Source organism: Netta rufina (genome assembly GCF_964035555.1).
Source record: "Netta rufina genome assembly, chromosome: 18".
Taxonomy (NCBI): Eukaryota; Metazoa; Chordata; class Aves; order Anseriformes; family Anatidae; genus Netta; species Netta rufina.
Window position 1 is genome coordinate 1,525,593 of NC_140142.1, and position 72,089 is coordinate 1,597,681.

General features: G+C 43.9%; 2 protein-coding genes across 2 annotated transcripts in view; both read right to left on the reverse strand.

Annotated features, from left to right (window-relative positions):
• The window catches only part of LOC311216100 (ubiquitin carboxyl-terminal hydrolase 42-like), a gene marked incomplete at both ends in the record, with an annotated part of 7,069 nt that extends 4,283 nt beyond the window's left edge, over positions 1–2,786 (reverse strand). Inside the window, 6 exons of the mRNA XM_084297647.1 lie at positions 146–216; positions 373–440; positions 645–747; positions 907–1,017; positions 1,610–1,810; positions 2,558–2,786. Of these exons, the coding sequence (XP_084153773.1) occupies positions 146–216; positions 373–440; positions 645–747; positions 907–1,017; positions 1,610–1,810; positions 2,558–2,786 (783 nt within the window). The remainder of the gene's footprint in view (positions 1–145; positions 217–372; positions 441–644; positions 748–906; positions 1,018–1,609; positions 1,811–2,557) is intronic.
• Positions 2,787–38,605: 35,819 nt separating this feature from the next.
• On the reverse strand, positions 38,606–46,275 carry LOC311216101 (ubiquitin carboxyl-terminal hydrolase 42-like; the record flags this gene model as incomplete). The annotated part of the gene is made up of 12 exons (XM_084297648.1): positions 38,606–39,322; positions 40,003–40,144; positions 40,608–40,708; positions 40,903–41,043; positions 41,421–41,532; positions 42,429–42,511; positions 43,034–43,104; positions 43,261–43,328; positions 43,533–43,635; positions 43,795–43,905; positions 44,498–44,698; positions 46,047–46,275. 12 exons carry the CDS (start codon positions 46,273–46,275, stop codon positions 38,606–38,608), a joined length of 2,079 nt encoding a protein of 692 aa, XP_084153774.1.
• Positions 46,276–72,089: the final 25,814 nt, after the last annotated feature.

Below are 72,089 nucleotides of genomic sequence, written 5' to 3' on the forward strand. Positions count from 1 at the left end.
ACAAAGTCCAATCCACTTCCTTAGCACCACCAAGCTCTTATGTTTTAACATTATATGTGGTTTGTTTTTTTAAGTTAAACAAGTTTAATTTACAAAGTCATGCATGTACTTAAACATCATGAATTATATTTAGAAAACATCTTACCTTTATATCCAAAGTGATATCAAGAAATGCCTCATACGTATCCGAAACTGCTTTGCAATTCAAGCACTTCACTGGAAACAAAATATAAATGCTTAACATTATGTGAAGGAGACTAACTGTCCAAATTCAAGTTGTTGACAGATACTACTTTAGACAAACTACAGACTGCTTTACTACCGACAAAAGACACAGATCAGTTCTAAGGACAGGAATATTTTTTCAAGTACCTCTCGATCTTAGAAATCCTCCAAATATTTGATGAATGATGGTGGTAGCTTGAGAAGATCTGTCCAATCTGGAAATAAATTATAATCAGACCTCAGAAGATTTAAGGCACAGAGTTAACTCTTCAAAGAGTTTGATGAAAACCAAGGATGATGTAGACTTTCGTTGCTGATAGTAAATAAGGCACTAAAAGGTGCTAGAGATCATTTCTGAGAGTAAATAAAGGACTAGAAGGTGCTAGAGAATGTATGAAAGTGAACTTGTTTATGCTTACTCGGTGCTTCCGTTCAAGCACGCTTCCTGCATAGCATCAACAGTATAGCGCAAGAACTCGTGTGCGTCTTCTTGACTGCCAAAACGGAAATGTTGTCCTATTCCTAAATAAGAAGATGATAGTATTGACCTCATTTAAAAATGAAATCGTTCTTGTATTTCTAAAATCTCTCTTCATTTGAGTGTTAAAACCACTTATACACATCAAATGATTATTTGAAGATTACAAGCTATCGAAAAGAAACACATCTGAAGCCACTTACGACTGAGATTACTGATAACATGCGTAGGCTCGATGGCATCAACAGTGCAACGCAGGGCCTGGTTAATGTGAGTCTCCATCGTGCACATCATGCAAAAATCTTGTTCACGACCTGAAGAGTGAAAGAACAAAGCATCCCAGTCCAGCGAAATATCCACAACTACAAACATCTAAGTACAATTTAAACTATAGATACAATATCCACTCTCCTTGCTACATTCTATTCTCCCAAGATGCCAATGTCCCAACAGTCTTGTAACATTTCATTTCACACAACTTTACAGAATAAAAATATCCACTAAGCCTGTATTCAAATGCATGTTGTGATGAGAAATCTAAAAGACTACTGCAAAGTCGCAGTTGTAAAGGCTGACAGGAATGTGAACTCCACAGCCTGCAAAATGTATTACTCTCTAAAATTACTACTAAATGCATTACTGTCCAATGCACTTCATTATTCCCATGAAGCAATAAATGATCCTTTAATAAACAAACAAACAAACAATCAAATAAATAACTAAATAAATAAACCATGGTGCATTAATTGCACTCCATATGCTATTCGGAGCCCACTGCTAATACAGTGCTCAAAGCCAGCTTCTACAGGTAAAATCAGGCAAATAAGCTTATCTCACAGAATCACTGCTGTTCTTTCACCTTCAGAGCTATCCAACAGATTCAAAATACTGTTAGAAAGTACTCACATGACTGGCTGTGCTCAAGAGAAAGCATGTAATTGGCAAGTGGGGGTGTGTAGGTCAAACACTGTAGAGTAGCATTAAGAAAGCATGTGTTGCCAAGATTGTACAGGCCAACTCCAACACTTTGTGTTTCTCGCCAATCCATACAAATCTTCTCAGGTGGAAAAAGAATGCTCTGTGGCGGAGCAATTCCATCATTAACGACTGCAAGAAAGTTAAATTTAAAAAGAGATCTTGTTTGTTTGTTTCTAAGAAAGGTATTTAAAAAAATACTATTCTGCAGGAGCACCTAGAGGAGCTAGCTACAATCCAAACCAGAAAAACTTATTGCAGACAGCTTTAATACCACCAAATTCAAATTGGCTGGTCAACACAATGTTTTGGGGAAAAAAAAAAAAAAAAAAAAAACAACTTTAGTCAACCATTTTAATTTTTCTAAGGCAAGGCTAACTGCCATTCTGTTTGTAGCACCTAATGCCAAGTTCCTCTCCATCTATAATCTTTAACCTGATTAACTCAACTACTGTTTTTTTCCTTATTATAACTTAAACCACAAACTTAGACTTGAAATTATATGGTAAAAACGTAAAAACTAGGAACTAGGAATGACAGTACCCCTACGGATACCAGATCTTTTCCTGAGCAATGTTATCATTCAAAAAACCTGTGAAAAATGGAAGCTGTGAATAGCAACAATCAAACACTTTTCTTTGCAAAACAGAAAAGACATGGAGGAATCTGTGCATTACAAAAAGCTCCCCATATTTCTCTGTTGACTGTAAATATATCAAAATTAATTTCTGTAACATCAGTCACTTCAGTTGCCTTAGGGGATTCGCTTTTGAAGTCTTTGTTCACAGTAGTCCCCTTCTCTATCAGTGCAACAAGTAAGAACTGCATTTTCTACTTTTGCTTTGAAGACAATGGAGGCAGGATAAAACGCACACTTACTTAGATCTCTTGGGGCAAAAGCCTTAGATTTTTCAGATGATCTACAGTAAATAGCACCTCCATGTCCTTGGGCCACAGAGACTTGGCTTGAATCTTCTGCAGGCACTATCCGGCCCCAGTTGGCGGTGCGTGACATCAGTATTTTAGTACTTGGTTTCTTGGATTTGCCAGACCGCCTTGAAGAGGGCTTTTTAGGCTTTGAAGATTTGCGCTTCTTAGCTACGGTCATTGTTCACATCTGCAACAGAGACAGAAGTTCTGGTTGACGTAAGACTATCAAGAAGCATTCCAAGAAGAAAAGAGTAACAGAAGTCCTGTCACTTAATCTCAAAGAAACAGCCTTAAGAACTAAATCGCTGGTATGAATGATTTAAAAAGAATCCCCAAACTAAACACACAAAGTGAAAATTTCCATCTAAACTCTATCAGTATTACTTTTCGCTTCTGCAGAACTAGTGGCTGATGCCATTTCTTTCCCTTCCGTAGGATTTTAATCCATTACAACTCTGGAGTCTTTTTAATATAAAAATGTAGAAGACATTCTCTGAGGGGAATCAGTTATTTATTGATTTCCGGAGTTGCGCAATTTTCTGTTAATTAGTACCTATGATCTAATAGATAATTGTTGCAATTATCTATTGCTGGCATTAGTAACGGAACACTATTACTTCACTGCCTGCGTTTTTCTGTTTCGTCTACACAAAGGTACCCAGAACTCACTGCTACTTTTCTTCTGTCTTTCCAGGGCTCGCCCTCTACCTCACTGTCTACTGCACCAGTCATGAGGGGTTTGTTGTGATTCTATAATGAGCCTAGCTTTTAAATACACCTTTTCTGGGCATCACTTGGTGATGGCAAGTTAATTTGTGAGGGCTCCTCAGTCTACATCATGCGGTTGCTTTTTCCAGGTGAAAAAGCGGAGCCGTAAGTGGCAGTACACTAAAGCCCTGGCATGTTGAGATCCAAGAGGAGAGATGTTTGGCCCTCCTTTTCACTCCTGGGAACCATATACCTCAAAACCCACAGAGGATGGGCTATATCTCAGAGAAATCTTGGGAAAGGAGAGCATGAAGAGCATGTTTGCAAATTTATTTCTCCCTGGGCTTCTTCTGCTTCTCCAAGAAAGACGAGTTTGAATATAACTTTGGCAGCAGTACTTCTGGTGTTTTACTCCTACCACATTTAAAACTCCTACGACAAACTGAAAAGTTAGACTAAAAAGCAGCTCTTTCCGTTCTACTTTCTAAAGTTGCATGTTTTCCTCATGCAAAACAACAGGGGAATGTAAGCTAGAAACGGAAATGCTGAATGTAAAACAAAACAAAACAAACCTCAGCCCTCCAGGACAAAAGCCAATAACTGCTACAAAGTCCTTTTTAAAATGCTGATTAGGTTTCAAGGTGATACCGCTTTAAATAAGCGTAGTTGTGTGTCCATAGGCAGAAGCTGAATAATGACAGGATGAACTTCTATACTTCATGTTTTGTTACTGTCTTACTGTAGCACACAGGGACTTGTTACCTTCAGGGAAACCACTAACCTCATGGAGGGTTTAAAACATAAGCTAGTTTGTTATACCAAAATGACGGAGAGAACAAAGCATAAAGTGCTTTCAGATTTCTAGCACGCCTTGATTGCTGTCCATTAAACTTCAGACACGTTAAACAAAACACAGTAAATAAGAAAACTCCTAGTCCCACAGCTGGCAAATTGTGTGCAGAGGTTGTAATTAGAACTTTTTTGCCCTGACGTTTTACATTTAAAATTGATTTTAAATCCATTCTATACACACTTTCCATTCCTGAAAAAACAATACGCAAACCTGACAAATGCATTTACATGAGAAATGAAGTCGTCCTTGTCCGATTGGAAGACTAAGGTGACAGCTCCTGGGCTCAGGGATAAGCTCTGATCTTCACCAGTGACAGCTCCTTTTTTAGGATTGAAAGGGAAAATGTTTCAGCAACACATTGGAAACATACTTAAGGGACAAGAAACAAAATCAAGACTGCAGTGAGAAGGAGAACGGAAAAACAATACTGGGGGGAAAGGAAAGGAAAGGAAAGGGAAGGAAAGGAAAGGAAAGGAAAGGAAAGGAAAGGAAAGGAAAGGAAAGGAAAGGAAAGGAAAGGAAAGGAAAGGAAAGGAAAGGAAAGGAAAGGAAAGGAAAGGAAAGGAAAGGAAAGGAAAGGAAAGGAAAGGAAAGGAAAGGAAAGGAAAGAAGAAAAAAAGGGAAGGGAAGGGGAAGGGAAGGGAAGGGAAGGGAAGGGAAGGGAAGGGAAGGGAAGGGAAGGGAAGGGAAGGGAAGGGAAGGGAAGGGAAGGGAAGGGAAGGGAAGGGGAAGGGAAGGGAAGGGAAGGGAAGGGAAGGGAAGGGAAGGGAAGGGAAGGGAAGGGAAGGGAAGGGAAGGGAAGGGAAGGGAAGGGAAGACCTTGATCTTTATACTGACCAATGAGATAAGCCTTACACATTTTTAAGTTTATTTTTGACAACTGATTGAGGTGTTACCAGGTATTAAGTACGATTCAAGAGCAAATATTAACACTAGAAAGAAGAAATCCGATCCACCACCACTGTTTCAAAATACATCCATTTCTCATTTGGAGATGACGTCTCTCTGGCAAGATAGTAGAAAAACTGTAAATACCGATAGAGCTTCCTCTCCCGATGTTCCATATACATACCGATGCTGTTCCTACACCTACGCTCTGAGCATAAATTTATGTTGACATGAGTGACAAGAGAGGGTGTTACTCCTCTCTTTGTTTGCCTTGAGAGACACACCTCTTGTCCATTGAAAAGTAAATTCAAGATTCCAGATCAGTTAAGACAGTTGCTATCCCCCCATTCAGAGTTCTGCAGCAGCACTGTTCAGATGTGTTTAGCAGTCTCTTTAGAAAATGTTATCACTTAGGACCTGCTTCTCAGTAGGTCCACGTTTGGCCTCCGCTTAGCAGAGAGTCAATCCCAGCTTAAGCTTTCGTACAAGAGCCCCTTCACGAAACGGAGTTGAACCCTGACATAACTGAGTTGAACCTTTAACCTTGAAGCTTCCTTAAAGAAGAAAGCAGCACCCAGGCCAGGAAATAGAAATTAATCGTCACTTTACCCTGAAACGCAGTGGGCTATTCTGTGCTGGCAGGATTGCTGCCGGGCTGGCCGACGAGGCGGCGGGCAGCTCCCCGGGGCCACAGGGCCTGGCACAGGGAGCCGCCGGGGGTCTCCAAGGTCCGGGAACAGCAGCAACAGCAGGGACAGAGGGGACAGCGGCGACAGCAGCAGCCACCTCAGCCGGGGCCGTCTCCACAACCGCCACAACGGCCTTGGAACGCCGCCGAACTCGGAGCTCCAGCGTGACGCCTTTTGAACCTGGCCGCGCTGCTCATGGCTAAAACCAGAGCGTTTCCTCCGGCGTGTGTTTACTGTCGGTGCCGGATCGGCCCTCACCCCGAGCTCTCCCTGCCGGGAGGGCTTTGGGGTTGGGGTTTCCCTCCCGCCGCCGCCGCGGGCAGGCCCCACGCGCAAGGGGTCCGCGCTGGGGAGCAGCATCTCACCCACGGCGAGAGCCCGAGGGCGCAACACAAAAAAGCCCCGACACGAAAAAGCCCCGACATGCGGCCGAGGCGGCGGGGAGACGGCTCTGAGGGAGCTGCCACTTCACCCCGCCGTCCTCCCCTCCCGGGCCGCCCCGCCGAGCCCCGTGCGCCTCAGGTGCTGCGCTGAGGGGGTGGCTGGCTACTGAGACAGCTGCCCAGGGCACTGCTCATGGCACCAAGCCTGACGGAGGTCAACAAGTGTTGAACAATGCTCTCAGACATCGGGTCTCAGTTTGGGGTGGTCCTGTGTGGAGCCACGAGTTGGACTTGGTGATTATTGGGAGTCCTTTCCACCTTGGGATGTTCTCTGATTCTAGGTCAGCAATCCAGTAGCTGATGAGAAGTGTGGAGTCATTCAAAGGGAAGAGAGAGCACAACACTTCTTGTTTGCAGAAGCGGCTATTTGTTAACCAAACCGACGATTCCTTTGCTTCTAGAGCAACTAACAGCAGGGATCCGCTTTACAATGGAGGGAAAAGAGTCGTTGGCATGTCATGTGAAGTAAGCTTCAAATCCCAGAGGATGATTTTGTTGGAACTTTATTCAGCTGAAAACACGGAAGCCTTGCTTCTGCTTGTTTTAGTTACAGCTCCAGTTTACTTTGGCTGGGAGGGAAGGCATTCCAGGCTAATGTGCTGTACCTGTTCCTTCAGCTCATTGTCCATAAACGGAGGAGCAAACGAAATCAGTTTAATCTCATTAAATGCAGCAGACAAAGCGGAGTAGAGGGCGATCTAGCACTTAATTTTTCCTGTAAGCAGGAAACCCAGAACTCAACAACAGTTTTCAAATCTTGTCCTGCAGTAAATGACCAGCTGAGTGAAGCTTGCATTTAGAGGATGTGCTCCTACAGTAGACGGAAATAGCTTTTCCTCTTCACAAGTGCAACTGAGTGGTGGACTGGCAGCTACGTGGTTAACTAGTTGTGCCAAAGGGGTTGTGTTGAATGCACAGAAAAATATGCAGGAATAAATAAACAGCAGAGGGTTGTCTGTAGGCATGACACTGAGTACAGATGTTGTCCGCAGGTTCGTGCAGAGTGCACCGCGCCAATAAGCACCCAGAGTCGGAATGCACACGAAGGTCTTTTAATTGTATAATTACTTATAGAACTCTGCAGAGTCAGGTACTTGGCCATCTTTTGCAAAGCAAGCACACCTCTGACTCGAATCACCGTCATTTATACACAGGAAACTTGTGAAAACTCTCTCTTTGGCTCCTTTGGATTGGTTATTACAGCTCACCTAACTTATCTCCACTGAGCTTGTGCATTACAGAGGAATACCGGGGGGGAGGGGGAACAGGAGAGGGGGGACACACACCGAATCCCACATTAGCATAGATTAGCATTTTGACAGGTGTGATTTTTAATGTGCTAATGACACTTAATGAGAAAAAGGTTACTATAGGTCAGTCTGGAGCTGGTGTTCTCCTTCCTGTTTTTTCCCTTTTAGCCCTTCTCTTCCTTGCTTCTGCTAGCTCAAGGCTACCTGTCTCTCTCCTTCTTTATTTTCTCAGCTAAAAGACTGCACAAGCTACAGGCCTCCCTATTTGCTTCAACATTTCCTTGTTTTTGTTTTTGTTTTTGTTTTTGTTTTCCCAGCTTTGGGACGACACAGGTGTGGTTTGATATTTGCCAGTATAGCTAAAACTCACGCCAGTCTGCTCACGCACAATAAGTAGTAAGATTTAAGGACTGGTTTCATCGGCTTCTTCCATACTAACATCCTTCTTGTGTTTTAGATATGCTGTAGTTAAATCAACACTAAGTTACTACTTGTGGAGTAATTGCCTTAAGCGACTAGGCATCATAAGCACACCTCCATCCCAAAAGCTACCCGCCTCCAAGGTGCAACCACCCCTCACTGAGCACGCCCTCGGAATTTCTCAGAGCCTGTACCTTTAAACGCAAGTGAGATCATTTCTACCAAGCACAACCAAGATATGCATGACTAGAGTCACTCAAGCTCCACCTTAAAGATAGAAAATAATATCACTTGCTTTAAGAGAAAGGGGATGTTAGGGAAGATACTATCAGGAAGGATTCCTTCTGACATCACTCGACAGGCTGAGCCTCTCACTCCCCCACCCCCACTCCATTGGGACGCCGTGGGGTAAGATCTGAACGCTTGCTTATACCAGGCGTCTCTGTGGAATCTTAGAAATCTCTGGAGTTTTGATGCTTTTTAATGTCTTAATACCTAGGCTGTGTACCTGTGCATTTCATGCATGCTAGCTTGCTTTTGCAGACAGTGAATTTATCACTGACAATCCAAAGAACCTGTGTACCTGTCGCCGTAAGAAATTGCACTTAATTGCATTCTTCCTAGCTGTGAGAGTTCTCCTTGAATGCGACTAGAGCGAGGCCGTACTGCGTTGTTGGTGAATCCGTGACCGTGATAGTTCAGCACCCTGAATCCGACGGGACCCATGACGGTCAATCGGCTACACCCCTTAACGCGACACTACTAGAGGAAGAAGATGACAGGGCTTGCATGCACTGCATTCGGCTTTGCATGTGAAAACACCCCCAAATAATTTCACATGCATTTAACGTTTTTAAAGGGAAAAAAACAGGAAGGTGTAGTCTCTCTGTAAGCTACAGCCCTACATAGTTAAGGCATCAGCATTCATTCCTTTGCTTGATAGCAAAGTATGAACATACAGAAGAGTTAAATATTTTCTTTGCATTCTTAAAGGCGATTTTTCAGACTTGGGCTTCAGTTGTTGGAGTTGAAGAGATCAGTAGACATCCTTACTTTTACGTTAAGACCAAAATCTTTATCTAAGATTGTGTTATCTAACGCAACTAAACTCCCACCCCCACATGTTTTTTTTGCAACTTCGCAATGATCTTGCTGCAGTCCCACTCTGATGGTCTTTCAGTAACATGCAAACTGCCGTGGCAGATTCTGTTACAGTGCTTTTCTATTGACAGTGTGCATAACACTCAAGGTAAAGCCCCTCATTTCGCAGTGGGGACATAAAGTGTTTCTTTGGACCCTGCTGCTTCTGTTAGTACTCATTTTTTCACAAACTTGTTGAACCTGAGCCGTGCCTACTGAGCCAACGAATGCTTTGATGACACAGTATTTTGTCAAAGCAGTTTTGCTTCTTGGAGCTACAGAAGCAGCTCTGGCGACGTGATAGGGAATTGTGCTGCATTGGCAAAACCAGACATAGCTACAGACTTACAACACTTGCTAACTCGATCTATTTCAAATCTCATTTTAACTTTAAAGGACAATCAGTTTTGTGGCTCCTGTCTTACTAATTTGCCTTGTTTTGCATGGAAGGGCAGCCTGTGAATGTTTTGCTTTATTGCATGCTTCAAAAAAAGGCTGAGGAAGAGACTGGAGGAACCTTTTCTATTCTATGGACTTTCCCCCGAGAGTGTGGAATTGCAGGCTACTTGGATGAATGTTCGAATGTGAGTAAGGGAGCAGACCTCAGCCAAAGGAGGTGGAATCCTTGCTTAATAGTATCAGTGTGGGGACATCTTTGCTTAACGGGAGCCGTTTAAACTCTTCATAGAAACAAAATAAGCTGGACATCTTATGTTTGGAAAGCAGTATGGTTACACAGCGGCTAACATAATGACTTGAGTCTACTGCTCTGCAACTTCAGGTTTTGTTTTCAAGCAGTGCATACATCAGTTTAAGCTTTGGACAAGGAGATTTGCAATGCACATAGTGATAAACCAGAATCAGCGGCGCTGACAAGTGTAATGGTGAAATGCAGCAAATCAAGTATTCCTGGAGAAATGTGAGATTACAAAACTAGCAAGCCATGAAGCACTTTTGTTGTTGTTTTTTAAATCAATTCTTATATGCTGAAATAGCACCTTCAAGAAAATCTGTTTATCTAGCCAGGTAACGGTGTCTCCCTGTAAACATGAAGGAAATGCCAGGAGCAGCCATACCTCTTTGCTGTCAAAATAAAGAGCAAGTCGAGGCCAACATCATGCCATAGTGCAAAGGCTTGCTAAGAAAGATCATTCTAAGAGGTCTGCAAGAAAAGATGACTTACTTTGTCATAAGTTTGTCAAATAGAATGGACGAGTTAGTAGTCGAGTACCGACTGTGTCCGACTCTACAGCTGTGGCGCAGCTCCACGTCCCTGTTTTCTCCGTGGACTCGTCTCACAGTTTTTGCACCAGCTCTACTCCTCAATGTTCTGGTGACTGAAACGCAGAAACAAAGGATTTTGAAACAGTGAAGATGGGATTCTCCTTATTTCACCGTTGCTCTTGTAAAATGGAAACAGACAAACAAAAAAGGCACCCTGAAGTGGATTGAGTTTTCTTTACATTTCAGATCAGAAGTTGGTGTCACAACCACTGCATTCCACTTCTTCATCGCTCTGCACGTTTAAACTGTCTACTTAAAACTGGGACCTGTAGGGAAATTTTTAAAGAGACTGAAAGCTAGCCAGACAAAAACAAACGTGCAACTTTTGTTCCATGCAGGAGGGAAATCTACTCCAGTTATTTCTGTCTTGGAAAAGTGAGAACAATCAACACCTTTCTCTAAGGTGTTTTCACTCCAGTCATGTCAAACTGTATCTAACAGTGCTCAAAACAAACACTATGACATTGCAAGCCTCTTCCTAAGAGGTGTATGTTTGATTACTCTGTTTATGCATGCAGCACTTCCATTTCCTGCATTAGGATCTAACAGCTCAAGGAGGGAAGAATCGTTTCAAGAGAAACACCCAAACACCAGATAACTCAAACTCGTGCTTTTTAGAAAAAAGCCTGCCCATTGTTTGCCATACAGCACCCTTTGGCACAGGTTTGTTGCTTGCACTGTCATTAAAAGAGCCAAGAGGACAAGGGGAAGGGAAGAGCTACACCACTGTGCTGCTAGGATCACAGCTAAGGTTTACTTTTGTGCTTGCCAGCTATAAAACTAAGTTTGAACTTATCAAGTATCGATTTACTTTGCACAATTAGAACAGTTTGCTTTGTGCCTACCAAGCTGCAATTCACACTGCTCCCTCCCCAAGGAATTCATAAAATCTCCTATTTGCACCTACCTCTCTTCACAGAAAAGTCACTGAGGAGTGAATTCGGCTGACTACAGAAGGCTTTGGGGCCAAATGAAAGCCATGGAGTGACCAAGTGCCATCCTCTTCAGTAACCAGCGCAAATAGGTATCCCGGGGACTTACAGCCACTTACCTGTGTTATATTCTTTTTTTCGTTCCAATTTTGGCTTTCTCAACTGCCTACATTAAGAAAGAGGACAGGGCAGAGAAGGGAGAAAAGACTTGTTGTATTAGACCCATCAAGGATGGGAAATTTCACCATGTTTACAAGCCAGTGCTCCATGGTATACAAAGAGAAGCCTGTAGGCCTCACGCAGAATCCACATCCCAAGTCTGTTGCGTACCATATACACGCGGTTCTGTATGTACCCACATTTCCTAGCTTGCTCATGTTGAATTCTCAAAATTATGAGCAATAGCACCCAAGTGGAAAAGATACATGTCCTGGTTTCAGTTAGGACAGAGTTAGTTCTCCTCCTAGTAGCGGGTAGGTTGCTATGTTTTGGCTGAGGATGTGTGAAAGGATGTTTAGAAGAGTGCTGATACCACCCCGATGTTTCAATTGCTGCAGAGCAGTACTTACAACAAGCCAAGGACCTTTCGGTGTCTCACTGTCCTACTAGCGATCAGAATCGGCGCACAGCAACAGCTGCGAGGGGACAGACTCAGGATGGCCGACCCCAACTGGCCAAAGAATTCTATGCCTTATGGCAACACGCTGCACCATGGATAGGGCGGGGCAGCCGGGCTGCTAGGGGTTACGCTGGGCACTGGTCAGCGGGTAGTGAGCAACTGCATTGTACATCACTTGTTTTGTACACATTACTAGTAGCAGTACTATCATCATCATCATCATCATTATTATTTTCCTGTCTTAATGAACTGCCTTTATCTCAACTCGCAGGCTTCACTTTCCCGTTTCTCTCCCCCATCCCAGAGAGGGAGGTGGGAGGGTTGCAGAAGGGCTGTGTGGTGTTTAGCTGCCGGCCGGGTTAAACCACAACAACACCTCAAAGGGGTTGGGGAAAAAAACATGTTTTTTTTAGAAAAGCAGAAGACTTTCACTGAGAAGAGGGATTCTAGTTTTAAGGTACTGGTACGCCATCAGCATGCTCTTAGGCCTCTGCTGATTTTAGCCGGAGGTTTATCAGGCCACAACTCACTGCACATGCTTTCTCTCTTGCTTTTCAATCTACAAATCGAACAGAGATTGAACATATAGAAATACAGTACCTTGAAAAGCGTCTTCTCTTGACATTTCCCCTCAGTATCGCCATACTTTCTTCAAAGCTGGAGACTGAACACCGCAGGATGCTTTTGCTCATTGATCTTAAACAGTGTCCGTTGAAACATTCAATACTGGGAGAAGAATAATCCTAGGGAAAGAAGGAAACAGGAATATATTTATGTGAACCATGTAGATTCAGATAAAGAAATTCTGCCTCACGCAAGTTTAATTGACCCTCCTGACTTGGTAGTGGGGCAACTAATGGCAGGCAGACACTGAAACGCTGCTGTGCTCAAGAAAAACCTGGAGAGAAAAAAAAAAAAAAAAAAAAAAAAAAGAAAAAAAAAGCTTTCAAAACTAAAGCTTCCCTCTCCCCACCGTTTTCTTGTGGATAACTTAAGCTTAATATCCTTGGCAAAAAGATATTGCAGCAAAACCTTTCACATAAACTTAGTGTTTCGTGAAAAACTACAACAACAAAACATTAAATTCAATTGGAATTTTTTCAATAAATTCAATTGGAATTTAAATTCAAAACTTTAAATTCAGTTGAATTTAAATTAAAAAAACTAAACTAATTAATTTAAATTAAAAAAAAATAAATTCAATTGACTGTTCAGAGGAACAGTCAAGCTTGACATTATACATCCTAGAATTAAAATCTAGTTTGAGTTTTTCTCCCATCTCCAGACCTTGCTAAAGATGCTTATTAGGAGCTCTGTCAAAAAAAGTGAAAGGCTTGTTATATCAAAGCTTCGAACCCTTCTTACTGCCCTTGACCTTCTTCACATTGCTGCTCCTACAAGGGTGAGTACTATCATTTTTAGTATGGGTGGGAAGCTGTGATATCCTTGAGTGGGGGGTCATTCTGTTTACAAAATGAAGTTCCAGTAAGAGTACATCAAATGAACCAACTTTCTTTGAACTTTAATTCATCACTATATTGAATGAATGACCTCTGGATTTCTCTCTCCCATTTGGAAGTCAATTTGAAAACAAAATACCTCTGCCATAAAGAGCCAGGCATCAGAGACACCTGTTGCGCCTCAAGAACGGAGAAGGTATGAATGACAAGAGCAGCTGAATAAAATGCAACTTGCCATTAGAAATGGGTGTACTGGCATCTACAGGTGCCGCTGGCATCTCCTCATTTTCATTACTCTCTTCATCTGGTTTCTCGTCTTCAGTAGCAGGGTTCTGCTGTGGTGACTTGGAGTTGTCGCATGGAGCACACGCTGCAGAGGTGCGACCTTGCAAGAAAGAATAGATACCAAAGATCTTCGTCGTGCATTTTCAGTTACAAATGCAGAGACAAGTCTTCAAATCCTTAGCGTTAAAGCACGTACCTCTTTTCTCACGAGATTCTTTAATTTGTTCACAAAGTCGTCTAAACTCTGTATCCATTTCGTTCCTCACCATTGAATATGCAGTGTCTTGCAAAACATAGGCGCTGTGACGATCTGAAATTTTACACACTTTAACTGAATGTTGTCTACCAACCAATGAAACTGTTTTGATCACAGAAGAAAATTGCTTTCTTCATAGCTTGGTTCCGAAAGGTTCTCTCAGTGAATATTTTCAGCATAACAACATTGAAGTTAATTAAAACAAAAACACAAGTTCCTGGGGAACACTTATATCACAATTCCATGCCCAAGTAGCAAAATGATAAAATATTTACAATGTGGTAAGAGATGTACTCTGTGGACGTCCAAAATCATCTAATCCATCCGAAGTCTATTGTCCGCACACAGCATTTATCCATCTATACGTTCGACAGATTTTTTAAACTAGGGCTAAAAAGCACATCCTCACCTGTAGATCTTTGATCCGGGTAGTACTCCAAGGCATTGTTACAGATTAGATCGATGTCCTTCAGCTAGTCTCCGGCAGCGAGGTACTGGCGCGAGTCAATTTGAGTCAGAACTGTTGAAAGATCCATCGGCTCTTTAATCCTTGTGGCATAGTCAGGTACCTGCAGATCAAATACAAGCATTCAGAGGTTTTCTTAACCTTGCACACTGTCTACCAAAATTATTCTGAAGACTTTAAATAAACGACTTCCTAAAAACTCTGAACATTTGCGATGCATCAGAAGGTGCTGAAATTAACCAGTTTGCTTCTCAAAAATGGAAGGGCTTTTTCATTTTTCATTAGCGCGGCCACGAGAGGACAACAAGAAGTAGGGAGGTCAGAAGCACGTGCATGGTAGAGAAGAAACACTGAGGGTGGGAGATTCATTTCACTTTGCTTCAGGAAATCACAACAGTGAAAGCTGAGCAAGCCATCCGGCATTCTCTTTGTTGTCGACATTGAGGAAAAGGTGCATGAATTGCACCTGTGAAGTACCTATTGCAGGCATCTACTTTAGAATGAGATAACTGGGCCCTGAGGTGCTCATTTCTTCCCTCAGACCAGAAGAGGAGACTAATGACCAGTTCAGATGAGGACATATGTATCTGTCTAGATATTTCACAGTTCAAGAACCTAGGAGAAAAGGGGAAGAAAAGCCAGTGGATGCCCACAAGAAGAGGACTTTGCTGATCCCCAGGTATATTCAAGTTACATCTGTCTTTGAAATATACGCCCCTAGTTTAGGCTTATCTCATCAATTAAGGAGAAAAAGGCATCTAAGCAGCCAATTGGAGGAAAAAGAAAACACACTGCACTTATGGTTGATTCCTATTGAGGAGTTCCAGATGAAACAGAGAACAGGATCTCAAAACTTATTTTTACAAACTGCTGCTCCCATTCCTGTTCCCACAGGAACTGACAGTCCAAGAAAGGGCTTCAGACTTCACTCAAGTAGTCCTGTAAATACTGTTTGTAATTATAAGGAAAGATCTCTGTGCTTTTCAGTGCTGTGACACGCCTACATATCAAAGCTTTTTCACGAGCAAACTGTGTTGGCATTTGGACTGGCTTTTTAGAATGAAACCAGGGCTTTCAGCGAATAATCCCATAAGACACATTTGAGAGTCAGCAGAAGTAAAAGCACTGCCTCTGCTTCTTGCAAAATCCTTACAGTGCAGCCCTAAAAACAAAGTTGAACCTTCCCCAAAACGCTGAGAAGTACGAACACTGAGAAGTTACAGACACACACGGATCAGCACTACTTTACCTTCTGTGGGTCAACAGGCTTTGCAAATTCCCTGAAACGTCTGTCAGTGGCAAGTCTGTGAGTAACGTCCCTCAAGAAAATTCTAAGGTCACGCAAGGTATCCTCCTCTTCCTCCTCCAGCATCCCTACTTCTTCCTCTTGTGGCTTCTGAGGCTCAGCTGGTGGTGCTACAGGCACAACTTCCAATGTCCAATCAACTTCAATTCATCAGGAAAAATTAGCCAATTTACAGTACTCAAATACAAGCATATGACAAATTACTGACAGAAAATGACCACCAAAGCAAAGCCCAAAGAGCTAGTAACTTCGATAGGAAAGTTTTAGATGTACTTCTTATATCCTCCTCACCTCTTTTCTTTACAGGAGGCTTAGCCACTTCATTTAGAATTAGGTCCTCAAAAAAAGATGCTCTCTCTGCCCTACCAGGCAACTCAATATTGCACACTTCTCCAAATTCCGTATTAAATAATTTTTGCATCTAAAGCAGAAGGAGGAGAGACATTTCAGATATAAGGCCACAAAAAACTCATCTTCTATTCCAAAAAGACGAGTACCTTTTCAAATTAAGAATAACCTGAAGAACACAAACTGAAAAAAGTTATCTTCCTGGCCTTAAAAGGCTACATTTTCACAGGCTGGCACGGCAAATTCAAATATCACCTTTAAGAATCACCTGTAGAATTAAAGCTCGCTGAAGGGATTGTACGCTACACTGGTAAAGTAATGGCTTTCACCACATCCAACAGCGCCTCCTTTGTATTTACTTGCCTTGCTGCATCCTTTACTTAGAACCTTTATGGCTATAGAGGGAAGAGAAAGGCTTCAGCAGACAAGTGAGGGCTTTTGGCTGAGTTTTTATTTCTCTACCAAAAGGTGTCTGAAGTAGCTAGTACCTCTACGTCTTCCTCCATTTTCAAGTTCTAGTAATAAAAGGTAGGTGAGGAATTTCACTACTTATTTTAGAAGGAATTTACAGCCTGTACAAAAACTTCTGTGGGAACTCAAGCACTTTCAAAGCAGTTGATAATAAACATGTCTAGGTAAGACCCGTTCTCTTCCCCCAATGACTGAGACCAAATCATCAGAATGAGAACAGTGTGGTCCTGTTTTGGGCACCTTCCCTTAATGTAAACTCTCAGAAGTCGATGAAGTTCTGCACCTACTTTTACTACAGTTTATTTAGGAATACAACTAGAATTTGATTCCAAAGTTACTTTACCAGAAATTGGAACTCAGCTTTCCAGCTTGGAAAGCTTTGGCCTATATGAAGAAAGAAACTGATTTACTTATTTTTTTTTAATCAAAGTGTTTCAATTCTCTACTAAATTGCATTATTAGCAGTTTACCCAACATAGCATGGAATGGCAGACTGTCAGAAGAAATCTCTTCAGTAAAAACATCCTCTTGTCATTTCAAGCACTGCATATTCTTGACTGAACCACTTTGTAGCCACCAGAATTATTGTATTAATTTATTATTTGCATGTGTGAGAAGGGGGGTGAAAGTCACCTGCTTGACTCAGAAAAAACCTTAAGCAGATGCTTTCACAGTATCTTTTTCTCTAAGCAAATTTTAAGTGATTTGTTAGGGTGCCTGAGTAATAACAGCATGCATTTAAGAAAGCACAGCATTTTGATGCTGAAAGCATTCATAAATTACAAGACACTGAAGAAATAGTAAGGAAAGTATTGACAAATACCTCTTCTGGGAGATCTGAGTGACGTACATCAGATGGAGCAAGCAGCAAAACTGGCGAAAATGCTGGAATGTTACGTAGTAGAGTTAGAAAAGTAAGTTTCAAGGTAGGTCCAGCGTTGTCCCACCATAAATGGATATCTGGGACATAAATTGTGCTTGGTGCTGTCTTCTGAGCATTTTGGATCAGCTAGTGAAAAGGAAAGCTTGGGTAAGAAAACTAAAACACGTACAATAACCTCTTAATACATAGCTACATAGCCATCTGACTGCCCCATGAAATGAAACTGCGTGAACAGAGTGGCAAGCATCCTTTCACATAAGGAATTTCTCTGTGCACCCTTTCAGATTATCAGTATTCGGAGAACTCTAGTCAGAAGATGGGAAGGATATATTCAGGCAGTGGCTAGACACCGTAGCTATATGGCCACAGCCACAATCATCGCATAACAAAGAAAGGAAATGTCCCTCTTAAGGGACACATCAGTATTCAGTCGTGTAACATGTCTGTCCTTACTTGTATGGCTCTCAAACGTTTCCACTAAAGGTAAAAATATTTTAAGGTAGTGATGCCAAACAAGAAAATGGATTTCCTGCCTAAAAGTAAAAACACCAAATCTGTTCATTTTTTCTAGTTAAAACCACATCACCGTGCAAATGAAGTGTTTTCTGAATGTTAATGCTTTTATTGCACATACTGCAACAGCACAAGTTGTGTATGTCCATGTGAAAACAAAACAAACAGAAGCCCCAAACCTTGGTTGCCTTACTAATATAATTTAGAAGAAGGCTACAAAAAGTAGCCGACATGCAGTCTGATACAGAGCCATCTACTGGGAGCACACAGTCTTAGGAGGCAATGAGAACTACTTTCTGGATCCCAGTGACATGAGCAGCATTTCTTTCCACAAAGAGATGTTTATTAGCAACACCGCCCAGCTTCCTGAGCTGCTAGCAACAGCCTCACTGTAAAACTGGGTATGGAAAATGTCGACATGTACAACATCCAGATTGTTTGTGGTGCTGTCTAAAAGAAAAGGGGATTTTCAGACAGAAGCAAACATCCGGGCACATTAAAACAAGGCCACCTCCATTACCAATGAATTTTGCTCACCTTACTTGCAACTCGATTGATCCTTTACATACAGTCAGTGAATCCGATGAGAAGAAAAAGAAAAAAGGTACCTGTCCGCAGATTTCTTCTGGCGGTGCAACGTTTGTAAGCAGAACAGAAAGGTCCAGGGTGTGAACAGGAAACTTCTCCAAAGCGTGCAACACCACGGGTGCCACGTAAGAAACCTGGCCGTACCCTTCTTTTCCTACTATTAGCAGATGGGGCTGGCATGATGTTGGTTCACAGAAAGCACTCCTAGAACAAGAGTTAAGAAAACAAGCTTATAAATGAGGTGCTGAATAGACACACAGATGTTCCAAGTAATTTTCCTATAGACTTTCTTTTCCCTCCCCAAATACTCCAAATGGCAGCGGTACATTAAATACATGTAAGATTTCCAGTTAAGTTATTCAGTCATTCCAATTGTTTCACCGTCTTCCCTTTGTTTCATCTTCTTCCCTTGTGTTTCCTATTCTTTACTAAACCAAGACTGCAAATTAATATCCCTGCAATCTTGCTTTACTACTAGGAAATAAATTGGTGAGGAGCATTTGTTTCCCCACTACAATCAGGCTGTACCTCTGCTGGCTTAAATCAAAGATGCTAGAGACTTAGCCTTGCTCTAGAGGACAGAAAATCTTCTGGACAGCACAGCAATAGAAACGGAGAAAAATAACTGATCCAGCTGTGACAACATGATCTAACTTTCCAACTGTGGGCTTGCATGACTTCCATACTAAAATATCACAAGATTAACACAACTTGGTGGCTTAACAAATAAAGACACCATTCAATTTTTTCTCAAGGTGTTTTAACAAGCCATTTCTCAGTTTTCTTTCTGCTACATAATTCACTACTGGTTTAACAATCCTGGAAAACAGAAGGGCAAAAGGTGGCAACACAAACCCATGAAGTTGGGGTATTTTTAGCTAAAAGGACAGACAGCACATTTATGTGGTCTTGAGTCTTTCAAAGAATGCCATGGATTAAGTCAACGTGTTCTGGTAGTCTACGGATCACTTTGGCTTACGAAGAGAAGCCTGGGCTTTTCAATTTGGTCATTCAGAGCAACTTCATTACAACTTTAGTCCCTCCACCCTTTCTTCTTGTGAATACCAAGCACCCCTTCAACACACAAACTTGATGTTGCCCCTTCGTCTACCACCCCTCGCACTTTTAACAGCTGGAACTGTTTACAAAGACTCAGCAGACCTGAGAATTTAAACATAACAGGGATCTATCTTTCTTTACCTGCTGAAACAGAGGCGATTTTTCTCTGGTCCGTCAGGCATTCCATCTTTTAATTCATCTCCAGAAACCAAGGATGCATCGTCATCACTGTCAAACATATCATCTTGTAAAATAGGATTGAAATGCTCTGAAAGGCAAAAGAGGTTTGCTAACTTTCCTGAATAGCCTTTGTCTCTTTCTCTTCCATTAATACAGCTTCTAAATCAGTGCCAAAACCCTTTCTTCATTTGAGAGCACACACTGAAAGCTATTTCCTAGAGTTCAGCCCACCACAGATCTAAGGAGATGGCACAAGGCCCTACAAAGCTGTACTAAGTCCCACTGATGTGTACGTATAAGGTACGCTACTCTTGGTGATTTTTTTCTCCCCCTTAGAATAAAGGAGATTACGAACAATTTCTGCAGTTGCTAAATAGATAAAAAAAAAAAAAAAAACAAACAAGACCATTTCTTTCTGGAGGAGGTTCCCACAATGAAAGCACGGGGATAAAGGATGTGATGGCCACAGAATTCCATTCATCTAGTAAGTATCAATGCTAATTGATCTCACGTGTATAGTACGATCCACAAACATTTAAATTAGGAGACTGGTTAAAAATGACGATAGCTAAAACAATATTTAGCTTAGACCAGGTATACTTGTATCCTGGTCCTGACATTCTTCAGAAAGGAATTAGAAACATTGACCTAGAAATGCTTCCCCTCCAAAGATCTGAGTTTTGATTTTTTAAAGAAAAATAGGTGCCTTATACTTCAAACCTCAAGTCAACCTCTACAAATGCTAATTATCTTAGCTGCCGTCAGAAGCAGGATGCTTCAGTAGAGAACGCATCGTCCTTTACTGTGTATTGAGTCATTCAGAGCTTCCATTTGGCATTTCAGTTTCGAATCCACAATAAAACCTATGCGTTATATACCAGACTTGCCCAAAAGAAAGACATGCACATGCAAATAATAAAATTCTACCACCATTATGTCTGAAAGGTTTAAGTTGATTGCACAAACCACAAGTTTTTGCTTTAGCAGAATTATAAAGAAGTGGATGCTGTGGTTATACCTTGCTGTCGGTCCTCCTTTAGTGCAAGCTGTGCATGCGGGAAGATCTTCTGCACAACTTGTAAAATATTCTCTACTGATCTTTGAAAAAGTGGCTTGAAAATGGGTGATAGTGCTTGTACGGGTGAAGCCTTGATCCGGTTTGAAGCTGGAACAACCTTCTTCATAGCCATGAAAAAGTCCTTTGCTTTTATTTTAATAGAATTAACGTCTAGTAGCAACTTCTCCCTACTTGCATAAATCTGAGGATAGCATCGGCGTAGAGAGCACAGCGCAGCTTCAGTACAGAGGGATTTGATATCTGCACCACAGTCTCCTAACAAACAAAATTCAAACGTTACATCAGTCAAGGCCCAGGTTTACAACATGCAACATTTAAGGAATTTGTAATGCCAAAACCAAACAGCTTAACAGGGAATTCAAAGTGCTACCGCTCTGCAAGGATGTTTCATGTTGCTCACTGCCTGATATCCTGCGCTTATGCAGCTGAAGCAGACTCCTCATCAAAAACTATACTCTTGAGGAAGATGCCCCAGAACCATTTAATGTTCTCAGACAACAAGAGGAACGACAACAAAGAGTAAATAGATGAAAGCATCTCACTCAGATTGCTATGAAGGCGTGCCAGCTGCCTCGTTGACTAGTTGTGCAACAAGGCACAAGAGCATGGGTACTGCCTGGTACAAGCTAAGGTTCTTTACAACTTGGTCACAAGCAAGAATCCGTTTCTGTTTCAGTCTTACCAATGCATTTCTCAGCTAGTTCATCAAGCAACATGTCCGGTGGCTGAGGGGTCCAGTCACGAGTATGAATCTTGACAATTTCTTTTCTAGCCTGGAGGCAAAATCATTGCATTTTAGCTTGTCCCAAGTTTTCCTTAAAAATACCAACAAGAAACAAACAAACCAAAAGGCAAACAAACAAACAACAAAAAAACAAAACAGTCCTCCCTCAAAACCCCTCATCTACTAATACACTTTTCTTACTTGCTCAACTTTCAAGTATTTTACAGTTATTTAATATACACTCTGCATTGTCAACCAGGAAATTGAATATTTCTTATTTGTTATACTGAACTTTTTCTAGGAACCTACAGTGAAAGAAAAGGCATTTATAGCTTCAATAACAAGTTTCCAAACTACGAGACCTAAGGACCCAGAGGAAAATACTGTAATGAAAAATTTATCCAGAAACATTTCTTTGCTGTCCAAAAAACTTTTCTAAAGCTTAGCAAGCTTTCATTGGGACAGTCTCATTACTTCATCACATTTGCTTTCCAGTCAGTAAATTCACAGAAAGCACTTCTGGCACAATGCTTCCAATTGCTACAATTACTATAAAGAAGAAAAGAATTATGACTCAAACTACTACCACTGAGCAGGGGCACAATCAAATGCAAACACGTCCCGTATCCATTCATAAGTGAAGGATTGAGACCAAAAACACAACTTCATGATGAAAACACCCAAGTGGACTAAATAATTAAGCAAACAGGTACAACTTTGGGAATGAAAGGTTTGATTATAGAACTAACTACTTGGTGGTATCATCCTGACCATATATATCCAGTACCAGATTTGCCCTCCATGGAACAACGCAGTGTCTCCACGTATCACTCTTTTGTTCAAGTTGTCAATTATTTTTTTTTCCTATAAAGTTGGACTTTGCCATGGTAGCACTAACGTTGAATTTAAGTTCTCACCTCTTTATTTGGCAAGTTGAAGAGGAACTGTCTGCCAAAGCGTCCTGGTCTTCGTAAAGCAGGATCTATAGAATCCAGTCTGTTGGTAGCTCCGATTACCACGATCTCCCCTCTGTTATCTATGCCATCCATAAGTGTCTGAAGAGTTGAAACAATGGAACTAATAGAAAAATATAAGTTTTACTTACTGGTTCAGTAAATTTTGTTACATTCCACATGACTTTCTTGATGCCGGAATAACCTTCTTCCTAGTGGTCATTCAAGACTGGGAAAAAAATAGTCTACCAAGTCGGGGTTTTTTTGATTTGATAATAAATCTGCAGACTGTTAAGTCATCAAGCACTTCAAGACAGTTTGAAATAATCTCTACGTTAATATAAAAGGAGTACTGCAATCTTCTGCTCAGGAAGAAAATCACGGAAAATGTCAACTTTGATTTTAGATGTTGAATTTGTTGCAGTGAGATCTTCCTCATCGCACGATTCTATTTGGATTTAAACCATATTATCTATGGAGAGACCAAGATTAGGACAAGAACAGCACAGAGTTCAGCATGAAGCCAATCAGGAGCTCACGTTTGTATTCTTTGTATTCAACTTTATCCTTCTCTTGCTGGAAGGACCTGCTTTTTGAGTCTCCTTCTCTTCACTAGGAGCATGTTCCCTCTTGCTTTGGTAATGCTCTTTCTCAGTGGTTTTAGTCTTGTCCTTTGTATCTTGGCATCTCTCTGTAACAGCTGAGGAGGAAAGGTTTTTAGAGCTACATTCAGTGTCAGACTTGAGAGAGGAAGTATGCCGCAATTTCTCACCAGGCTCACAAGACTCTTTGCCGTACAAAACGGTTTCTTTTGAAATGAGGTCACGTTCTTTTGATCTTCTTGCTTTCTCCTTGTCTCCACCGTCATCACATTGGTACGATGCGAGGTATTCATCATTCCCAGGAGATTTCGGAGGGTCCACGACACTGCACAAAATAAAATCACATTTCTCACTTCTGCTGAAGGACGTGAATATAAAGAGTAAAACCTTCCAACGTCAAACAAACAAACAAAAACCTCTGGACTACAGGAACCCTCGCAAAGATATGCCATTTAGAAACCTCTCCTGTGATTAGGACACCTTCTTCAGCTCCCAGAGAAAGTGCTTTTTCCCCTCTTGCTTCTGAAGCCATTGCACTAAAAAAGCAAACGCATCTGTCTCCCTCCACCTGCTGCTCTGAATAAGAGCCAGAATATTCAAAGCCACTCTATTTGTTCTCCCCACATAGCCGAAAAAACACCAGTTGAAAGAGTTTTCTACCTCTCTCCACGAATTTACATTCACATATCCTATGACTGCAAAAATAGAAGGCGGGGCTCAGGAGGAACAGCCAGTGCTGGAAATGAAAAAAAGCAGCCTGTTTCTTCAGAGTCTTAAGCCTATGCTACTAGGAACAAAACAAAACAAAACAAAACAAGAGGAGAGGAGAACAACAGCGGGAAATTTACCTATTCTCCAGGTGTTCAATTGCAAAGCCTCCTCTGGAGGATCAACAGTTGTGAATTCAGTGTGCTTAGGAGAAATCAGATCTACATCTGAACCACAACTATTTCAGTAGTATCACGAACTTCTGTTACTCTGAAGAAGCAGTCAGCACCGTTTCTATGTTAGGAAAGAGCTGAACAGAGTCTGTTATTCACATCAAGTAGTCAGGCAGGTTTCTTCTTCTTCAGGCTGGGTTTCACTAGAACATTACTAGCCTGTAAGCCTCATGGCATCACCTTCCATCTTGACTGCTGAACCTCCTTGCTCCCTACTATCTTCTTTCCCAAGATACAGCTGTCCACATTTACTTTTCCTACTTGGCTGGACTGAATTTAAGAAGGTGTCTTGCATCTAAGAAAGGGAACAAAAGCTGCTGCCCAGCAGCGTCTGGCTCAGGGAGGAGTGAGAAAGCTCTGTGCAGCCCCCAAGGTCCGTGCAGCAGGAGGCAGGAGGTGCTCCAGGCTCACAGCAGCAGTTCCCCTGCGGCCTGTGCAGGGAGAGGCCCCTGGTGGAGCAGGCTGTCCCCCTGCAGCCCATGGGTCCCCCGTGGAGCAGATCTCCACGCTGCAGCCCCCCTGTGGCTGGAGGAGCCCCCGGTGGAGCAGGTGGCTGTGGCCTGGAGGAGGCCGCGGCCTGTGGAGAGCCCCCGCAGGAGCAGGCCCCGGGCTGGACTGGAACAGGCTGTGCTGAGCCTGCTTTGCCCGTGACGCTCCTTGTGGAGTGATCTCCCTGTCCTTCTGGCAGCCCTTGAGCCCTTGCCAGCCTCTTTTCTCCCCTTGGCGTTGGAGGAGGGGCAGGGAGAGAGCGCTTGTGCTGGAGCTCAGCTGCCCAGCTGAGGAAAACCACCACGGCTCTGTCTTGCCGCTGCTGCAGCACGCTGGTAGCAGCCAGCACCGTCTGTTCTTCGAGCCTCAGCAAGCCCACAGCATCTTCCCAGAAGGGATCCCTTTCCTTCACGCCTGACAGGCGCCGCCTCTAGAGGCTGAGGGCTTGTGCCCTGTTTTCAAGCGCTTTCTCAGTGCCCCCTTCCCCAGAGAAGGATCCCAGCTGCTTGGCTTCCCTGCCCTCTGCTGCCAGGCTCCCGCAGCTGCTATCCCAGCAGCGCAGCAGCCAGCTGACAATGTGCTCGCCTGGAGGACAGCTGCAATCTTGTCCCATGGCTCGCAGCTCGCCCAGGGATGGGGATCACCTGCTTCCAGCTGCTTTTCTCTCTGCTCTCCTTTCCAACAGCCTCCTGTGCCCTGGGATGGCCCTACCTTGAGGTTGGCTGCCTCGCCTTCCTCTTGCTCCTTCCCCTTCTTGGGAGGACTTTCTGCCCTGCCGAAACGAGATGACTTCTGCATGCATTCCTTCCCCTTGTGTGTATTGGTGCCTGAGACAGCAACGGGGTCGTCCCCGGAGCCAGCTGTAGGGCCTGTGCCAGGCTTGGAGGGGCTGCAGGGAACATGCCAGGGGCTGGAGTGCCTGGATGTGAAGTACTATCAGTAAAGAATTTCTTCCTAACATATATCAGAAATCTAACTTTTCAGTGTAAAGCTATTAGTCCATGTCCTGTCACTCCAGGCCCTGATAAAGACCCCCTCCCCAGCTTTCCTATAGGTTGCCTTTAAGTACAGGAAGGCTCTCAGCCTGGCACACAGTAAAACTGATGGCAGATCCTTCACAATATTATTTGAATTTCACGTAAATAGAACAGACTATCAACTTACTTAGGAGAAGTAATACAATTTCAGAACTATTCAAAACCAAAGGCATTCCAAACTAAGTTTAAGTTCAGAGGAAATCCAAAGAAAAAACTAATTTTGAAACTAATAATCAGAGACCATAATCTTCTTCGAATGATAGATTTTCCTCCTGTACTGGGTAATTTTGATCTGTCTTTAATGATCATCCAGACATGGCTTTGACACCGAGTATCTTGCTTTGCCTCTGCATTAAGTCTTCTTCTCATGTGAGGTAAATGTCCTGCTCTTATGGGACGGGCCTGGGAGACATACGCGCTGTGTCTCATGATGCTTGGATATCATCTTAATTCTGGGTGAAGATGAAAGGTCTCACTGCTTCCTGAACAGGGAAGTGGATGTCTGCAGTTAAGAACCCTCTGTCTAATCTAGCAACATGAAGGAAGGAGTTTGCTGGATTGCAAGTGACAGTGAAGAAAGCCACAGATGACATATCAAACTGATTAAAATGTTATTTAGCTCAGGGCATGGCTAATGATGTGGAGCTGGAATAGTTTGACGACTGTAATTACACTCACTATCACTGTGACTTGTTTATAGGATGGTAATGCCTAAAGGTCCCACTGGAGCCTGAAACAAGGTTATGCTGGGTGCTGCACGTGCATATCTCAGTAGCGCTTTGATAGCTAGTGATACAAACAGACAGAACAGAGATTGAAAGGAGAAACGGGGGGACAGAGATAAGAAGATCTTCCTGCAGGTCATTTAGGGTATCAGCCAGGAGTTCAGTGCATCCAGCTCTCTAGTGCTCTGCTGGCCCAGTGAGATGAATGGAAAACATTGCAGCCTTGGAAAAATAGTGCTTCTTCTAATTCTTTGGCCAGTTTTGATGATTTAGGACTGCTCTATTTATTTATTTATTTATTTTACTTTCCCCATTTGTGCTGGAGAAGGTGAACTTTTTAAATACCTATTCTGAATTCAAATATCATTTTCATTGTTATGTTTCTGTTTTGTTGGCACTATTCATAATGACTTCTACCCTTCAGTGGAAGCAAAAGCTTATCATACCATAAAACTGATAAAACAAAACATAAAACAAAACCAGGCTTAGAATGAAATTTTTGAGGCTTACAAATGCAAACTTTGAAATCTAAGGAAATGAATAATTGAGTCTGACTAAGCATCTCTGGGACTGGAGTGCAGAGAAGGCAGAGTTAAAATTCAAAATTCAGATGGGAAAAAAGCAATGAGAAAAGGTACATTTCAGAGGTTAAAAACTGCAAAAATAAAGTACGAATGACCCAAAACCTCCTTCACATAGGAAATTAAACAATAATAGTAAATGATACTTAAGCCACAGAAGCCAGGGGGAACAAAGAGAACAAATTAGGACAGTTGCATACTCGAGGCAAAAATAGATCAAAAGTTAATGATGTCTCAAATGCTGCAAATCTTATTTCCTGCATCTAACAGCAACAACAATGTGATATTAAGGGCAGTGACAGGATTCCCATTGCAAATGAGGGTAGGGCACTAGGCACAACATCATCTGAGGTGAAATAAAAATCTACAGTGATTCAAGTGAAAAATGACAAGCTGATATCTACCTAGCCTATTAACAGCATTGGCACACAGAACAACAACTCAAGTAGGAAAAATACATCACAATTGTGCAAATCAGGGCTAGTCCCCAGAATGGGAGAGTAACAAATATACTTCTGTCCAGGAGAATGTAAAGAGTGATCCAGACAAGTACAGGCCTGTTAGTTTGACATCAACGCTGGGCAAAGGTTTGTAGCAAGAAGAGATAAGACTAGGGAAGTAGCGGGTAATGTGGAATTTACAAGATAATTTATTAAAGCTAATTTGTTTCCAGAGAATTTAGTAGCTTGCCTTTGTAGGACCAGTGCTCCCCTACACAGGGGATGAACTACATCTATTTCACTTTCTGTGAGCTTCTGATACCTTAGCTATGGATTTGGGCTTTGGGGCTGCAAGTGAATCAAGGGAGTTTGCAATTGTTCACATTGTTCGAAGAGGGAGTTACCGGCAAAGGAGAGGTTCCCTGTAGTGATTCTCAGAGACAGTTCTGAAACTGCAGCTGCTAAGGAGGCAAAGACTCATGGAGAAATGTAGGCTGGAAGGGAGCTCTGAAAACCCAACCTCCTATTCAGAGCAGAGATGACTTCAAATTTAGGTATGTTCAGTATGGACGTGGTGGCCGAAGACTAAAAATTACATATGAGCTTTGAGATTTCCAGGTGACATAAAGTTGGGAAGTACTACTGAGCCTGACAGAAGGATATCCCTTGTGATTGAAATGGTTCAGGTGAAGTGACATTTGATAATACAAAGCAGAGCCAGGCTCAGAGATTCTCAACAAAGGGTGGTTTTTTTTTTTTTTTTTTTTTTTTTTTTTTTTTTTTGTCATGTTTGCTATATGGCAGTCAGGAGTTTAAAACAAACAATAAAACAACAAAACCCCATGTTCATGCACTGTTAACAGAAGAACTGAAAAAGTTAAGTGGTTATATGGTATGTATGGCTATTCTTTTTTTTTTTTTTTTTTTTTCTCCAGTATAAATATACCTGACAGGGCAGCCCTGCCACACATTTAAGACATGAGGCAAAATTCTGCCACTTGTATTCGTATTGAACTTAGGAGGAAGTGTTCACAAGACAGAAGGAACAAGTTGCCTATTGTGTGGAAGGGAATTAAAGGACATCATTCTGCTCAACCAGATGCCAGCTGAGAGAAAAATATGATGTCTCTGTGAAAATGCATTTCTTGAGTAAATATCAAGGAGAATTAGGAAATGTGTAAGTTGGGAGATACATCTGAAATGATGATTGCAGTTGGCTTATGAGGAACTTTGGACAGGAAATTGGTAGAAACTTCCCATTTTAAGAATAAAGTGCACCATAGATATGAAGTCAGCATTCACCTAAAGAGTAGAGGCCAACTCAAAGCCCCCACAACAAAGCAGTGGACAAACCAGAACACTGACATGTTGTGGTCTAGAGTCACACAGATATACATAAGTTTACTATACCTAAACATCTGAGGGGTTCCTTTGAGAGGCGGAGGGCTTGTGCCCCATTTCCATTTCCACTCTCAGTGTCCCCTGCCTCAGAGAAGGATCCCAGCTGCTTGGCTTCCCTGGCCTCTGATGCCAGGCTACCGGAGCAGGTATCCCAGCATCGCAGCAAACAGGTGACAATTTGAGTGCCACAGCAGTCCTCATTGCGAGCTGGACGCTCAGGGCACTTGTGGCCACCCACCTTTGTGAGCTCCAAGGCTGACAGTGACTCTCTGCTGAGCTACCACGGCTCTCAGCTGTCCCAGTGACAGAGCTTTCGGCGCTAAGCTGACTGCCAGGAGAAAAGGCTGCCGTGAAATGGCTGCTCCACAATGCCAGGAGCAAGGTCTGCTGGGCTGGGGGTTCGCAGGGGAGCTCGGCCTTGGGCCTGGCAACTGCGCCTGGAAGCCAGGGACAGCCTTGGTGTGCAGCTGGACACCTGGGCCTGAGAAAGCAAGGTCTCTTTCCAGACACTTGGCACCATCGTCACCCAGTGGCTGTCTCAGGGGGATGAGAGAAATGCACAGCATCTCTTGCTGCCCTGCAGTGCTGCTGTCCTACGCCCTTGGGGGTCTCCGGGATAGAAAAAGGGATGGATTTTGACCCAAAACCCAGCTCCTTTCTATCAAAAGCATCACGTCCTCCTGTCTTTCTTGTATTTGGCTATGACTTTAGGAATCCCTGCAATCCCTGCAGCTGTGTCCCCTGCCAGCTTCTTGTGTGCCCCAAGCATCCTCGCTTGCAGGGCAGTAGAAGATGCAGAAAAGGCCTTGCCTTAGTGGAAGCACTGCCCTGCAGGAGCTCCAACATCCCTCTCAGCAGCACGCTGTAGCCCCCAAATGCCCCCGAAAGGGCACATTTCAGCTACTGGGAAGGAAATGAGCTCGCTCAAGGTGAGCTACCCGCTCAAGGCCCAGGTGTCTGTGAGGCGGTCTTGGCAAGGAGTCCTGTTGTGTGAGTCTGTTCTTTGCGGGTGCTCCGTCCCCACAAGGCTTGCTTTTCAAGGCCCAGGAGAGTCTTGTGGGCACTGGCCTGGGGCCCCAGGCTGAGCCAGCTGCTGGCTGGCAATCAGGGAGGCTCGCTTGGTGTCTTGGCTTGGGTTTGCGTGGCCAGGCTGTGGGAGCGGGGGGCTGCAGGGGTGTCCTCTGTGAGGAGAATGCAGCAGCTGCCCCATGGGAGCTCAGGGCCGCTGCCAGGAGGCTCCTTCCAGGAGGGACCCACCCGCTGCTGCCCAGAACGCAGAGCAAAAGGATGATGTTTGCGCCTGGGGGAGAGCCCATCTAAGAAAGGGAACAAAAGCTGCTGCCCAGCAGCGTCTGGCTCAGGGAGGAGTGAGAAAGCTCTGTGCAGCCCCCAAGGTCCGTGCAGCAGGAGGCAGGAGGTGCTCCAGGCTCACAGCAGCAGTTCCCCTGCGGCCTGTGCAGGGAGAGGCCCCTGGTGGAGCAGGCTGTCCCCCTGCAGCCCATGGGTCCCCCGTGGAGCAGATCTCCACGCTGCAGCCCCCCTGTGGCTGGAGGAGCCCCCGGTGGAGCAGGTGGCTGTGGCCTGGAGGAGGCCGCGGCCTGTGGAGAGCCCCCGCAGGAGCAGGCCCCGGGCTGGACTGGAACAGGCTGTGCTGAGCCTGCTTTGCCCGTGACGCTCCTTGTGGAGTGATCTCCCTGTCCTTCTGGCAGCCCTTGAGCCCTTGCCAGCCTCTTTTCTCCCCTTGGCGTTGGAGGAGGGGCAGGGAGAGAGCGCTTGTGCTGGAGCTCAGCTGCCCAGCTGAGGAAAACCACCACAGCTCTGTCTTGCCGCTGCTGCAGCACACTGGTAGCAGCCAGCACCGTCTGTTCTTCGAGCCTCAGCAAGCCCACAGCATCTTCCCAGAAGGGATCCCTTTCCTTCACGCCTGACAGGCGCCGCCTCTAGAGGCTGAGGGCTTGTGCCCCGTTTTCAAGCGCTTTCTCAGTGCCCCCTTCCCCAGAGAAGGATCCCAGCTGCTTGGCTTCCCTGCCCTCTGCTGCCAGGCTCCCGCAGCTGCTATCCCAGCAGCGCAGCAGCCAGCTGACAATGTGCTCGCCTGGAGGACAGCTGCAATCTTGTCCCATGGCTCGCAGCTCGCCCAGGGATGGGGATCACCTGCTTCCTGCTGCTTTTCTCTCTGCTCTCCTTTCCAACAGCCTCCTGTGCCCTGGGATGGCCCTACCTTGGGGTAGGCTGCCTCGCCTTCCTCTTGCTCCTTCCCCTTCTTGGGAGGACATTCTGCCCTTCCGAAACGAGATGACTTCTGCATGCATTCCTTCCCCTTGTGTGTATTGGCGCCTGAGACAGCAACGGGGTCGTCCCCGGAGCCAGCTGTAGGGCCTGTGCAAGGCTTGGAGTGGCTGCAGGGAATATGCCAGGGGCTCGAGGGGCTGCAGGGAACATGCCAGGGGCTCGAGGGGCTGCAGGGTGTGTGACAAGGCTTTGAGGGGCCTCAGGTCCCGCTGCAGTGGTTGAAGTCGATGCAGGGAACATCAGAGTTGTTGGAGGGGTTGCAGGTAAAATGCCAGGGCTTGCAGGGGCTGCAGGCTGCGTCACAGCTTTGCATCAGGTCAAGACGCATTTTCCTAGAACCATACATTTCCTCCTGGAGGGGCTGAAGAGCATGGAATGGTCTTCAAAATGCATAGAGCAGACCCCAGCAAATGTAGAGCTGCTGCTAGCAAGTAGGTAACTTTATTGTTCCTGTTGTTAATTTTGTTTCACAACAACAGATGCAAATATGTATCTTGAATGAGGGCAAAGGTGACCTTGGATCTGAAGCACACAGGCGTTCGCTAGTGTCCCCCCATCCGGAGTGAATCCAGAATGACTCGGAAGGAAAAATAAAGTCCAAACCAGTGCGTTGTGATAAAGAGAGTTTAATAGGGTAGAAAAAGAATAAAAACCAACAAAATAATAAATAATGATACTTATAGTTTATAATATATTAATATATAAAAATATTTAATACTATTACTTATAATTTTATAAAAATAAAACAATGCCATACTGTACAACACAGTCAATAAAGTGGATTTAATTAAATAAATAAGAAAACCAATAAATTAAATGAAAATTAAAAAAATTAAATTTAATACAAATAAAACCCATTTTTCCCATTCCAGTGAATTGCTATCCCCATCATCACTTCCCATCCCACTGATCATTTGCTGTCCCAAAGACCTCCCAGTTCTTATCCCCTTGGCATGCCAGTGCAAGAAGAGCTGCAGGCAGAGGCCTTGCTGAGTGACCACCTAAGGAGAGGAATTTAATCCAGAAGGCAGGAAAGAAGAGCAATGCCCCGAAAGAAGAACCAAGTCTTGTCTCTCAGCCCTTTGGTGTCCCAAGCAGCAGTTGCCATGGCCAAGCTTTCCCAGCCCAGCTGCTGCCAGCATCTCCCCAGCTTGCCATTGCCACCTTCCTGGGTGAGGCGCACGCGCATTTGCCATTGGCGCTGTTGCCCATCCCTGTGAGTGGCAAGCCCATCCCCTAGCTCCAGCACGAGAGAGGGGAGAGGGCAAGCGAGAGGGGCAAGGGCTGAGGAGCGTGGCTGAAGCTGGAGCAGGTGCCTGCAGAGGTCTCTGTGCCTGCCTGGGTGCTGCGGGGGCCGTCGAGGAGAAGCCCGAGGTCGGTCACGGGTAGCCGTAATAGTAGGCTATGGCGTGGTCCTTCTGCCGCTGCACGAAGAATTGCACGGGGCCGATCTTGGTCTGGTGGGCCGCCCGCTGCCGCTCCTCCTGGGCCAGCTTCTTCAGGCGCTCCCGCTCGGGACGCTGCTGCGGCGTGATGGGCACCGACTCCTCCTGCTCCTCCAGCGGCGTGGGCGCTGCATCGCGGCCCGCCCAAGGCCCCATGCAGGGCACGTAGTCCACGCGGGGCTGCGCCGGACGCTGCAGCGTGCGCGGCTGCATGGGCAGAGCTGGACGCTGCGCTTGGCCCCCCGTGGCTGGCAGGCCCAGCTCTCTGGGCGCCAGCTCTATGGCAGCATCCCCTGTTCATGCTGTGCTGCCTGGTGGTGCTGGCACCTCCTTTTCCTTGCCGCCAGCTGGGGGCTGGGGGGCAGCGGGCACAGCGCTGGAGCCTGGCACTGTCGGCGGGGCGCTGGGCATGCTGCTGGGGCTGCTGGAGGTGGGCTGCGGCTGCACACAGGGCGGCTGGCGCATTGACCCCAGCGCCTTGGCCCTGGCCCCCAGCGGCTGCAAAGTCTCGCTGGGGGTCTTTGTCCCCGGCTGCTGGCGCTGCAGCGTCTTGGCCCCGCTGGCCTGGGGACAGAGCCTGTCCTGGGGCCGCACGGCACGGGGCTCCCCACTCGGAGTCTCCGGCAGCAGCCGCGCTCTGCGGGGAGGTGGTGCCGCTGCTCCTTGCCCCCCTGCAGCCCCCGGGCTTCGCGCTCTCTTGCTGGGTGCCGTGGTGCTGTTGATCGCCAGCTGCTGCCCACTGCTGCCTGCTTCCCTGCTGCTGCCAGCCACCGTGCTGCTGCCACCCGTCTTCCCCTGGCACGGTCTCTTGCGGCCTTGGCCAGCCTGGCCCAGCAGCGTCTTCCTCTCCTTGCCGGGGGGGTTCTCTGTCGTCGGCCTCCTGTGCTGGCAGCTCTGCGCTGTCCCGGGGGTGCTGCTGGGCGCAGGGCGCTTGGCCCCCCGCTTGGTGCCGGTGGACGCAGGGGCAGGCGGGGGGCTCTTGAGGGGACCCAGGGGGCGTTTGGGCAGGGGTCTCCTATGGTCACTGCGGCCCTTGGGGTTGGGGCGTTTCTTGGGGGAACTCGGGGGGGATTTGGGCTGGGGTCTACTAAGGGCACTGGGGACCTTGGGGTTGGGGCGGGTCTTGAGGGAACGCTGGGGGGGTTGGGGCAGGGGTCTACTAAGGGCACTGAGGAGCTGGGTGTCAGGGAGGCTCCTGGGGGGACTCAGGGGTGGACTGGGTAGGGGGCTCCTAAGCGCACTGGGCAGGGGACTGGCTGCAGGGCTGACTGGGGGGCTCACTGCTGGCATGATGGGGGACTGCAGCGACAGCCCACCCTCAAGCTTCTCGGGGCGCAGCCCAGGGGTTGAGGGGACCTCACCGAGGGCTCCTGTGGCTTCCAGTCCCTGCGTGCTCGGCTCCTCGATGTCCTCGCAGAGGTCGGGCAGCTGCGAGAGGAAGCGGCCAAGGGCAGGACTGCTGGGCAAATCGGGGAAGGCATCCTGGGGCTCCACGGCATCGAGCCAGCTGAGCAGCTCCTCCATGCCGGGGATGGGGATGTCCAGGTCAGCCAGGAGCTCGTCCTGCATGTGCTGCAGCTGCTGGCTGTCCCCTGCCAGCTCTGGAAAGGCCTCGGCAAAGGCATCAGGGCCCAGCTCGGGCAGCTGCGGGGGCTCCTCAGGCACCTGCGGGGCTGTCGCCGCTGAGGACGAAGCAAGAAAATCCCCCAAGACGGGCGATGTCAGCTTTCCCATGGCCCCTGGGTGTGGGGCGCCCAGTGGCCGGCTGTGCCAGCCCCAAACTCACTGTCAGGCGTCGCCGTCTGGGTGCTGGCGGTCCTTGGAGCCTGGGCAGGCTCGGGGGCAGTGGGGCCGGGCAGCGGGGTCCCCTGGTCCTTGCTGAGCCCCACGGCGTGCAAGCAGGGCTCCGGCAGCTGCCCCTGGCTGCTGCTCAGGGTGCGGGGCGTGGGGAGCGCCTGTCCCCGCAGCGGAGGCCCCGGGACGAGGGGTGGCGGGGGGTTGCGCTGGGCGGGGGCCTGCAACAGGCAGGTGCCTGCGGGGTGCAGGAGCTCCCCATGGAGCACGGCCCTGGGCCCCAGCCCCAGCGCATGGTGGGGTACCAGTGTCCCCGTCACCATGGGCTGTCCCCACTGATGGACGGGGGCACAGGGAGGAGCGGTGTGGGGGAGCTGCCCCCCGGCGGGGAGCTGCACCAGCTGCAGCTGGTGCCCCATGGTTGGGAGCTGCACCAGCTGCAGGTTTTGCTCCACAGCGGGGAGCTGCACCAGCTGCAGGTTTTGCCCCACAGCGGGGAGCTGCACCAGCTGCAGATTTTGCCCCACAGCGGGGAGCTGCACCAGCTGCAGCTGGTGCCCCACGGCGGGGAGCTGCCCCACAGCAGGGAGCTGCCCCCCGGCGGGGAGCTGCCCAAGCTGCAGGTGGTGCCCCTGGGCTGGGAGGTGCCCCCCAGGTGGCAGCTGCACCCCGGCGGGGAGCTGCAGCACCTGCCCCTGGACCCCTGGCACCACGTGCCAGATGGTGGCCTGGGGCAGCGCGGAGGGGAGGGTGGGTACCTGCGGGGGCTGCAAGGGCAGCGCCGTCGCTCCGGGGAGGGAGGGCAGCAGCCAGGCAGCCACCGTTGGCGGCACGGCTGGGACGACGAAGGGGGAGTTTTGCGTCTGCGCAAGCCGCGGAAGCCGTCTGGGGAAACCCTCTGTGGGAAAAAGGCCGCTGGGCTGAGCTCTGGGGCGCTGGGCTCGCCAGCAGGGCCGCAGCCCCGGGAGGAGCGGGAGCCGGCTGCTGGACCTGCCATGGTGGCTGGAGAGTGGGGCGGTTGCTTGGGGAACCCGGGCAAGGGGGGTTCCGTCCCAACGGCTCACCAGCCCCTCGCCGACATCTTGGGGAGGACTGCAGGCTTTGGACCCAAGCAGGCTGCCCAGCGCAAGACTTGGCCATGTTCATTAGAACATTACTAGCCTCTAAGCCTCATGGCATCACCTTCCATCTTGACTGCTAAACCTCCTTGCTCCCTACTATCTTCTTTGCCAAGATACAGCTGTCCACATTTACTTTTCCTACTTGGCTGGACTGAATTTAAGAAGGGAGCTTGCAACTCTTCATCTTGTTTGCCACTTCATCATCAAACCAAATGAAAACCATTTGCCTTTAACCTCTTTATTTCAGGCCTTCTTTCCTAGTGGCCATTCAAAACTGGGAAAAAAATAGTCTACCAAGTGGGGTTTTTTTTTGATTTGATAATAAATCTGCAGACTGTTAAGTCATCAAGCACTTCAAGACTGTTTGAAATAATCTCGAGATTAATATAAAAGGAATTCCTCACACATGCTGCGGCCGCTTACCTTTAGTATAGTCGTTGGATGCGATGGAGCTGTATTTCTTGCTTTCGCCTGCACTGGAAGTCTTCCCTTCCTTGTAAGGTTGTTTACTGCTCTCACTTCTGCATTACTGACATGAAGAGCCATCTGGAGGATGGGATTCTTCCTTCTTCTCCCGCGTTATCTTCTGGAAACGAGGATCTAAGTGTTCCAAGGAGCCTTTCGTTTTCCTGGTGTTTCTCCTTTTTCTTCTTTTTCTTCTCCTTTTTCTTCTTTTTCTTACGCTTGCGATTGGCATTGTCAAAGTGAAGCGCACAGAAACACAAATCATGAAGTCTGAAAGAAACATGCAAGTTAAAAAGGGAAAAAAAGATGTGGCACTTGTTGCCTATATGAAACTTGATTTATTTTACCACAGGTGATGATTTGCAGCATGTCAGCTATTTTGTGGTGCTTTGTGCACACGCAACTTACTTTAGATGCAGCAAACTTAAGCCGTCAGATTGAAGGACCATAGGTCCTGGTTTGTACACAGATCATTAACAACGGCTAGCTCTGGAATATGTGCAAGCAGAAAAAATCTTTTAACCTAATCTGGAATGGTGTACGGATGTGATTCAAACTATGTGGTCCAAAGCTAGTGCTCTGACACAATTCAGCAAGAGCTTTCCTGTCTTCACTGATCAACCTAACAACATGATCCCCAGCCAGCTGATGCTATCTAAATAACTTAGAAACTACCAGAAAAAAAAAAAAAAAAAAAAAAAAAGGAAGACATGAGAAGCACCCAGAAAAGACTTAGGATAAAAAATGCGGAGTATGCTGGAATCCTTGCTTACTTGGAATCCTTCTCTCCATCTTTATCCTTAGACTTCTTTTTCTTCCAGAACTTGTGATATTTTTGCATTTTTTTCACCACCTACAAGCTCCTTTTCTATCTTTCTGTCTTTCCTTTCTATTTCACTTTCACTACCTTCTGCACGGGTATATTTTCTTTTTCTGTTTCCTTCTGTTTCATTTTTCTGGCGACAGTTCTCCAAATGAGCTGACACAGGTGGAAGCGCATGTCTTTCACGAGAATGTCTTCTGGAATGTTGCTGAGGTACCGAGCAACGATGCAAGTCTGCTCGGGGTGTGCTAAAGCGACGTACATCTTCCTCTCTCAAGAGGGAACCGTGAGGCCATCCGCTTTTGTAATGATAATGCTTATGTGACCTGCTGTAGTAAGTTGCAGTCAATCTGTCAAAGGCTGCATCGCCGTGAGAGAACTTTCTCTCTCTACTGTCTCCTGTCGCATGAGGTGAATAGTAATCCTTGTAATAGCTACATCTTTCCCATCTCCGTGCTTCGTCTCGATAGTATCTTTCTCTGCTCCAACTTCTTTCCCCTTTGGATCGGTAGTACCTATTGCTACCTTGTTCTGATCTTCCTCCGCTGCCAGATCTGTACTTTGAATATTTGACTGCTCTTCTGCCATTCTCAGGGCTGTTTCTTTCACGAGGGAAAGATCTGTACCTGCTTCCCTCCCAGTACTCCTGCTTGTGACTCTTTTGCTCAACAAATTCCACGCTCTGAGAACACCTCCTCTTGCTGGAAGGACCTGCTTTTTGACTCTCCTTCTCTTCACTAGGAGCATGTTCCCTCTTTCTTCGGTAATGCTCTTTGTCAGTGGTTTTAGTCTTGTCCTTTGTATCTTGGCGTCTATCTGCAATAGCTAAGGAAGAAAGATTGTTAGAGCTACATTCAGTGTCAGACTTGAGAGAGGAAGTTTGCCGCAATTTCTCACCAGGCTCAGAAGAGTCTTTGCCGTACAAAACATTTTCTTTTGAAATGAGGTCACATTCTTTTGATCTTCTTGCTTTCTCCTTGTCTCCACGGTCATCACATTGGTACTGGGCGAGGTATTCATCATTCCCAGGAGATTTCGGAGGTTCCGCAACACTGCATAAAATAAAAACCCATTTCTCACTTCTGCTGAAGGACGTGAATATTAAGAGTAAAACCTTCCAAAGGCAAACAAACAAACAAAAACCTCCGGACTACAGGAACGCTCGCAAAGATATGCCATTTAGAAACCTCTCCTGTGATTAGGACACCTTCTTCAGCTCCCAGAGAAAGTGCTTTTTCCCCTCTTGCTTCTGAAGCCATTGCACTAAAAAAGCAAACGCATCTGTCTCCTTCCACCTGATGCTCTGAGAAAAAAGGCATAGGGGCGAGCGGGGAACAGCCAGTGTTTCTCCAGACAGTGGAGAAAAATGGAAAAACATTCTATAAAGGAACACAAGTTCTCCTTGAGGCACCAACCTGCATCAGAGTGATATGCTCAGTGCTGATCATTAGTTCTGTTCGTGACACTGGACACACAGTATGGAATTGTACTAATTTAAATCCTTCCATTAAATACTATTAGTAGACAGATAAAACTGTAACGAACTTCCATAAAGTCTTGTCTTAATCAGACTGTGCTCATTTTACCTCATTTCCTCTGACAAGCTGTTCAGCTGGCTGGCTGTGAAGGACTCCGTGATGACTTCTCGATTGACTGAAGGCATAGCTCCAGGCATCTGCAATTAAAACGCACAAGTCAGCAGACAAAAAAATACTATTTGTAGTAGTACTGAGGACTAGTCTTGTCAGAATTTCTCCATTAAATGGTAAGCAAGACCGCTGTGAGTTGTATGCATTATCTACACTTCAAAGATAACCCCGACTCACCCCCCAAAATCTACTTTATGAAACTTAGGAATTTTTATCTCAGCTGAGCTTAAGTTGACAAGTTCTAATATAAGCTCAGGTCTGCAAATTCTAAGGGGATAATACCACAAAGTCTTACGATCACATGTGTGCTGTGTTTTCTCAGTATTTCACCTGAATTAGGAACACAATAAACACTCCCGAATACATCGTAGGTGAGAAATTCTCGATGGAGCAAATCTATGTTTCAAGCAATCCATTTGTTTTAGAAAAGAACATCTCAGAAGGTTTAACAGGTTCAACTCGGCAAGTGGAATCATCAAGTTTCAGTCCGTTTTCTTTAGATTCATTAACTAACCTAATAGCACCATTTAGTGAATCTCTTTTTGGCAGCTCATGCTGGGATCTTCCTTTGTCAGCATTCTGACAGGAAGAATTGGAATGCTGCAATGTACGGACTACCTTTCCAACCAAAATTCCATTAGAGGACATTGCATTGCATTTCAAATTCCTTTGAAATAAGCCCTTTGACTCCTCCTCAGATTTTCCTGAAGATTCTGCACCATAAGGGACTGTGTTATCAGAGCTGAGTTTAGGATTTTCATTCACTGTTGGCTCCACAAAAATTTCATCAGAAACTTTTTTGTTTGTTTGCATTTGCTTCATTTGCATTACCGAATTTGTAATTGTGGATGAAGGAACAGCCTGGTAGAGATCTTCATCCTCCACAGCACTGCTAAGAAAGTCAGGCTGTGACACAGTCTGACGAGCAGGCAATTTATTGTGAATACTGATGGTGATCTTCTGTTTTCTTGACGTATCAGTCATTGAAGGCCTGGTAATTGCCTGGTTTTGAACACAGGCCATTGGTGGTGCTGAAGATGGCCTTTTTAGGGTGATACCAGTGGTCTTTGCGTCCTCTTTTATGGATCCATTTCCATTTAAACGGCTTGAATTCTGTATTTAAAAAGAAGAAATTGCAAGATGGATTAACGCAAACACTGCATGTAACATTTTGAAACACAAAACTCTCCTACTGAGTGTTTCTACAAATGGTCTTAACACCTAAAAAGAAAAACACACTGCCCTTTAAGGATAAATGCAAGTCCAATAAGCGTATTCAATTCCTGCTTTTGGTTTACTGCAGATTGGTATCAAATTAACATCATCTTTGAAAACCAGCCAAGCAACTTAACATTACCTGCTGCTATTCCCAAATATATTTATTTTCCCCTTTGAACATACCCTGAAAAGCCTGAAGTAATCGTTCTGGTGCTCAGGAATAAGACAATGAGTTTTCCCTGTCTTAGCTAAAGTGACGAGGATAGGAAAAACAAGTCCTCTTTTAAATGATTTGAGGATTAGTACACTCTGCTTAAATAGTCAAAGAGCGTAGCTCTCTGTGCTTTAGAAAGCTGTCTTGGAGCTATAAAGTAATGGAGTCGCATGGCTGCACAATTTAGCAGTAACCACTGTTTGAATGACTCTGGCTGTAGCATGAGGGCTGTGAAGAAAGCTGCGGCGTGGGAAGGAAAACAAAACTCAGATGCCGAAAACCAAACAAAAAACCCCACACCAAACCCCAAACCCACTAGCAGTTTGGTGCCGTTATCTGCCCTCCCGCTTCCCTGAATTACCTTAATCATATGAGGAAGAAGTCGTGGTCCCATAAATCCAGCCTGCTTACTATTAGCCCCCTGCTGACCCGGAGGGAATGAACAGGGATAAGATGGTGCTGGCAAGTAAAACGCACGTTCTCCAAGTGTCAAATCATAGCGCCTTCAGAAAAGAGCAGTGATCGTAGTTTAGTTTTTCTTTCAGCCTACTCTTGGATTAAATCCCATCCTATCATTTTAGAGGAACAGCTCATACGATATGGAAGCCTTCTCTACAGAAGGCTTCGCCAAGACTACAGACTGAAAAGTAGAGAACAGTCTTCCTACTAAGACTATCACTTGCAGAGCAAGAATTCATTCTTACACCACAGATGACCTTCATTTTACTCCTTCTCTAAATTAGCCAGCTACAGATAACACATAGATAGCAATTTACACAAGTGCTGCAGTTTAAGGCCAAGCAACAAAAGATAATAAACGACACAGAGAATTTCAGGTTAGACAGAACTGAATTAGACAAATAATAATCTTCTCCTGGGATAGCAAGAAAAACACTTGCAAAACAGAAAAATATCAATAACAGGAAAGTAAATCTCTTCTGAACACATTTTAAGATTTGTTATTACCTGATATAAAAAAGTATGTAAGCTTGCTGACCAAGAACTCTTTTAATGTCAGTACGCACTACTTTAGCATCATTCATCTGATACCAAAGTCCATTACCAGCCTGCAAATAAAGACAACGATTTCTTTAGGTGAATTGCACGTTTTCCAATTGAAATCACGGATAGGAACAAAATACACACATGTCAAATAAAAATATAATGAAATCTTTTTCCCTAGAAACAGTAGCTGCTAGTCATGCTTTAATTGGTTTGCCAGCACAACCTTTACCCTGTTAGAAATGCTGTTGACTTCTACCTTTACATAGCATATATAGTGTCCTGAGTGACAGCTGACACCGTGATGTACCAGCACCGCATATAAGGCATAGAGCAGTGGTTCTCCCATTGACTGCGACATGTAGGCTCTCAGGTCCAAATACTCCGGATATTTCACCTCCTAAAGAGACACCAAGAAGATAGAAAAATTATCCCAGAGTACTTCGTGGACTAGCCAGAGAAAAACACTTCCAAAAAACACAGACTAGAATTTATTTCTAGAATATATTTCTAGAATATATTTCTTGATTCACTACAAATAAGTCTTCCCATAAACAACGGTTAAGACAAGAAGTTGCAGAGAACTGTTTCCTGATGAATCAGCCTTCTCAGAGGAAAGCATATGCTTCTTGTCAAGCGGGAACTTTATTGATATTAAGAGAAAGAATAAGCCATAGTCGTTAGTCTACAATTATTGTCTGAAAATATTAACAACTTTCAGCTTTGGGGGATGTCCCATTACACAATGATATAGTTGCATTACAGTGGTAAATATACCTTGTTGATCTTTCCACCTGTGAAATCTGCAAATCTCTTCAGTGATATTGTGAGAACCTTGGAAGAACGGTGTATGGTAAATCTCTTGGACGCAGGAACCATCTTTTTACACCTTAAAAACAAGCAGAGATAAGTGTTTGAAGGCATCTTCTTTTTTCGCCCCCCAAACAAACTCCTTTTAATGTCTCACGCATGCCTATGCTATTTGAATGATATTTACTTGCATAATAGGTTGGTCTTTTTTCTTTTCATAAACCCACGCACTGCGTGTCAGGTTTGTTAATACACAGAAGAAGGTAAATTTTCCCAACAACTCAGAGCATAGGGGGAACAGGAATCTCTCACGAAAGGGTATTACCAGGTTGGATGGCAAGGTACCATTTCTTGGTCTACAAAAGTGGCTATTTGAACTCCAATCCTGGATACATTCTTTCAGCTTTCAAGGGAAATACAAATACTGAAAGCGGAACGAGAGAGCCTTGGTCCCCAGGACTAGAAATTGCAAATAATCTCCAACATAGGTCGACTATCAACATCAAAAATACAACAGAAGCACATGGTCATTCTACAGGAGGGAGACATTTAACAGTAGGAAGTCTTCATGTACTGAGCTTGTCTGGAAAGACACTGAAACCATCTGCCATCCTTTGAAACAAAATAGTTCAGTTTGACACATTGCCCGCTCCAAGGTAGGACCTACGGTGTAAGCAGTGAAAATTAGCCACTAGCCCAGAGAACAACGGAAACTGGGCAGTTTACATCAAGAAAAGTACTGTCGAGAGCTAATAAATAGAAAGAACAAAAGTAGCTCTTTTTGAATTCTGATGGCAAAATACAAGCCAGAGAATTGCAAACCCATAGGGAATGCCTATGAACAAGACTTCCCCCCTCCAAAGAAACAAAAATCCAAGTCTTTTATAAACTTCCACAAAACTTGTAAGTAGATCCAAAGTTTAGAGGTAGTCCAACAGAGTCATGCAACATAGAAAACTGACGTCAAAATCTTACTCGCTACATTTATAGCAATTCTCTCCATCCAGCTCTTCAGGTTTCACAAAGAGTTCCAGAGCTCTGCTAACAGATGAAACCGCCTAGAGCAGTGAGAAAGAAGAGCGTAAAGTCACCGTAATTCAGAATTCCACAGACATACTAGTAGTTTATAAGAGAATCTTACTAACATACTCAAGCGATCTACTGTGAAGAAGGAGGCAGAAAGAGCATGCTCAGCATTGACCTCACCTGGAAGGCATTTGACTTTGGAACAAATACTTTTCCAGTAGCCTAGACAGCATCTATAATGTGCTTTGTCATCAATACTGGGGACAAATTCATCAGTCTAACAATTAGATGTATATTCAGGTAGAACAACAAAGAAGTATGACAGCATTATAATTTTTGCAGAAAGAGAATTCTTTCCCCTTAAACCCAATGCAAATGTGGAGACTATTTACATGGGTTCCACGGAAGGACAAAGTCCAATCCACTTCCTTAGCACCACCAAGCTCTTATGTTTTAACATTATATGTGGTTTGTTTTTTTAAGTTAAACAAGTTTAATTTACAAAGTCATGCATGTACTTAAACATCATGAATTATATTTAGAAAACATCTTACCTTTATATCCAAAGTGATATCAAGAAATGCCTCATACGTATCCGAAACTGCTTTGCAATTCAAGCACTTCACTGGAAACAAAATATAAATGCTTAACATTATGTGAAGGAGACTAACTGTCCAAATTCAAGTTGTTGACAGATACTACTTTAGACAAACTACAGACTGCTTTACTACCGACAAAAGACACAGATCAGTTCTAAGGACAGGAATATTTTTTCAAGTACCTCTCGATCTTAGAAATCCTCCAAATATTTGATGAATGATGGTGGTAGCTTGAGAAGATCTGTCCAATCTGGAAATAAATTATAATCAGACCTCAGAAGATTTAAGGCACAGAGTTAACTCTTCAAAGAGTTTGATGAAAACCAAGGATGATGTAGACTTTCGTTGCTGATAGTAAATAAGGCACTAAAAGGTGCTAGAGATCATTTCTGAGAGTAAATAAAGGACTAGAAGGTGCTAGAGAATGTATGAAAGTGAACTTGTTTATGCTTACTCGGTGCTTCCGTTCAAGCACGCTTCCTGCATAGCATCAACAGTATAGCGCAAGAACTCGTGTGCGTCTTCTTGACTGCCAAAACGGAAATGTTGTCCTATTCCTAAATAAGAAGATGATAGTATTGACCTCATTTAAAAATGAAATCGTTCTTGTATTTCTAAAATCTCTCTTCATTTGAGTGTTAAAACCACTTAGACACATCAAATGATTATTTGAAGATTACAAGCTATCGAAAAGAAACACATCTGAAGCCACTTACGACTGAGATTACTGATAACATGCGTAGGCTCGATGGCATCAACAGTGCAACGCAGGGCCTGGTTAATGTGAGTCTCCATCGTGCACATCATGCAAAAATCTTGTTCACGACCTGAAGAGTGAAAGAACAAAGCATCCCAGTCCAGCGAAATATCCACAACTACAAACATCTAAGTACAATTTAAACTATAGATACAATATCCACTCTCCTTGCTACATTCTATTCTCCCAAGATGCCAATGTCCCAACAGTCTTGTAACATTTCATTTCACACAACTTTACAGAATAAAAATATCCACTAAGCCTGTATTCAAATGCATGTTGTGATGAGAAATCTAAAAGACTACTGCAAAGTCGCAGTTGTAAAGGCTGACAGGAATGTGAACTCCACAGCCTGCAAAATGTATTACTCTCTAAAATTACTACTAAATGCATTACTGTCCAATGCACTTCATTATTCCCATGAAGCAATAAATGATCCTTTAATAAACAAACAAACAAACAATCAAATAAATAACTAAATAAATAAACCATGGTGCATTAATTGCACTCCATATGCTATTCGGAGCCCACTGCTAATACAGTGCTCAAAGCCAGCTTCTACAGGTAAAATCAGGCAAATAAGCTTATCTCACAGAATCACTGCTGTTCTTTCACCTTCAGAGCTATCCAACAGATTCAAAATACTGTTAGAAAGTACTCACATGACTGGCTGTGCTCAAGAGAAAGCATGTAATTGGCAAGTGGGGGTGTGTAGGTCAAACACTGTAGAGTAGCATTAAGAAAACATGTGTTGCCAAGATTGTACAGGCCAACTCCAACACTTTGTGTTTCTCGCCAATCCATACAAATCTTCTCAGGTGGAAAAAGAAGGCTCTGTGGCGGAGCAATTCCATCATTAACGACTGCAAGAAAGTTAAATTTAAAAAGAGATCTTGTTTGTTTGTTTCTAAGAAAGGTATTTAAAAAAATACTATTCTGCAGGAGCACCTAGAGGAGCTAGCTACAATCCAAACCAGAAAAACTTATTGCAGACAGCTTTAATACCACCAAATTCAAATTGGCTGGTCAACACAATGTTTTGGGGAAAAAAAAAAAAAAACAAACAACTTTAGTCAACCATTTTAATTTTTCTAAGGCAAGGCTAACTGCCATTCTGTTTGTAGCACCTAATGCCAAGTTCCTCTCCATCTATAATCTTTAACCTGATTAACTCAACTACTGTTTTTTTCCTTATTATAACTTAAACCACAAACTTAGACTTGAAATTATACGGTAAAAACGTAAAAACTAGGAACTAGGAATGACGGTACCCCTACAGATACCAGATCTTTTCCTGAGCAATGTTATCATTCAAAAAACCTGTGAAAAATGGAAGCTGTGAATAGCAACAATCAAACACTTTTCTTCGCTGTCGTGGTTTAACCCGACCGGCAGCTAAACACCACGCAGCCGTTCGCTCACCCTCCCCCCTCCCTCTCTGGGACGGGGGAGAGAAATGGAAAGTGAAGCCCGTGAGTTGAGATAAAGACAGTTTAATAAGACAGGAAAAAAAAAAATAACAAAAATAATAATAACAATAATAATAATGATGATACAATGGGGATAATACGAAAGTAATAATAGTATGTACAAACAAGTGATACACAATGCAATTGCTCACCACCCGCTGACCGATGCCCAGCCTAACCCCGAGCAGTCCGGCCCCCTCCCCCCGGCTAGCCACCCCTATATATTGTTTAGCATGACGTCAGATGGTATGGAATACCCCTTTGGCTAGTTTGGGTCACCTGTCCTGGGTCTGTCCCCTCCCAGCTCTTACTGCACCCCCCAGCCTGCCCGTTGGCAGGACAGAGCAAAGGCTGAGATGTCCTTGGCTTAGTATAAGCACTGCTCTGCAACAATTAAAGCATCGGGGTGTTATCAGCACTCTTCTCATTCTAAGCCAAAACACAGCATTCCACCAGCTACTAGGAAGAAAATTAATTCTGTGCTAACTGAAACCAGGACATTCGCAAAACAGAAAAGACATGGAGGAATCTGTGCATTACAAAAAGCTCCCCATATTTCTCTGTTGACTGTAAATATATCAAAATTAATTTCTGTAACATCAGTCACTTCAGTTGCCTTAGGGGATTCGCTTTTGAAGTCTTTGTTCACAGTAGTCCCCTTCTCTATCAGTGCAACAAGTAAGAACTGCATTTTCTACTTTTGCTTTGAAGACAATGGAGGCAGGATAAAACGCACACTTACTTAGATCTCTTGGGGCAAAAGCCTTAGATTTTTCAGATGATCTACAGTAAATAGCACCTCCATGTCCTTGGGCCACAGAGACTTGGCTTGAATCTTCTGCAGGCACTATCCGGCCCCAGTTGGCGGTGCGTGACATCAGTATTTTAGTACTTGGTTTCTTGGATTTGCCAGACCGCCTTGAAGAGGGCTTTTTAGGCTTTGAAGATTTGCGCTTCTTAGCTACGGTCATTGTTCACATCTGCAACAGAGACAGAAGTTCTGGTTGACGTAAGACTATCAAGAAGCATTCCAAGAAGAAAAGAGTAACAGAAGTCCTGTCACTTAATCTCAAAGAAACAGCCTTAAGAACTAAATCGCTGGTATGAATGATTTAAAAAGAATCCCCAAACTAAACACACAAAGTGAAAATTTCCATCTAAACTCTATCAGTATTACTTTTCGCTTCTGCAGAACTAGTGGCTGATGCCATTTCTTTCCCTTCCGTAGGATTTTAATCCATTACAACTCTGGAGTCTTTTTAATGTAAAAATGTAGAAGACATTCTCTGAGGGGAATCAGTTATTTATTGATTTCCGGAGTTGCGCAATTATCTGTTAATTAGTACCTATGATCTAATAGATAATTGTTGCAATTATCTATTGCTGGCATTAGTAACGGAACACTATTACTTCACTGCCTGCGTTTTTCTGTTTCGTCTGCACAAAGGTACCCAGAACTCACTGCTACTTTTCTTCTGTCTTTCCAGGGCTCGCCCTCTACCTCACTGTCTACTGCACCAGTCATGAGGGGTTTGTTGTGATTCTATAATGAGCCTAGCTTTTAAATACACCTTTTCTGGGCGTCACTTGGTGATGGCAAGTTAATTTGTGAGGGCTCCTCAGTCTACATCATGCGGTTGCTTTTTCCAGGTGAAAAAGCGGAGCCGTAAGTGGCAGTACACTAAAGCCCTGGCATGTTGAGATCCAAGAGGAGAGATGTTTGGCCCTCCTTTTCACTCCTGGGAACCATATACCTCAAAACCCACAGAGGATGGGCTATATCTCAGAGAAATCTTGGGAAAGGAGAGCATGAAGAGCATGTTTGCAAATTTATTTCTCCCTGGGCTTCTTCTGCTTCTCCAAGAAAGACGAGTTTGAATATAACTTTGGCAGCAGTACTTCTGGTGTTTTACTCCTACCACATTTAAAACTCCTACGACAAACTGAAAAGTTAGACTAAAAAGCAGCTCTTTCCGTTCTCCTTTCTAAAGTTGCACGTTTTCCTCATGCAAAACAACAGGGGAATGTAAGCTAGAAACGGAAATGCTGAATGTAAAACAAAACAAAACAAACCTCAGCCCTCCAGGACAAAAGCCAATAACTGCTACAAAGTCCTTTTTAAAATGCTGATTAGGTTTCAAGGTGATACCGCTTTAAATAAGCGTAGTTGTGTGTCCATAGGCAGAAGCTGAATAATGACAGGATGAACTTCTATACTTCATGTTTTGTTACTGTCTTACTGTAGCACACAGGGACTTGTTACCTTTAGGGAAACCACTAACCTCATGGAGGGTTTAAAACATAAGCTAGTTTGTTATACCAAAATGACGGAGAGAACAAAGCATAAAGTGCTTTCAGATTTCTAGCACGCCTTTATTGCTATCCATTAAACTTCAGACACGTTAAACAAAACACAGTAAATAAGAAAACTCCTAGTCCCACAGCTGGCAAATTGTGTGCAGAGGTTGTAATTAGAACTTTTTTGCCTTGACATTTTACATTTAAAATTGATTTTAAATCCATTCTATACACACTTTCCATTCCTGAAAAAACAATACGCAAACCTGACAAATGCATTTACATGAGAAATGAAGTCGTCCTTGTCCGATTGGAAGACTAAGGTGACAGCTCCTGGGCTCAGGGATAAGCTCTGATCTTCACCAGTGACAGCTCCTTTTTTAGGATTGAAAGGGAAAATGTTTCAGCAACACATTGGAAACATACTTAAGGGACAAGAACAAAATCAAGACTGCAGTGAGAAGGAGAACGGAAAAACAATACTGGGGGGAAAGGAAAGGAAAGGAAAGGAAAGGAAAGGAAAGGAAAGGAAAGGAAAGGAAAGGAAAGGAAAGGAAAGGAAAGGAAAGGAAAGGAAAGGAAAGGAAAGGAAAGGAAAGGAAAGGAAAGGAAAGGAAAGGAAAGGAAAGGAAAGGAAAGGAAAGGAAAGGAAAGGAAAGAAGTAAAAGGGAAGGGAAGGGAAGGGAAGGGAAGGGAAGGGAAGGGAAGGGAAGGGAAGGGAAGGGAAGGGAAGGGAAGGGAAGGGAAGGGAAGGGAAGGGAAGGGAAGGGAAGGGAAGGGAAGGGAAGGGAAGGGAAGGGAAGGGAAGGGAAGGGAAGGGAAGACCTTGATCTTTATACTGACCAATGAGATAAGCCTTACACATTTTTAAGTTTAATTTTGACAACTGATTGAGGTGTTACCAGGTATTAAGTACGATTCAAGAGCAAATATAAACACTAGAAAGAAGAAATCCGATCCACCACCACTGTTTCAAAATACATCCATTTCTCATTTGGAGATGACGTCTCTCTGGCAAGATAGTAGAAAAACTGTAAATACCGATAGAGCTTCCTCTCCCGATGTTCCATATACATACCGATGCTGTTCCTACACCTACGCTCTGAGCATAAATTTATGTTGACATGAGTGACAAGAGAGGGTGTTACTCCTCTCTTTGTTTGCCTTGAGAGACACACCTCTTGTCCATTGAAAAGTAAATTCAAGATTCCAGATCAGTTAAGACAGTTGCTATCCCCCCATTCAGAGTTCTGCAGCAGCACTGTTCAGATGTGTTTAGCAGTCTCTTTAGAAAATGTTATCACTTAGGACCTGCTTCTCAGTAGGTCCACGTTTGGCCTCCGCTTAGCAGAGAGTCAATCCCAGCTTAAGCTTTCGTACAAGAGCCCCTTCACGAAACGGAGTTGAACCCTGACATAACTGAGTTGAACCTTTAACCTTGAAGCTTCCTTAAAGAAGAAAGCAGCACCCAGGCCAGGAAATAGAAATTAATCGTCACTTTACCCTGAAACGCAGTGGGCTATTCTGTGCTGGCAGGATTGCTGCCGGGCTGGCCGACGAGGCGGCGGGCAGCTCCCCGGGGCCACAGGGCCTGGCACAGGGAGCCGCCGGGGGTCTCCAAGGTCCGGGAACAGCAGCAACAGCGGCAACAGCAGGGACAGAGGGGACAGCAGCGACAGCAGCAGCCACCTCAGCCGGGGCCGTCTCCACAACCGCCACAACGGCCTCGGAACGCCGCCGAACTTGGAGCTCCAGCGTGACGCCTTTTGAACCTGGCCGCGCTGCTCATGGCTAAAACCAGAGCATTTCCTCCGGCGTGTGTTTACTGTCGGTGCTGGATCGGCCCTCACCCCGAGCTCTCCCTGCCGGGAGGGCTTTGGGGTTGGGGTTTCCCTCCCGCCGCCGCCGCGGGCAGGCCCCGTGCGCAAGGGGTCCGCGCTGGGGAGCAGCATCTCACCCACGGCGAGAGACCGAGGGCGCAACACGAAAAAGCCCCGACACGAAAAAGCCCTGACATGCGGCCGAGGCGGCGGGGAGACGGCTCTGAGGGAGCTGCCACTTCGCCCCGCCGTCCTCCCCTCCCGGGCCGCCCCGCCGAGCCCCGTGCGCCTCAGGTGCTGCGCTGAGGGGGTGGCTGGCTACTGAGACAGCTGCCCAGGGCACTGCTCATGGCACCGAGCCTGACGGAGGTCAACAAGTGTTGAACAATGCTCTCAGACATCGGGTCTCAGTTTGGGGTGGTCCTGTGTGGAGCCACGAGTTGGACTTGGTGATTATTGGGAGTCCTTTCCACCTTGGGATGTTCTCTGATTCTAGGTCAGCAATCCAGTAGCTGATGAGAAGTGTGGAGTCATTCAAAGGGAAGAGACAGCACAACACTTCTCGTTTGCAGAAGCGGCTATTTGTTAACCAAATCGATGATTCCTTTGCTTCTAGAGCAACTAACAGCAGGGATCCGCTTTACAATGGAGGGAAAAGAGTCGTTGGCATGTCATGTGAAGTAAGCTTCAAATCCCAGAGGATGATTTTGTTGGAACTTTATTCAGCTGAAAACACGGAAGCCTTGCTTCTGCTTGTTTTAGTTACAGCTCCAGTTTACTTTGGCTGGGAGGGAAGGCATTCCAGGCTAATGTGCTGTACCTGTTCCTTCAGCTCATTGTCCATAAACGGAGGAGCAAACGAAATCAGTTTAATCTCCATTAAATGCAGCAGACAAAGCGGAGTAGAGGGCGATCTAGCACTTAATTTTTCCTGTAAGCAGGAAACCCAGAACTCAACAACAGTTTTCAAATCTTGTCCTGCAGTAAATGACCAGCTGAGTGAAGCCTGCATTTAGAGGATGTGCTCCTACAGTAAATGGAAATAGCTTTTCCTCTTCACAAGTGCAACTGAGTGGTGGACTGGCAGCTACGTGGTTAACTAGTTGTGCCAAAGGGGTTGTGTTGAATGCACAGAAAAATATGCAGGTCCCAACAGTAAAGGGTTGTCTGTAGGCATGACACTGAGTACAGATGTTGTCCGCAGGTTCGTGCAGAGTGCACCGCGCCAATAAGCACCCAGAGTCGGAATGCACACGAAGGTCTTTTAATTGTATAATTACTTATAGAACTCTGCAGAGTCAGGTACTTGGCCATCTTTCGCAAAGCAAGCACACCTCTGACTCGAATCACCGTCATTTATACACAGGAAACTTGTGAAAACTCTCTCTTTGGCTCCTTTGGATTGGTTATTACAGCTCACCTAACTTATCTCCACTGAGCTTGTGCATTACAGAGGAATACCGGGGGGGAGGGGGAACAGGAGAGGGGGGACACACACCGAATCCCACATTAGCATAGATTAGCATTTTAACAGGTGTGATTTTTAATGTGCTAATGACACTTAATGAGAAAAAGGTTACTATAGGTCAGTCTGGAGCTGGTGTTCTCCTTCCTGTTTTTTCCCTTTTAGCCCTTCTCTTCCTTGCTTCTGCTAGCTCAAGGCTACCTGTCTCTCTCCTTCTTTATTTTCTCAGCTAAAAGACTGCACAAGCTACAGGCCTCCCTATTTGCTTCAACATTTCCTTGTTTTTGTTTTTGTTTTTGTTTTTGTTTTTTTTCCCAGCTTTGGGACGACACAGGTGTGGTTTGATATTTGCCAGTATAGCTAAAACTCACGCCAGTCTGCTCACGCACAATAAGTAGTAAGATTTAAGGACTGGTTTCATCGGCTTCTTCCATACTAACATCCTTCTTGTGTTTTAGATATGCTGTAGTTAAATCAACACTAAGTTACTACTTGTGGAGTAATTGCCTTAAGCGACTAGGCATCATAAGCACACCTCCATCCCAAAAGCTACCCGCCTCCAAGGTGCAACCACCCCTCACTGAGCACGCCCTCGGAATTTCTCAGAGCCTGTACCTTTAAACGCAAGTGAGATCATTTCTACCAAGCACAACCAAGATATGCATGACTAGAGTCACTCAAGCTCCACCTTAAAGATAGAAAATAATATCACTTGCTTTAAGAGAAAGGGGATGTTAGGGAAGATACTATCAGGAAGGATTCCTTCTGACATCACTCGACAGGCTGAGCCTCTCACTCCCCCACCCCCACTCCATTGGGACGCCGTGGGGTAAGATCTGAACGCTTGCTTATACCAGGCGTCTCTGTGGAATCTTAGAAATCTCTAGAGTTTTGATGCTTTTTAATGTCTTAATACCTAGGCTGTGTACCTGTGCATTTCATGCATGCTAGCTTGCTTTTGCAGACAGTGAATTTATCACTGACAATCCAAAGAACCTGTGTACCTGTCGCCGTAAGAAATTGCACTTAATTGCATTCTTCCTAGCTGTGAGAGTTCTCCTTGAATGCGACTAGAGCGAGGCCGTACTGCGTTGTTGGTGAATCCGTGACCGTGATAGTTCAGCACCCTGAATCCGACGGGACCCATGACGGTCAATCGGCTACACCCCTTAACGCGACACTACTAGAGGAAGAAGATGACAGGGCTTGCATGCACTGCATTCGGCTTTGCATGTGAAAACACCCCCAAATAATTTCACATGCATTTAACGTTTTTAAAGGGAAAAAAACAGGAAGGTGTAGTCTCTCTGTAAGCTACAGCCCTACATAGTTAAGGCATCAGCATTCATTCCTTTGCTTGATAGCAAAGTATGAACATACAGAAGAGTTAAATATTTTCTTTGCATTCTTAAAGGCGATTTTTCAGACTTGGGCTTCAGTTGTTGGAGTTGAAGAGATCAGTAGACATCCTTACTTTTACGTTAAGACCAAAATCTTTATCTAAGATTGTGTTATCTAATGCAACTAAACTCCCACCCCCACATGTTTTTTTTGCAACTTCGCAATGATCTTGCTGCAGTCCCACTCTGATGGTCTTTCAGTAACATGCAAACTGCCGTGGCAGATTCTGTTACAGTGCTTTTCTATTGACAGTGTGCATAACACTCAAGGTAAAGCCCCTCATTTCGCAGTGGGGACATAAAGTGTTTCTTTGGACCCTGCTGCTTCTGTTAGTACTCATTTTTTCACAAACTTGTTGAACCTGAGCCGTGCCTACTGAGCCAACGAATGCTTTGATGACACTGTATTTTGTCAAAGCAGTTTTGCTTCTTGGAGCTACAGAAGCAGCTCTGGCGACGTGATAGGGAATTGTGCTGCATTGGCAAAACCAGACTTAGCTACAGACTTACAACACTTGCTAACTCGATCTATTTCAAATCTCATTTTAACTTTAAAGGACAATCAGTTTTGTGGCTCCTGTCTTACTAATTTGCCTTGTTTTGCATGGAAGGGCAGCCTGTGAATGTTTTGCTTTATTGCATGCTTCAAAAAAAGGCTGAGGAAGAGACTGGAGGAACCTTTTCTATTCTATGGACTTTCCCCCGAGAGTGTGGAATTGCAGGCTACTTGGATGAATGTTCGAATGTGAGTAAGGGAGCAGACCTCAGCCAAAGGAGGTGGAATCCTTGCTTAATAGTATCAGTGTGGGGACATCTTTGCTTAACGGGAGCCGTTTAAACTCTTCATAGAAACAAAATAAGCTGGACATCTTATGTTTGGAAAGCAGTATGGTTACACAGCGGCTAACATAATGACTTGAGTCTACTGCTCTGCAACTTCAGGTTTTGTTTTCAAGCAGTGCATACATCAGTTTAAGCTTTGGACAAGGAGATTTGCAATGCAAATAGTGATAAACCAGAATCAGTGGTGCTGACGAGTGTAATGGTGAAATGCAGCAAATCAAGTATTCCTGGAGAAATGTGAGATTACAAAACTAGTAAGCCATGAAGCACTTTTGTTGTTGTTGTTGTTGTTGTTTTTTAAATCAATTCTTATATGCTGAAATAGCACCTTCAAGAAAATCTGTTTATCTAGCCAGGTAACGGTGTCTCCCTGTAAACATGAAGGAAATGCCAGGAGCAGCCATACCTCTTTGCTGTCAAAATAAAGAGCAAGTCGAGGCCAACATCATGCCATAGTGCAAAGGCTTGCTAAGAAAGATCATTCTAAGAGGTCTGCAAGAAAAGATGACTTACTTTGTCATAAGTTTGTCAAATAGAATGGACGAGTTAGTAGTCGAGTACCGACTGTGTCCGACTCTACAGCTGCGGCGCAGCTCCACGTCCCTGTTTTCTCCGTGGACTCGTCTCACAGTTTTTGCACCAGCTCTACTCCTCAATGTTCTGGTGACTGAAACGCAGAAACAAAGGATTTTGAAACAGTGAAGATGGGATTCTCCTTATTTCACCGTTGCTCTTGTAAAATGGAAACAGACAAACAAAAAAGGCACCCTGAAGTGGATTGAGTTTTCTTTACATTTCAGATCAGAAGTTGGTGTCACAACCACTGCATTCCACTTCTTCATCGCTCTGCACGTTTAAACTGTCTACTTAAAACTGGGACCTGTAGGGAAATTTTTAAAGAGACTGAAAGCTAGCCAGACAAAAACAAACGTGCAACTTTTGTTCCATGCAGGAGGGAAATCTACTCCAGTTATTTCTGTCTTGGAAAAGTGAGAACAATCAACACCTTTCTCTAAGGTGTTTTCACTCCAGTCATGTCAAACTGTATCTAACAGTGCTCAAAACAAACACTATGACATTGCAAGCCTCTTCCTAAGAGGTGTATGTTTGATTACTCTGTTTATGCATGCAGCACTTCCATTTCCTGCATTAGGATCTAACAGCTCAAGGAGGGAAGAATCGTTTCAAGAGAAACACCCAAACACCAGATAACTCAAACTCGTGCTTTTTAGAAAAAAGCCTGCCCATTGTTTGCCATACAGCACCCTTTGGCACAGGTTTGTTGCTTGCACTGTCATTAAAAGAGCCAAGAGGACAAGGGGAAGGGAAGAGCTACACCACTGTGCTGCTAGGATCACAGCTAAGGTTTACTTTTGTGCTTGCCAGCTATAAAACTAAGTTTGAACTTATCAAGTATCGATTTACTTTGCACAATTAGAACAGTTTGCTTTGTGCCTACCAAGCTGCAATTCACACTGCTCCCTCCCCAAGGAATTCATAAAATCTCCTATTTGCACCTACCTCTCTTCACAGAAAAGTCACTGAGGAGTGAATTCAGCTGACTACAGAAGGCTTTGGGGCCAAATGAAAGCCATGGAGTGACCAAGTGCCATCCTCTTCAGTAACCAGCGCAAATAGGTATCCCGGGGACTTACAGCCACTTACCTGTGTTATATTCTTTTTTTCGTTCCAATTTTGGCTTTCTCAACTGCCTACATTAAGAAAGAGGACCGGGCAGAGAAGGGAGAAAAGACTTGTTGTATTAGACCCATCAAGGATGGGAAATTTCACCATGTTTACAAGCCAATGCTCCATGGTATACAAAGAGAAGCCTGTAGGCCTCACGCAGAATCCACATCCCAAGTCTGTTGCGTACCATATACACGCGGTTCTGTATGTACCCACATTTCCTAGCTTGCTCATGTTGAATTCTCAAAATTATGAGCAATAGCACCCAAGTGGAAAAGATACATGTCCTGGTTTCAGTTAGGACAGAGTTAGTTCTCCTCCTAGTAGCGGGTAGGTTGCTATGTTTTGGCTTAGAATGTGTGAAAGGATGTTTAGAAGAGTGCTGATACCACCCCGATGTTTCAATTGCTGCAGAGCAGTACTTACAACAAGCCAAGGACCTTTCGGTGTCTCACTGTCCTACCAGCGATCAGAATCGGCGCACAGCAACAGCTGCGAGGGGACAGACTCAGGATGGCCGACCCCAACTGGCCAAAGAATTCTATGCCTTATGGCAACACGCTGCACCATGGATAGGGCGGGGCAGCCGGGCTGCTAGGGGTTACGCTGGGCACTGGTCAGCGGGTAGTGAGCAACTGCATTGTACATCACTTGTTTTGTACACATTACTAGTAGCAGTACTATCATCATCATCATCATCATTATTATTTTCCTGTCTTAATGAACTGTCTTTATCTCAACTCGCAGGCTTCACTGTCCCGTTTCTCTCCTCCATCCCAGAGAGGGAGGTGGGAGGGTTGCAGAAGGGCTGTGTGGTGTTTAGCTGCCGGCCGGGTTAAACCACAACAACACCTCAAAGGGGTTGGGGAAAAAAACATGTTTTTTTTAGAAAAGCAGAAGACTTTCACTGAGAAGAGGGATTCTAGTTTTAAGGTACTGGTACGCCATCAGCATGCTCTTAGGCCTCTGCTGATTTTAGCCGGAGGTTTATCAGGCCACAACTCACTGCACATGCTTTCTCTCTTGCTTTTCAATCTACAAATCGAACAGAGATTGAACATATAGAAATACAGTACCTTGAAAAGCGTCTTCTCTTGACATTTCCCCTCAGTATCGCCATACTTTCTTCAAAGCTGGAGACTGAACACCGCAGGATGCTTTTGCTCATTGATCTTAAACAGTGTCCGTTGAAACATTCAATACTGGGAGAAGAATAATCCTAGGGAAAGAAGGAAACAAGAATATATTTATGTGAACCACGTAGATTCAGATAAAGAAATTCTGCCTCACGCAAGTTTAATTGACCCTCCTGACTTGGTAGTGGGGCAACTAATGGCAGGCAGACACTGAAACGCTGCTGTGCTCAAGAAAAACCTGGAGAGGAAAAAAAAAAAAAAAAAAAAAGCTTTCAAAACTAAAGCTTCCCTCTCCCCACCGTTTTCTTGTGGATAACTTAAGCTTAATATCCTTGGCAAAAAGATATTGCAGCAAAACCTTTCACATAAACTTAGTGTTTCGTGAAAAACTACAACAACAAAACATTAAATTCAATTGGAATTTTTTCAATAAATTCAATTGGAATTTAAATTCAAAACTTTAAATTCAGTTGAATTTAAATTAAAAAAACTAAACTAATTAATTTAAATTAAAAAAAATTAAATTCAATTGACTGTTCAGAGGAACAGTCAAGCTTGACATTATACATCCTAGAATTAAAATCTAGTTTGAGTTTTTCTCCCATCTCCAGACCTTGCTAAAGATGCTTATTAGGAGCTCTGTCAAAAAAAGTGAAAGGCTTGTTATATCAAAGTTTCGAACCCTTCTTACTGCCCTTGACCTTCTTCACATTGCTGCTCCTACAAGGGTGAGTACTATCATTTTTAGTATGGGTGGGAAGCTGTGATATCCTTGAGTGGGGGGTCGTTCTGTTTACAAAATGAAGTTCCAGTAAGAGTACATCAAATGAACCAACTTTCTTTGAACTTTAATTCATCACTATATTGAATGAATGACCTCTGGATTTCTCTCTCCCATTTGGAAGTCGATTTGAAAACAAACTACCTCTGCCATAAAGAGCCAGGCATCAGAGACACCTGTTGCGCCTCAAGAACGGAGAAGGTATGAATGACAAGAGCAGCTGAATAAAATGCAACTTGCCATTAGAAATGGGTGTACTGGCATCTACAGGTGCCGCTGGCATCTCCTCATTTTCATTACTCTCTTCATCTGGTTTCTCGTCTTCAGTAGCAGGGTTCTGCTGTGGTGACTTGGAGTTGTCGCATGGAGCACACGCTGCAGAGGTGCGACCTTGCAAGAAAGAATAGATACCAAAGATCTTCGTCGTGCATTTTCAGTTACAAATGCAGAGACAAGTCTTCAAATCCTTAGCGTTAAAGCACGTACCTCTTTTCTCACGAGATTCTTTAATTTGTTCACAAAGTCGTCTAAACTCTGTATCCATTTCGTTCCTCACCATTGAATATGCAGTGTCTTGCAAAACATAGGCGCTGTGACGATCTGAAATTTTACACACTTTAACTGAATGTTGTCTACCAACCAATGAAACTGTTTTGATCACAGAAAAAAATTGCTTTCTTCATAGCTTGGTTCCAAAAGGTTCTCTCAGTGAATATTTTCAGCATAACAACATCGAAGTTAATTAAAACAAAAACACAAGTTCCTGGGGAACACTTATATCACAATTCCATGCCCAAGTAGCAAAATGATAAAATATTTACAATGTGGTAAGAGATGTACTCTGTGGACGTCCAAAATCATCTAATCCATCCGAAGTCTATTGTCCGCACACAGCATTTATCCATCTATACGTTCGACAGATTTTTTAAACTAGGGCTAAAAAGCACATCCTCACCTGTAGATCTTTGATCCGGGTAGTACTCTAAGGCATTGTTACAGATTAGATCGATGTCCTTCAGCTAGTCTCCGGCAGCGAGGTACTGGCGCGAGTCAATTTGAGTCAGAACTGTTGAAAGATCCATCGGCTCTTTAATCCTTGTGGCATAGTCAGGTACCTGCAGATCAAATACAAGCATTCAGAGGTTTTCTTAACCTTGCACACTGTCTACCAAAATTATTCTGAAGACTTTAAATAAACGACTTCCTAAAAACTCTGAACATTTGCGATGCATCAGAAGATGCTGAAATTTACCAGTTTGCTTCTCAAAAATGGAAGGGCTTTTTCATTTTTCATTAGCGCGGCCACGAGAGGACAACAAGAAGTAGGGAGGTCAGAAGCACGTGCATGGTAGAGAAGAAACACTGAGGGTGGGAGATTCATTTCACTTTGCTTCAGAAAATCACAACAGTGCAAGCTGAGCAAGCCATCCGGCATTCTCTTTGTTGTCGACATTGAGGAAAAGGTACATGAATTGCACCTGTGAAGTACCTATTGCAGGCATCTACTTTAGAATGAGATAACTGGGCCCTGAGGTGCTGATTTCTTCCCTCAGACCAGAAGAGGAGACTAATGACCAGTTCAGATGAGGACATATGTATCTGTCTAGATATTTCACAGTTCAAGAACCTAGGAGAAAAGGGGAAGAAAAGCCAGTGGATGCCCACAAGAAGAGGACTTTGCTGATCCCCAGGTATATTCAAGTTACATCTGTCTTTGAAATATACGCCCCTAGTTTAGGCTTATCTCATCAATTAAGGAGAAAAAGGCATCTAAGCAGCCAATTGGAGGAAAAAGAAAACACACTGCACTTATGGTTGATTCCTATTGAGGAGTTCCAGATGAAACAGAGAACAGGATCTCAAAACTTATTTTTACAAACTGCTGCTCCCATTCCTGTTCCCACAGGAACTGACAGTCCAAGAAAGGGCTTCAGACTTCACTCAAGTAGTCCTGTAAATACTGTTTGTAATTATAAGGAAAGATCTCTGTGCTTTTCAGTGCTGTGACACGCCTACATATCAAAGCTTTTTCACGAGCAAACTGTGTTGGCATTTGGACTGGCTTTTTAGAATGAAACCAGGGCTTTCAGCGAATAATCCCATAAGACACATTTGAGAGTCAGCAGAAGTAAAAGCACTGCCTCTGCTTCTTGCAAAATCCTTACAGTGCAGCCCTAAAAACAAAGTTGAACCTTCCCCAAAACGCTGAGAAGTACGAACACTGAGAAGTTACAGACACACACGGATCAGCACTACTTTACCTTCTGTGGGTCAACAGGCTTTGCAAATTCCCTGAAACGTCTGTCAGTGGCAAGTCTGTGAGTAACGTCCCTCAAGAAAATTCTAAGGTCACGCAAGGTATCCTCCTCTTCCTCCTCCAGCATCCCTACTTCTTCCTCTTGTGGCTTCTGAGGCTCAGCTGGTGGTGCTACAGGCACAACTTCCAATGTCCAATCAACTTCAATTCATCAGGAAAAATTAGCCAATTTACAGTACTCAAATACAAGCATATGACAAATTACTGACAGAAAATGACCACCAAAGCAAAGCCCAAAGAGCTAGTAACTTCGATAGGAAAGTTTTAGATGTACTTCTCCTATCCTCCTCACCTCTTTTCTTTACAGGAGGCTTAGCCACTTCATTTAGAATTAGGTCCTCAAAAAAAGATGCTCTCTCTGCCCTACCAGGCAACTCAATATTGCACACTTCTCCGAATTCCTTATTAAATAATTTTTGGATCTAAAGCAGAAGGAGGAGAGACATTTCAGATATAAGGCCACAAAAAACTCATCTTCTATTCCAAAAAGACGAGTACCTTTTCAAATTAAGAATAACCTGAAGAACACAAACTGAAAAAAGTTATCTTCCTGGCCTTAAAAGGCTACATTTTCACAGGCTGGCACGGCAAATTCAAATATCACCTTTAAGAATCACCTGTAGAATTAAAGCTCGCTGAAGGGATTGTACGCTACACTGGTAAAGTAATGGCTTTCACCACATCCAACAGCGCCTCCTTTGTATTTACTTGCCTTGCTGCATCCTTTACTTAGAACCTTTATGGCTATAGAGGGAAGAGAAAGGCTTCAGCAGACAAGTGAGGGCTTTTGGCTGAGTTTTTATTTCTCTACCAAAAGGTGTCTGAAGTAGCTAGTACCTCTACGTCTTCCTCCATTTTCAAGTTCTAGTAATAAAAGGTAGGTGAGGAATTTCACTACTTATTTTAGAAGGAATTTACAGCCTGTACAAAAACTTCTGTGGGAACTCAAGCACTTTCAAAGCAGTTGATAATAAACACGTCTAGGTAAGACCCGTTCTCTTCCCCCAGTGACTGAGACCAAATCATCAGAATGAGAACAGCGTGGTCCTGTTTTGGGCACCTTCCCTTAATGTAAACTCTCAGAAGTCAATGAAGTTCTGCACCTACTTTTACTACAGTTTATTTAGGAATACAACTAGAATTTGATTCCAAAGTTACTTTAGCAGAAATTGGAACTCAGATTTCCAGCTTGGAAAGCTTTGGCCTATATGAAGAAAGAAACCGATTTACTTATTTTTTTTTAATCAAAGTGTTTCAATTCTCTACTAAATTGCATTATTAGCAGTTTACCCAACATAGCATGGAATGGCAGACTGTCAGAAGAAATCTCTTCAGTAAAAACATCCTCTTGTCATTTCAAGCACTGCATATTCTTGACTGAACCACTTTGTAGCCACCAGAATTATTGTATTAATTTATTATTTGCATGTGTGAGAAGGGGGGTGAAAGTCACTTGCTTGACTCAGAAAAAACCTTAAGCAGATGCTTTCACAGTATCTTTTTCTCTAAGCAAATTTTAAGTGATTTGTTAGGGTGCCTGAGTAATAACAGCATGCATTTAAGAAAGCACAGCATTTTGATGCTGAAAGCATTCATAAATTACAAGACACTGAAGAAATAGTAAGGAAAGTATTGACAAATACCTCTTCTGGGAGATCTGAGTGACGTACATCAGATGGAGCAAGCAGCAAAACTGGCAAAAATGCTGGAATGTTACGTAGTAGAGTTAGAAAAGTAAGTTTCAAGGCAGGTCCAGCGTTGTCCCACCATAAATGGATATCTGGGACATAAATTGTGCTTGGTGCTGTCTTCTGAGCATTTTGGATCAGCTAGTGAAAAGGAAAGCTTGGGTAAGAAAACTAAAACACGTACAATAACCTCTTAATACATAGCTACATAGCCATCTGACTGCCCCATGAAATGAAACTGCGTGAACAGAGTGGCAAGCATCCTTTCACATAAGGAATTTCTCTGTGCACCCTTTCAGATTATCAGTATTTGGAGAACTCTAGTCAGAAGATGGGAAGGATATATTCAGGCAGTGGCTAGACACCGTAGCTATATGGCCACAGCCACAATCATCGCATAACAAAGAAAGGAAAAGTCCCTCTTATGGGACCCATCAGTATTCAGTCGTGTAACATGTCTGTCCTTACTTGTATGGCTCTCAAACGTTTCCACTAAAGGTAAAAATATTTTAAGGTAGTGATGCCAAACAAGAAAATGGATTTCCTGCCTAAAAGTAAAAACACCAAATCTGTTCATTTTTTCTAGTTAAAACCACATCACCGTGCAAATGAAGTGTTTTCTGAATGTTAATGCTTTTATTGCACATACTGCAACAGCACAAGTTGCGTATGTCCATGTGAAAACAAAAGAAACAGAAGCCCCAAACCTTGGTTGCCTTACTAATATAATTTAGAAGAAGGCTACAAAAAGTAGCCGACATGCAGTCTGATACAGAGCCATCTACTGGGAGCACACAGTCTTAGGAGGCAATGAGAACTACTTTCTGGATCCCAGTGACATGAGCAGCATTTCTTTCCACAAAGAGATGTTTATTAGCAACACCGCCCAGCTTCCTGAGCTGCTAGCAACAGCCTCACTGTAAAACTGGGTATGGAAAATGTCGACATGTACAACATCCAGATTGTTTGTGGTGCTGTCTAAAAGAAAAGGGGATTTTCAGACAGAAGCAAACATCCGGGCACATTAAAACAAGGCCATCTCCATTACCAATTAATTTTGCTCACCTTACTTGCAACTCGATTGATCCTTTACATACAGTCAGTGAATCCGATGAGAAGAAAAAGAAAAAAGGTACCTGTCCGCAGATTTCTTCTGGCGGTGCAACGTTTGTAAGCAGAACAGAAAGGTCCAGGGTGTGAACAGGAAACTTCTCCAAAGCGTGCAACACCACGGGTGCCACGTAAGAAACCTGGCCGTACCCTTCTTTTCCTACTATTAGCAGATGGGGCTGGCATGATGTTGGTTCGCAGAAAGCACTCCTAGAACAAGAGTTAAGAAAACAAGCTTATAAATGAGGTGCTGAATAGACACACAGATGTTCCAAGTAATTTTCCTATAGACTTTCTTTTCCTTCCCCAAATACTCCAAATGGCAGCGGTACATTAAATACATGTAAGATTTCCAGTTAAGTTATTCAGTCATTCCAACTGTTTCACCGTCTTCCCTTTGTTTCATCTTCTTCCCTTGTGTTTCCTATTCCTTACTAAACCAAGACTGCAAATTAATATCCCTGCAATCTTGCTTTACTACTAGGAAATAAATTGGTGAGGAGCATTTGTTTCCCCACTACAATCAGGCTGTACCTCTGCTGGCTTAAATCAAAGATGCTAGAGACTTAGCCTTGCTCTAGAGGACAGAAAATCTTCTGGACAGCACAGCAATAGAAACTGAGAAAAATAACAGATCCAGCTGTGACAACATGATCTAACTTTCCAACTGTGGGCTTGCATGACTTCCATACTAAAATATCACAAGATTAACACAACTTGGTGGCTTAACAAATAAAGACACCATTCAATTTTTTCTCAAGGTGTTTTAACAAGCCATTTCTCAGTTTTCTTTCTGCTACATAATTCACTACTGGTTTAACAATCCTGGAAAACAGAAGGGCAAAAGGTGGCAACACAAACCCATGAAGTTGGGGTATTTTTAGCTAAAAGGACAGACAGCACATTTATGTGGTCTTGAGTCTTTCAAAGAATGCCATGGATTAAGTCAACGTGTTCTGGTAGTCTACGGATCACTTTGGCTTACGAAGAGAAGCCTGGGCTTTTCAATTTGGTCATTCAGAGCAACTTCATTACAACTTTAGTCCCTCCAACCTTTCTTCTTGTGAATACCAAGCACCCCTTCAACACACAAACTTGATGTTGCCCCTTCGTCTACCACCCCTCGCACTTTCAACAGCTGGAACTGTTTACAAAGACTCAGCAGACCTGAGAATTTAAACGTAACAGGGATCTATCTTTCTTTACCTGCTGAAACAGAGGCATTTTTTCTCTGGTCCGTTAGGCATTCCATCTTTTAATTCATCTCCAGAAACCAAGGATGCATCGTCATCACTGTCAAACATATCATCTTGTAAAATAGGATTGAAATGCTCTGAAAGGCAAAAGAGGTTTGTTAACTTTCCTGAATAGCCTTTGTCTCTTTCTCTTCCATTAATACAGCTTCTAAATCAGTGCCAAAACCCTTTCTTCATTTGAGAGCACACACTGAAAGCTATTTCCTAGAGTTCAGCCCACCACAGATCTAAGGAGATGGCACAAGGCCCTACAAAGCTGTACTAAGTCCCACTGATGTGTACGTATAAGGTACGCTACTTTTGGTGATTTTTTTCTCCCCCTTAGAATAAAGGAGATTACGAACAATTTCTGCAGTTGCTAAATAGATAAAAAAAAAAAAAAAAAAAAAAAAAAAAAAAAAACAACAAGACCATTTCTTTCTGGAGGAGGTTCCCACAATGAAAGCACGGGGATAAAGGATGTGATGGCCACAGAATTCCATTCATCTAGTAAGTATCAATGCTAATTGATCTCACATGTATAGTACGATCCACAAACATTTAAATTAGGAGACTGGTTAAAAATGACGATAGCTAAAACAATATTTAGCTTAGACCAGGTATACTTGTATCCTGGTCCTGACATTCTTCAGAAAGGAATTAGAAACATTGACCTAGAAATGCTTCCCCTCCAAAGATCTGAGTTTTGATTTTTTAAAGAAAAATAGGTGCCTTGTACTTCAAACCTCAAGTCAACCTCTACAAATGCTAATTATCTTAGCTGCCGTCAGAAGCAGGATGCTTCAGTAGAGAACGCATCGTCCTTTACTGTGTATTGTGTCATTCAGAGCTTCCATTTGGCATTTCAGTTTCGAATCCACAATAAAACCTATGTGTTGTATTCCAGACTTGCCCAAAAGAAAGACATGCACATGCAAATAATAAAATTCTACCACCATTACGTCTGAAAGGTTTAAGTTGATTGCACAAACCACAAGTTTTTGCTTTAGCAGAATTATAAAGAAGTGGATGCTGTGGTTATACCTTGCTGTTGGTCCTCCTTTAGTGCAAGCTGTGCATGCGGGAAGATCTTCTGCACAACTTGTAAAATATTCTCTACTGATCTTTGAAAAAGTGGCTTGAAAATGGGTGATAGTGCTTGTACGGGTGAAGCCTTGATCTGGTTTGAAGCTGGAACAACCTTCTTCATAGCCATGAAAAAGTCCTTTGCTTTTATTTTAATAGAATTAACGTCTAGTAGCAACTTCTCCCTACTTGCATAAATCTGAGGATAGCATCGGCGTAGAGAGCACAGCGCAGCTTCAGTACAGAGGGATTTGATATCCGCACCACAGTCTCCTAACAAACAAAATTCAAACGTTACATCAGTCAAGGCCCAGGTTTACAACATGCAACATTTAAGGAATTTGTAATGCCAAAACCAAACAGCTTAACAGGGAATTCAAAGTGCTACCGCTCTGCAAGGATGTTTCATGTTGCTCACTGCCTGATATCCTGCGCTTATGCAGCTGAAGCAGACTCCTCATCAAAAACTATACTCTTGAGGAAGATGCCCCAGAACCATTTAATGTTCTCAGACAACAAGAGGAACGACAACAAAGAGTAAATAGATGAAAGCATCTCACTCAGATTGCTATGAAGGCGTGCCAGCTGCCTCGTTGACTAGTTGTGCAACAAGGCACAAGAGCATGGGTACTGCCTGGTACAAGCTAAGGTTCTTTACAACTTGGTCACAAGCAAGAATCCGTTTCTGTTTCAGTCTTACCAATGCATTTCTCAGCTAGTTCATCAAGCAACATGTCCGGTGGCTGAGGGGTCCAGTCACGAGTATGAATCTTGACAATTTCTTTTCTAGCCTGGAGGCAAAATCATTGCATTTTAGCTTGTCCCAAGTTTTCCTTAAAAATACCAGCAAGAAACAAACAAACCAAAAGGCAAACAAACAAACAACAAAAAAACAAAACAGTCCTCCCTCAAAACCCCTCATCTACTAATACACTTTTCTTACTTGCTCAACTTTCAAGTATTTTACAGTTATTTAATATACACTCTGCATTGTCAACCAGGAAATTGAATATTTCTTATTTGTTATACTGAACTTTTTCTAGGAACCTACAGTGAAAGAAAAGGCATTTATAGCTTCAATAACAAGGTTCCAAACTACGAGACCTAAGGACCCAGAGGAAAATACTGCAATGAAAAATTTATCCAGAAACATTTCTTTGCTGTCCAAAAAACTTCTCTAAAGCTTAGCAAGCTTTCATTGGGACAGTCTCATTACTTCATCACATTTGCTTTCCAGTCAGTAAATTCACAGAAAGCACTTCTGGCACAATGCTTCCAATTGCTACAATTACTATAAAGAAGAAAAGAATTATGACTCAAACTACTACCACTGAGCAGGGGCACAATCAAATGCAAACACGTCCCGTATCCATTCATAAGTGAAGGATTGAGACCAAAAACACAACTTCATGATGAAAACACCCAAGTGGACTAAATAATTAAGCAAACAGGTACAACTTTGGGAATGAAAGGTTTGATTATAGAACTAACTACTTGGTGGTATCATCCTGACCATATATATCCAGTACCAGATTTGCCCTCCATGGAACAATGCAGTGTCTCCACGTATCACTCTTTTGTTCAAGTTGTCAATTATTTTTTTTTCCTATAAAGTTGGACTTTGCCATGGTAGCACTAACGTTGAATTTAAGTTCTCACCTCTTTATTTGGCAAGTTGAAGAGGAACTGTCTGCCAAAGCGTCCTGGTCTTCGTAAAGCAGGATCTATAGAATCCAGTCTGTTGGTAGCTCCGATTACCACGATCTCCCCTCTGTTATCTATGCCATCCATAAGTGTCTGAAGAGTTGAAACAATGGAACTAATAGAAAAATATAAGTTTTACTTACTGGTTCAGTAAATTTTGTTACATTCCACATGACTTTCTTGATGCCGGAATAACCTTCTTCCTAGTGGTCATTCAAAACTGGGAAAAAAATAGTCTACCAAGTCGGGGTTTTTTTGATTTGATAATAAATCTGCAGACTGTTAAGTCATCAAGCACTTCAAGACAGTTTGAAATAATCTCTACGTTAATATAAAAGGAGTACTGCAATCTTCTGCTCAGGAAGAAAATCACGGAAAATGTCAACTTTGATTTTAGATGTTGAATTTGTTGCAGTGAGATCTTCCTCATCGCACGATTCTATTTGGATTTAAACCATATTATCTATGGAGAGACCAAGATTAGGACAAGAACAGCACAGAGTTCAGCATGAAGCCAATCAGGAGCTCACGTTTGTATTCTTTGTATTCAACTTTATCCTTCTCTTGCTGGAAGGACCTGCTTTTTGACTCTCCTCTTCACTAGGAGCATGTTCCCTCTTGCTTTGGTAATGCTCTTTCTCAGTGGTTTTAGTCTTGTCCTTTGTATCTTGGCATCTCTCTGTAACAGCTGAGGAGGAAAGGTTTTTAGAGCTACATTCAGTGTCAGACTTGAGAGAGGAAGTATGCCGCAATTTCTCACCAGGCTCACAAGACTCTTTGCCGTACAAAACGGTTTCTTTTGAAATGAGGTCACGTTCTTTTGATCTTCTTGCTTTCTCCTTGTCTCCACCGTCATCACATTGGTACGATGCGAGGTATTCATCATTCCCAGGAGATTTCGGAGGGTCCACGACACTGCACAAAATAAAATCACATTTCTCACTTCTGCTGAAGGACGTGAATATTAAGAGTAAAACCTTCCAACGTCAAACAAACAAACAAAAACCTCTGGACTACAGGAACCCTCGCAAAGATATGCCATTTAGAAACCTCTCCTGTGATTAGGACACCTTCTTCAGCTCCCAGAGAAAGTGCTTTTTCCCCTCTTGCTTCTGAAGCCATTGCACTAAAAAAGCAAACGCATCTGTCTCCCTCCACCTGCTGCTCTGAATAAGAGCCAGAATATTCAAAGCCACTCTATTTGTTCTCCCCACATAGCCGAAAAAACACCAGTTGAAAGAGTTTTCTACCTCTCTCCACGAATTTACATTCACATATCCTATGACTGCAAAAATAGAAGGCGGGGCTCAGGAGGAACAGCCAGTGCTGGAAATGAAAAAAAGCAGCCTGTTTCTTCAGAGTCTTAAGCCTATGCTACTAGGAACAAAACAAAACAAAACAAAACAAGAGGAGAGGAGAACAACAGCGGGAAATTTACCTATTCTCCAGGTGTTCAATTGCAAAGCCTCCTCTGGAGGATCAACAGTTGTGAATTCAGTGTGCTTAGGAGAAATCAGATCTACATCTGAACCACAACTATTTCAGTAGTATCACGAACTTCTGTTACTCTGAAGAAGCAGTCAGCACCATTTCTATGTTAGGAAAGAGCTGAACAGAGTCTGTTATTCACATCAAGTAGTCAGGCAGGTTTCTTCTTCTTCAGGCTGGGTTTCACTAGAACATTACTAGCCTGTAAGCCTCATGGCATCACCTTCCATCTTGACTGCTGAACCTCCTTGCTCCCTACTATCTTCTTTGCCAAGATACAGCTGTCCACATTTACTTTTCCTACTTGGCTGGACTGAATTTAAGATCTTGCATCTAAGAAAGGGAACAAAAGCTGCTGCCCAGCAGCGTCTGGCTCAGGGAGGAGTGAGAAAGCTCTGTGCAGCCCCCAAGGTCCGTGCAGCAGGAGGCAGGAGGTGCTCCAGGCTCACAGCAGCAGTTCCCCTGCGGCCTGTGCAGGGAGAGGCCCCTGGTGGAGCAGGCTGTCCCCCTGCAGCCCATGGGTCCCCCGTGGAGCAGATCTCCACGCTGCAGCCCCCCTGTGGGTGGAGGAGCCCCCGGTGGAGCAGGTGGCTGTGGCCTGGAGGAGGCCGCGGCCTGTGGAGAGCCCCCGCAGGAGCAGGCCCCGGGCTGGACTGGAACAGGCTGTGCTGAGCCTGCTTTGCCCGTGACGCTCCTTGTGGAGTGATCTCCCTGTCCTTCTGGCAGCCCTTGAGCCCTTGCCAGCCTCTTTTCTCCCCTTGGCGTTGGAGGAGGGGCAGGGAGAGAGCGCTTGTGCTGGAGCTCAGCTGCCCAGCTGAGGAAAACCACCACGGCTCTGTCTTGCCGCTGCTGCAGCACGCTGGTAGCAGCCAGCACCGTCTGTTCTTCGAGCCTCAGCAAGCCCACAGCATCTTCCCAGAAGGGATCCCTTTCCTTCACGCCTGACAGGCGCCGCCTCTAGAGGCTGAGGGCTTGTGCCCCGTTTGCAAGCGCTTTCTCAGTGCCCCCTTCCCCAGAGAAGGATCCCAGCTGCTTGGCTTCCCTGCCCTCTGCTGCCAGGCTCCCGCAGCTGCTATCCCAGCAGCGCAGCAGCCAGCTGACAATGTGCTCGCCTGGAGGACAGCTGCAATCTTGTCCCATGGCTCGCAGCTCGCCCAGGGATGGGGATCACCTGCTTCCAGCTGCTTTTCTCTCTGCTCTCCTTTCCAACAGCCTCCTGTGCCCTGGGATGGCCCTACCTTGGGGTAGGCTGCCTCGCCTTCCTCTTGCTCCTTCCCCTTCTTGGGAGGACTTTCTGCCCTGCCGAAATCAGTAAAGAATTTCTTCCTAACATATATCAGAAATCTAACTTTTCAGTGTAAAGCTATTAGTCCATGTCCTGTCACTCCAGGCCCTCATAAAGACCCCCTCCCCAGCTTTCCTATAGGTTGCCTTTAAGTACAGGAAGGCTCTCAGCCTGGCACACAGTAAAACTGATGGCAGATCCTTCACTATATTATTTGAATTTCACGTAAATAGAACAGACTATCAACTTACTTAGGAGAAGTAATACAATTTCAGAACTATTCAAAACCAAAGGCATTCCAAACTAAGTTTAAGTTCAGAGGAAATCCAAAGAAAAAACTAATTTTGAAACTAATAATCAGAGACCATAATCTTCTTTGAATGATAGATTTTCCTCCTGTACTGGGTAATTTTGATCTGTCTTTAATGATCATCCAGACATGGCTTTGACACCGAGTATCTTGCTTTGCCTCTGCATTAAGTCTTCTTCTCATGTGAGGTAAATGTCCTGCTCTTATGGGATGGGCCTGGGAGACATACGCGCTGTGTCTCATGATGCTTGGATATCATCTTAATTCTGGGTGAAGATGAAAGGTCTCACTGCTTCCTGAACAGGGAAGTGGATGTCTGCAGTTAAGAACCCTCTGTCTAATCTAGCAACATGAAGGAAGGAGTTTGCTGGATTGCAAGTGACAGTGAAGAAAGCCACAGATGACATATCAAACTGATTAAAATGTTATTTAGCTCAGGGCATGGCTAATGATGTGGAGCTGGAATAGTTTGACGACTGTAATTACACTCACTATCACTGTGACTTGTTTATAGGATGGTAATGCCTAAAGGTCCCACTGGAGCCTGAAACAAGGTTGTGCTGGGTGCTGCACGTGCATATCTCAGTAGCGCTTTGATAGCTAGTGATACAAACAGACAGAACACAGATTGAAAGGAGAAACGGGGGGACAGAGATAAGAAGATCTTCCTGCAGGTCATTTAGGGTATCAGCCAGGAGTTCAGTGCATCCAGCTCTCTAGTGCTCTGCTGGCCCAGTGAGATGAATGGAAAACATTGCAGCCTTGGAAAAATAGTGCTTCTTCTAATTCTTTGGCCAGTTTTGATGATTTAGGACTGCTCTATTTATTTATTTATTTATTTTACTTTCCCCATTTGTGCTGGAGAAGGTGAACTTTTTAAATACCTATTCTGAATTCAAATATCATTTTCATTGTTATGTTTCTGTTTTGTTGGCACTATTCATAATGACTTCTACCCTTCAGTGGAAGCAAAAGCTTATCATACCATAAAACTGATAAAACAAAACATAAAACAAAACCAGGCTTAGAATGAAATTTTTGAGGCTTACAAATGCAAACTTTGAAATCTAAGGAAATGAATAATTGAGTCTGACTAAGCATCTCTGGGACTGGAGTGCAGAGAAGGCAGAGTTAAAATTCAAAATTCAGATGGGAAAAAAGCAATGAGAAAAGGTACATTTCAGAGGTTAAAAACTGCAGAAATAAAGTACGAATGACCCAAAACCTCCTTCACATAGGAAATTAAACAATAATAGTAAATGATACTTAAGCCACAGAAACCAGGGGGAACAAAGAGAACAAATTAGGACAGTTGCATACTCGACGCAAAAATAGATCAAAAGTTAATGATGTCTCAAATGCTGCAAATCTTATTTCCTGCATCTAACAGCAACAACAATGTGATATTAAGGGCAGTGACAGGATTCCCATTGCAAATGAGGGTAGGGCACTAGGCACAACATCATCTGAGGTGAAATAAAAATCTACAGTGATTCAAGTGAAAAATGACAAGCTGATATCTACCTAGCCTATTAACAGCATTGGCACACAGAACAACAACTCAAGTAGGAAAAATACATCACAATTGTGCAAATCAGGGCTAGTCCCCAGAATGGGAGAGTAACAAATACACTTCTGTCCAGGAGAATGTAAAGAGTGATCCAGACAAGTGCAGGCCTGTTAGTTTGACATCAACGCTGGGCAAAGGTTTGTAGCAAGAAGAGATAAGACTAGGGAAGTAGCGGGTAATGTGGAATTTACAAGATAATTTATTAAAGCTAATTTGTTTCCAGAGAATTTAGTAGCTTGCCTTTGTAGGACCAGTGCTCCTCTACACAGGGGATGAACTACATCTATTTCACTTTCTGTGAGCTTCTGATACCTTAGCTATGGATTTGGGCTTTGGGGCTGCAAGTGAATCAAGGGAGTTTGCAATTGTTCACACTGTTCGAAGAGGGAATTAGCAGCAAAGGAGAGGTTACCTGTAGTGATTCTCAGAGACAGTTCTGAAACTGCAGCTGCTAAGGAGGCAAAGACTCATGGAGAAATGTAGGCTGGAAGGGAGCTCTGAAAACCCAACCTCCTATTCAGAGCAGAGATGACTTCAAATTTAGGTATGTTCAGTATGGACATGGTGGCCGAAGACTAAAAATTACATATGAGCTTTGAGATTTCCAGGTGACATAAAGTTGGGAAGTACTACTGAGCCTGACAGAAGGATATCCCTTGTGATTGAAATGGTTCAGGTGAAGTGACATTTGATAATACAAAGCAGAGCCAGGCTCAGAGATTCTCAACAAAGGGTGTTTTTTTTTTGTTTGTTTGTTTGTTTTTGTCATGTTTGCTATATGGCAGTCAGGAGTTTAAAACAAACAATAAAACAACAAAACCCCATGTTCATGCACTGTTAACGGAAGAACTGAAGAAGTTAAGTGGTTATATGGTATGTATGGCTATTCTTTTTTTTTTTTTTTTTTTCTCCAGTATAAATATACCTGACAGGGCAGCCCTGCCACACATTTAAGACATGAGGCAAAATTCTGCCACTTGTATTCACATTGAACTTAGGAGGAAGTGTTCACAAGACAGAAGGAACAAGTTGCCTATTGTGTGGAAGGGAATTAAAGGACATCATTCTGCTCAGCCAGATGCCAGCTGAGAGAAAAATATGATGTCTCTGTGAAAATGCATTTCTTGAGTAAATATCAAGGAGAATTAGGAAATGTGTAAGTTGGGAGATACATCTGAAATGATGATTGCAGTTGGCTTATGAGGAACTTTGGACAGGAAATTGGTAGAAACTTCCCATTTTAAGAATAAAGTGCACCATAGATATGAAGTCAGCATTCACCTAAAGAGTAGAGGCCAACTCAAAGCCCCCACAACAAAGCAGTGGACAAACCAGAACACTAACATGTTGTGGTCTAGAGTCACACAGATATACATAAGTTTACTATACCTAAACATCTGAGGGGTTCCTTTGAGAGGCGGAGGGCTTGTGCCCCATTTCCATTTCCACTCTCAGTGTCCCCTGCCTCAGAGAAGGATCCCAGCTGCTTGGCTTCCCTGGCCTCTGATGCCAGGCTACCGGAGCAGGTATCCCAGCATCGCAGCAAACAGGTGACAATTT